This window comes from Zophobas morio, unplaced genomic scaffold (assembly GCF_036711695.1).
Source record: "Zophobas morio isolate AGI-343-1 ecotype UQ-CSIRO unplaced genomic scaffold, CSIRO_AGI_Zmor_V1 ptg000520l, whole genome shotgun sequence".
Lineage (NCBI taxonomy): Eukaryota > Metazoa > Arthropoda > Insecta > Coleoptera > Tenebrionidae > Zophobas > Zophobas morio.
In genome coordinates this window covers 60,176-132,089 of record NW_026972623.1, presented here as the reverse complement: position 1 = coordinate 132,089, position 71,914 = coordinate 60,176, and the positions used below count along the sequence as shown (strand labels likewise).

Here is a 71,914-nt window from a genome sequence, read left to right as displayed (position 1 = left end):
TTGTCTAACGGTTTGCACAATTATTTCGCAAAATTTTATGCTCACTTTTCCATGATAGATAGGTTGATATTGAGATAGTTATAAAATTCCTTTTTTTCTGGCAGATTCTGTATTAAGTTCAAAACAGTTTGAATTTATTGACACTTAAATTCCATAATTGATTGTAAATTTAGTGGTTACTTTTAAAAATATGAGGATTTAAATATAGTTAAGGTAATTAAATTGCTGCACAGACTGTTTATAATTCAGTTTTTAAGGCATTAAAAATTTTATAGACTATTAATCCTTATTTTCTGCAGATTTGGTACTTCCCACAGCACCAAGTTAGTAAAGTCTATATATATATTACTAGACCTAATAATTCTTCACCTGGCCCATACTCAGATTCGAACGGCCAGAGACCATCCGAATGGGTTTGAGAAGATAGCACCGATTTAACTGTACAATTAGCTAATAACTTGTGAAGCTCCATGTATCTTTAGTTGCATCAGTGGTTCTAGGTTCAAACTTGAGTGTTAGGTTAGATCATTCATTATGCTCGCCTTTGTGGCTTTTAGTGTACCTTATTGACTCGAACTAAAGGTAGGGTACTACATAACTTAGCTGTTTCACCAAACTTTTAACAGTATGAGTAGCGAATCCAGCAGCTCTTTCTAGGCAAAGCACGAAGGACCGCCTTCGAAAGGCAATGCCAGTACTCAACGCGAAGCTTTTATAACAAAGTTAAACAGTTGTGATCCGTTTGTGTGATTTTTGTTTGGTTTAAGCAACATAGTCAGCATGAGTTTCAATCAAGGCTCATTGGTGAACCAAGTTACTAACCATCCCGGTTTGCTGCATGCCACAAGGAAGATTTCATCTGCCGAAGGGCTAAGTCACCGCCGTATTTTTACCATTTTGAAAAGCATGTTTTTCAAATACCATCCGAACGAACCCCAGAGCTTTTTTTCCTAAGTACAACGAAACCCTACTGATAGAACTGAACTCCGGAAGGTACCATTAATCACGGTCTTAAGGTTTTGTAATCATTACAGTGATCCCTTTAAGCTGCATTAGCTCTAGATCAAAGTAAGCCTGTTCGATAGTAGAGGGTAACATTACCCTAGACAGGTATCTTTACTTTTTCGTTGTAATCCATCTTGGGATGGCGACCTGTTGCCTTACCCAGATCGAAAACATTGGAAAGCTTTCAGGAATGAGTGACGGTAGACCCGAATTTTATATATAGGGCCGATCTTTTTCGGCCGCTTTTACGATAACGAACCTCGAAACAGACAGAAACCTTTCCGTCCGTTAAAATGTGTACACAACTTGATGAAGAATCCCAAGGTTTGATCCAACGGTCAGAGCCAAGACAAATCACTCGATTTCCCTTGCCTTTCTTCGGTAAAGTTTAAGCCATGATCTTTAACACATTTTTAATTACAGAATTATTAAAGTTGGAAGGTATTTTTGTTCTACTAACAATGAAACTACGACGTAGTGGCTATAGGCTAAAGCGTAATACTATTTATTTAGGTTAGAACTCGTTACTGTGTAGTTCAGCGGCGTTTCAGAGGACCTTAAAAATAGCCGTAGTATATGATATTATAACACATGCTCGAAAGTTAACAGCGAAAGCATCATTGTTTAAACTTTTATAATAAATTCTTCTTTCTTAACTGGATGGTTTAACTAAAAAAAAATGCATGAAGAAGTTCGCTATTTTTTGTAATCCCCCTAACTTCATTTTGAAGGATTTATATCCCTAACAATGAAACTTTAAATTTCTTTAAATATAACTCTAAAGGACAAAAATTAATGACCTTCCTCAGTGGGTAAATGGTTAGTACTTCAGGGGTTTAGAAGGTTTTTTCATTACAATTTTTTTTAATTCTCTACTTTTCTTAAAAAATTTTTTTGAAAACACCAAGGAAAAATATTTTCTACGTGGTATCTAGATCTCTACCACATAGGAACCCTGGTTATATCGTTAACTATTATTCCATATGGTTATTACCAATACTATTATAATTAATGGTTGCATGTCGATTCATTGTTACTACATTTTATCTACCATCAATTTTTTGCAAATTTTAATAGCTGTTAGCTCTAATATTAAATGCCTGGATGTCGCTAGGTTAAAAAATTAAAGAGTAAAATAGGGTATTTTATTTAAATAATAACGCTGTTTCCATTTTTTTAAAATGCTTTGACCCCAAATGATATGAACTTATTCCATTCTGCCTTTTTGGTTCTACTTTCCTTATTAGTTCTGTACAAAAAGCTGTAAAGCTAGCACTTAGCGTATACGCTGGTCGTCGCTAATTAATAAATATTTCATAAAAGTTCACAGAAGGATTCTTAGAGTGAACACATTTTATTTTCTTGTGAAATAGTACTTGACCTTCTTTATCCGCTACAATTTTTTCTGGATCTGCACGTTAAGGGTATATGTGGTTTATAACTATAATAATCTAATCAAAAATGAAATACGATGTTATACAGTAACTTGTATATTAACATTAATTATTGCAGGTGCAGTAATGGTAATAAGTAAGAAGCATCAGTCACTTCATCATATGTAACCAGCCCAAATTCTAGTTATCGTAAGGTTTATTGTTGAAAGTGTAATTAAAAAGTTGCTGTGAAACGGTTTTAGCCGTGCACCATTGTAATGGGAAAGGTCAACTTTTTTGCCTGGAGGATGCTGCCTCTTTCAAATTTATAATGATTTTATGAGATATAGTTTCTTTAGAAAGCCCTTTAATCCATTGTTAAAATTAAATTTTGCAACAGGTGCTTAAAAACTCATTAATGACAATACAATTGTTGCAGGGAGACCTTTTATTTCGGGTCGTCCGATAGGTTGACGATACACTGATTTTAATACATTCTCTAAGTCGCCCGTTACAAATTCTGGCAGATGCTGCCCTGCTCAACCCACTTCCTAAGTACATGAATCTTTTTTTCGCTCAAAAGCCTAATTTTACTTCGTGGCTAGGTCGGACAGGTGACCAGGTTTATATTTACTACTACACGATATATGCAACCTTTCTACAGGCCACACACCGCCTGCCTGGGTTTACGGCCTCGTTGATTATAGAGTATTACCGAATGTAATATGTGCTGTTTTTTGTGTTAATGATGTTTGGCACCGCTACCATGTTATAAAACCCGCTAATAACAGTTTTCAAATGCAGTTTTACCGACCTTAATGTAAAGGTAGTTATGCCGCCTTCTAACAGGCCATTTAATTATTATAAGATATCTTGCTCCGCCAAAAACTGGTCTCCAATTATAAAGGGGAAAGAAAGCAATTATTATGTTAGGGGGCCCCATTAATTATGACACAAAGGCGCAAAGTTGCCAATAATTAAGAAAAGGAGGGGGAGGTTATATAACCGGCCAAACCCGTGTACATCGAAGGGCAGGCCTTTTTGCTGGAGGCTACCCTGGCGACACTTTCATGTAAGAATGAGCTCCGACCAGGGCTTGGCAAGTGCGCATAACTCTAGTTTTCACGCGGAAGGTTTAAAGTGAAAAAAACGATAATATAATATAGTATTGTGTTTTTGCCACCTTGCTTTAATATAATTTTTCTAAAAGCAAGTACTATAAACTTTTATTAAAACTATATTTTTGCAATTATAAAAGCACATTAAATAATAGTTGCTAGGTATATTTATTGATGTTTATTCGTATTTATCTGGTTACAACTACTCTACTGAGGTTAATTTATTCTTTTTCCTATCTAAATTCAGGTTTTTATCAACAAAAGTTTACTGAGCTCTTTTCTCAATATAGACTTCAAGAAAAAAAAATTAAAGAGTTAGAAAATCTTGTAAAAGAAATAGAGAAGGATCATGAGCGAGAACTTCAATCCTTAGTTAATCAATTTAAAAATAAACCTAATTATTTTGGCACATCCAATAGTACTAATTATCAAGCTGAGACAACTATTCAGCCTACTTGCTCTATAAACTTACAGGAAGGAGATTTTAATTGTCAGAGTACTCGAAATAATTCTGTGGCCTGCATAAAAGGGCTTGAAGAAGAATGTTCTTTGTCACAGGAATCTCAAAGCCTTCAAAACGAAATTAAGGCCTTACGGGAAACAATAAAAAAAAAGGATACACAATTTAACACCTTAAAAACCCATTTTATTGAGTCTGAAAATGAGTATGACAGTGTGTTACTGGTATTCCTATATCTGTTTTCTTTTATTAAGTATAATTACCTGTTTTTAAAAGAACTACCAAAAGACAATCCACGAATTAAAAATTAAATTAACTTCACTTGAACAAGAGTTGCAAAGAAACGAAAAAGACTTCAAGTTAAAAGTACTTGAGGTGCCCCTATACAAACTTCTTCTTTTATTTTACCCGAAAAAAGTATGTGTAGAGAGAGCAAATGGTACACTCTCTAGAAAAAGAAGCAGTCAGGCGAGAAAGTGAGTATCAATTCCTTAAAAGAGAATTGGAGACCCTCCAGCGTGAGTATCAATCTCAAAGCGAAGCTCTTGGAAACTTGCAGCTGGTTTTGCAGGCTCTTCAGAAAGGTTATGCTCTTATAAATAAGCGAAAAAGGGAAATGAATATGTGTTAGAACAAGAGGAAGTTGTGGCCATCGCAGTTATGACTTCAGAGAAGGAAAATTCCTTTTTAAAAAATGAGATTATACAGCTAAAAAAAGAAAATTTTGAATTAGAGGTGTTGTCACAAGTTTATCTTACGTTGTAAAGTGACCATGTTTATATTTGCTGCACAGGAAAAGCTTAGCAGTGTAAAATTGAAAGAAAACCGTGTTGATCGAGCACTTATAGAAGAATCTGTCCATCTTGAAACTATACGACTGTTAAAAGAAAAATGTGAGTTTCCAGTTCTAAAACAAAATTTTATTTTATTTATATTTGTTTAATGAAGGATTTGATTATAACTAGTAAAGTTTCTTACTTTCGAGCTTATGAAGGCCCACGGCTACGGTGAAATGGTTTCAATGCCTGAAAATAGTTCTATAGAAAAGTATTGCTCTTATGGCTTTTATATACTTAGTTAATGTTTATTAAACTTTTCAGAGTTTTATTGAAAAATATGCTTCTGACTTATTTGACTTCTTCAAAGAAACGTGAAACTTTAGAGTTGCTGTCCAAGTTGTTAGAATTTGACGAAGAAGACCGAAGAAAAGTCTTTACTTTTTTAATATTTTGTACTTAGAGGAATATTCTTTAGAACTCGTTTAACTCTGAGAAGTGTAGACTCGCTTTTTGGTTAGATTTTATATATTTGGTACTGCGTTTGATTAGGTTGGTTTATGCGTTGGTGGAGGTGAGTCTGCGGAGTCCCGTTCCTATGGGCCCCCACTTTGTTCTAAAGCCTTCAATTCTCGTAACCTGCAAGCCACTACCAGGAGAGAGGCAAGGAAGTACTGCACTTTTTACTAGTTGAATTGAAATTAAGCCACACCTGCGTAGGGATTATTCGACGCTTTCATAGACTTTCTTTTGGAAACTGGAAACAGAGGCAGATAGAATATTCGTCTTATAGGGCTTTAAAAAAAAACAGTGCGCTGGAGTGTAGTTCCTGCGCCTTCGTATAAACTAAAATAAGCGGCTGAGAGGTTCTTAATTCTTTCTAGTCAGTTGTTTTTTTAAGATTCTCAACTTCTACCTTAATTTCTATGTGGAATAGTGTTACCTTGAAACTTTTTGCGCTTTTTTCTTTTAGTTCTAGAGTTTGAGAATTGCTCTCAACTATCAGTTCCTTAGATTTACACTGATTATCTAACTCATTAACTATTGCAAAATTTAGGAACCGCCTCTTTATGTAGTGTATACTAGTAAATTATACTGTGCCTAACACGAAGGTATAGGACTCCTGACTATACTAATATTAGAATAAAAGAAGCCGAACGAGAATTTAGATAGTAAGAAGTATCATTAAGTCAGTACCAAAGCATACTATCTAGTGCTTGAGTAATTGCTGCCAAGCCAGCTAATAGTATTCATATCTAGCCTTTGCCTTGGATCAATCCTGGCAATTCGCTGGCGTTCCTTATCTTTTTGTTTCTGAGACCACGGCTTACAAGAGTTTTCGTAAATAAAAAAAGTCTCACTAAATAGTATTAAATGAAAGAAACTCGTATTAAGTTATGAGGAGGGCCGCTAATTATATTTAACAAGTTTTTAAAAAGTGTACTAAGAGCCACCTATTATTTTATTGACAAGTCGATAGTGAATAAGAAAATCTGTGCTATCGTAATTACTTTTTTTTTTTGTTTTTTTTCTTTGGAGCAGGCACCATGCGCAAATATGCTAACATGTATAAAAAATAATATTAATTATAAAAAAGTAAATAAAATTCTGAGAAGCTAAACTGAGCAAATACATAATATTAGTAAAACATATTTAGTTAAGTAGAACTTCTATATAAAAAGGTAAAAAAATAGTCAATTTGAAATATATAGCAAGTAATAAGCAAATAAAGAGCTTCAGTTGCATACAATACCGCCAAAACAAAAATTTAAATTCGTTAACTACAAAGCTATTTTTATATTTTTTAGGAAATAAAAAGGTACTTAGTTCGATTAAAGTAAGCGAGTTCAACCAGAAGTACGACACTGCCGCTTTATAAAAGTGCGTTAAAGGTTAGGTTAACAAAAACATAGTGGTTAGCTGTAAAAAAAATTTAAAAATTGCAAAAATAAACTTTCTTTATATTATGTCCCATCATGTCCTCCTAGCAACAACATCTAAATACTTTTTTAAAAAACATAAACAACTTAATTGTTCAACTTTAAGAGTAAAAGTCTTAAAAAAACTACTTTATAAACTCGTAAATTCGAAGTGGATCAAACAATTTAGCTCACCTCCTTAACAAGTTTATGAAGACGATTTTTAAAACTTCTACAAACAAAACCAATACTTTTAGTAAAGAACATTCAGTTATAATTAAACAATTTAACTAGACATTAAATTAACTTGTTAAACAAAGTTATTGCTACTGTTTTAAATCTGAACTCTAGCCTTACTACAGGGCGCCTGCTTCGGGCAAATTATAAACGTGTGCACAACAAAAAAGAGTTAAAATAATATCTTTAAAGTCAAACTTTTTAAAACTACCGCTTAATAATTCTACTTTACCACGACAATAAAGTTACAAAAAATATTGAAAATTCCCATTCTTGTAGAATAGCAGTTTTTAGATCTCTGCGCTGCTCAATGGGGACCCGTCATAGATGTGAGGAGGCTAAAACAATGGTGCTACCACTTAAGCGACCAAATTTTACTAATTGTGTCACTCCAATTCCGTTTCGCACCAAGAGTTAATAAACGAAATTTCGCAAGCACAAGCACGTACTAAATTTATTAATTACTACACAGTAAAAATTGTAACAAAGATATTTTTTGGGTAAATATGTTTACGAAGCAGTAACAGTTATAATAAAGCAATTATGAACTTTACACCTTTTCCCAAAATAATATCGAAATCGAAAAGTAAAACTTAAATTGTAGCAAACTTAAAAACACATGCCTTTGCCCTTCTGAACTTTTTTCGATTGTGGGGGGGCCTTCAATTCGGTTGAACCATTTAAACTTTTTTCTTTCCTACTACTATTATTATCCGATGGCTTTTTGGCGCGCAGTCTACTAATATCCCTGCCCACGAGACAATAGAGATCCCGACGTCTGATCACGTGCTTATGAAGTAGCGTCCCATTTTCATTTTTAAGCTGCACGCGGACTCTTCCGAAGTTGTCCCAGTCACGCGGGTGCCTGTAATTAAAAATTTTTAAAAAAAAATTTATTATATGAAAATTCAAACTTCTGTAAAAAAAATTATTGCATTTTAAAAATATATACTTAAGAAAATAAATTTACGCGAAATGGTAAAGTGAATATGTTTTATAAAATAAATTCACGTGAAAAGGTAAAAGAACTTCGGTAAGTTGCCTGCAATAACACTTTTTTCTATTACGTTAAGGTATAACGGAAAAAATGATAACTAAATTAAAAAAAATATTTTCATTTCTTCAAAATATAAATGTTGCTAAAAAAAAAAACTTTTAACTTTTTATTTATTATTCAGTAAAAACTAAGTTAGTAAATTAAAAAAAAATTGTTAAAAAGCAAAGGTTTTAAAAGAAAATATATAAAAAAGTAATTTTCTTATGAAAAAAAGAAATCCATTTGAAAATTTCCTAACAATAATAAATATGAATTTAATACAAAAGTTACTTTAAAAAAAACATAAAAACTATAATTTTTAAAAAAATAAAATTTTAAAATAATTAAATACGTTGACAAGTTATACATAAAAAGTAAACTTTTATTAAAAAATATATCAAAGGAATAACCAAACTATATTAAATTTAATAAATAATACAAGCACAAGCGTAGGAAACAGGATGGCTTGCGAGATAAACATAGTTACTATGTAACCTTTTGTTAGGCTCCAGGGCACAAGCAAACTGATGTTTTTGAAGTACATCATATATTTCCTGAACAGTCGGATTTTCACAACAATTGATCTTCGAAACTTTCCTCCCTAAAAATTAGACAAAGTTAAATTCTCTGAAATTACCAGGTGCAAACTGCATAAAGTATAAGATGTAATAAATATTTAAAAATTTTGTTATAAGAAATTGAGTTTAGAAGGAAAAGTTGAAATATTTTCTTAGTTTTAAAGAAATCAACTTAAAATTTGATAAGATCGCCAAATTAAATAATCATAACCTTATTAAAGCTGATAAACTAAAAGAATTCTACAAAAAGAAAAAGAAGCCAGCAGTAGAAATATAATATAATATTGCCAAGTAATAATTAAGTCTTTAAAAAACGGTTTCCGCTTAAATAAAATTAAAAAATAAGCAAAAGATATCAGTACAACTAATTATGTCAAAATATCTAAGCAACTAAGAAACATAAAATAATAACATACTCTAGCTTCCAGATCTTAAAATAACAATTCTTTAGATTTGGAAATTAACTATAAATCTTAGCTATGCGAAAAAAGAAAGTCTGCTTAAGATCTTTAATAAAGTTCTTTAGATAATTATTAATGAGTATAACAAAATAACAAAAATACTGTTTTTAAATTTTTCGATAAGTAGCTAACCATCACGGAATGTTTTTTTATTGTTAATATAAGTAGGATAAAAAACGACCCAATTTTCTTGCGCGCTGTAATCTAAAAAAATTAGTTTATTAAATAATAAAAGGCAAGACTCTAAGTAATAGTAGGAGAATAATCAAATACAGGCAATATACCCTTTGCGGAAATTACCATTTCAGTGTGTTAGTTATAACAAAATTAAAAACGTATTAATTCAGTAGTTTGAACCAAAGACCAATCCACGTAACCAAGAAAACCTCGGACCAAACTTTCACCAAAGTTTAAGCTAAATGGTGAGCGTTGTTACTTTAACTACCATCATTCCATTAAGTGCTAAAGTGATACTTAAAAAATGTTAGAGTACATATTATTAACTTTAATAGTAAAATCATGCAATCTTAGCTATTACTTTCAAAAGTTTTAAATAATTATATAACCTCAATAAATACGTTTTGCTTGGATTCCCTTAATCCCTTAAATATGCTTTGTGAGCTACGAGTATAACATAGTAGCTAAATTAATTCCTCACTTTTCTATGAAAAGTCAACAAGCAGGGCTTCTAAAGTGGATTACACTAGATACCTTTAATAATATATCACCTGTTTAACTTTTTTTATATTTTATTAAAAAGTTCTCTATCTTTATTTATTCACAAATGAGTTTGCTGCAATGAAACCAAAAGAATTTTTGTTTATTAACTAACTTTAACTACAAAACCTTGGTAAAGACAGATGTCCAAATTTCATCATAACTAAATATTCTAGGAAGATCAAATTACTGTTAAAGTAAAACTTCCATAACTTTTTAACTTAATAATGACGTGAGGTTCAACTCGGATCTGAAAAGTTATTTATGAATAGTTTAACTAACTAAATTATGACCTATATATTTTTTTCAGTTCACATATGGACTGTTCAATTTGAGAAATGCCAAAAAACAAATAAGCTGCTATTAAACTTCAGCTCTTACTAAGTTTAGTGTTTCCAACCTTCTCATGCCTACGAATAACATGAAAATTTTAAAAAGATGAAGTTTAATACCGTCGCTAACACTCATTTACAAATTCAAGCATCCGCGCAGAATATATGAATTCTGTGTCTTTTTTTAAGTTTATTCTTTTGGCAACACTTTGATTTATAAACTAAAAACACCTTAAAAGGATATAATGTGCACCTTTGAATGTTACTAGCTTTAAAGGGCATAGCGAGGTAATCAAAAGATCAAGAGCAATTTGACGTTACGCTAATATAATGCTAATGCTCATGCACTCTATTATTAACAACCATTCACAAAGGAGCTTGTTTATGCCAGGTGAGAAACTTGCTATAAACTCATTTTGCATGGCAATGTAAGTCCTCGTCCCTGCCAAATTAGGTAATTATTATATTTATGAGAAAAATCCCACTTTGTTTTGTTCTTGAGTGTTCATTTTTTTGGTTATCATTTTGTTCTTATAATTAAGTTTGCTAGTAATCGTTCTAGTCATGTTTTCTGTTTATTTGTTATTTTAAGTTGAGTTTTCCTTTTTTATAATTATTATTAAGTACTGAGTTTTATTACACTTAATTCAGTTAGTTTTGCGTTTTTTATCTTCTTAGAACGTTACAATCTTTACTTGGCTTATAACAGTGATGCTTCAAGGTTTTTGCATAATAGATAATAGTGCGGATAATGATCAAGTTTCTTTTAATATGATAACAACCGTGACTTCTTTTCAATCTCACCTCAGGTCTTTACAGACAGCTAAATAGCAGGAAAAAAGTAGGCGGTTGTAGTAGATCGAGGACGCATCCGAGGTCAAAAGCTTTAATAATTATTGCTGATGGTTTTGGTTTTTTTTAGCATTCAAAGGCATGCTTTCATATGTGTTTAGGGTAAAGTTAAATTTTCCGCTTATCGAATATAGAGCTTTAAGCTTAGTATTAATGGGTAGTGTCAACTTTTTATTTTACTTAAAAACATACTTAATCTGTAGTCAAAGGCTCTAAATGGTTGTGGATATTCTAAACTAAAAATTATTGTAGTGATTGACAGATTATTTAATTTTTAGTTAAACTGGTTAAGAAGTATTTATTATCACAAGAATTAAGTAGTGTAGTACTTCTGCTTATGACTTCGCCTCTGAGGAAATAAGCTTTTCTTTTTTAAATATGAAATTTTTAATGCGAGTAATTAACTATTGGTTTTCTAAGAACACTGCCATACAAATTTAAAGTAGGGCTTGGAACTTCTTACATCTATTTTTAATTTATATGCTTAAAATAAACGTTTTTTTGGAATAGTAAGAATTTAGTTTAGTTAATATGTTTACCCTTCTTTAGACTGTTACTTTGTAACACATTATTAAAAAATAGCCCAGTTTGTGGTTTCAGATGAGCTAATTGTGAAAAAAACGTGATAAGTCGGAAGGCAATTAATTATATTACAATACTAACTTTTAATAAATCCTCCAATATTTAATGTTTGCCTCGAGCGATAATTTTGGATTAAAATTTTCCGCCACACTATTGATGTTTGCTCTGCTTCGTCATGTCCTTACGTTAATTAGTGTATGATCTCCGATATATTTTTAAATCAATGAACTTAGAAAATATTTTAATAAATACAGCTGTCCTGTCTTTTTTTTTTCGTGTAAATAATTATTCTGGCATGTGCAATTATTTATTATAAAGCTGTAGGAGGCTTAAAAAGAATTTGCTAACGAAAATAACCTTAATGTTTTCTCTAAATTAGTTTCTGAATTTGTTTATCAGGCCACCTGCATTCCAAAAAAGAAATTTAAAAGATAATTCAATTTTTATAATGACGTCGATGTCTTAAAAATAAATAATTTTTCTGTCGTCAAAATATAATTTGTGGTCATCAAAGTAGATTGTGTCTAAGTTGATGCCTTGCTCATGAGGTGCAATCGGTTTCATCCTTATTTATAAAAGAGGACAGTCTTTAGAAAAGTAGTCATTTTACACATGTTACGCATCAAATCAGTACTTACAGTCCATTTACGTATGGTCATAAAGTTGGCATCTAGATCGTTAAATAAATATCTTAACGTACCTAATTATAACCTATAACATCCTGTAAACAAATGAAATGTTATTAGTAAACAGCCTCCCGTAACTACTTTAACAAGCTTTGTTTATTCTGTGGACTTAAACTTTTATCTATTTATCATGACTTAAGAAGGTGCTCGGTATCCTTGCGTTGCAAGCCTTTTTATCTCGACATTAATAATTATTTATGAAAAGCAGGTCACGTTACTCTATAGGCGTACAAAAAGGTTGAAGTTTGCAATTATTTATGCATATATATAAAAAAAAAATAGACAAAAAAGTGTTTAATTGGGCTTGGCACATACTAAATGGACGTCAAATTTTGGTCTTGTGACAGTTTTCATACTACATATCATATAAGAACAAATCACAATATTTAATATTTCAAATATTTTATTACAGCTCACAATTTAGTGTAAACCCCACGTTTCGGAGAGGTCCCCACACCAACCACCTCAAATCGAGTTGTCTTTAAAAACTTCCTCACAAACGAACAATGTAACATTGATCCATGTTTCAGTTCATAAAGATGGATCCATTATGAATATATGTACAGTTAAATGTTGGTCTGTTTTTGTATGATACTGTATTAGGCGCACTGACATCACGCCAATAGGTGAACGCCTACCTTAAAGGGGAATAAAATTATTTATCAGGGTATCAAATCCAATGATACGCGTCGAGGCTGTAGCGGTGGTGCGCCTACGAAGGGCTTGAACAAAAGTTTTTTTACTCTGCTTGGTGATGCGGTAAAATTGTCTCTAGCTATTTGTAGGAAACGATGGCTACTCCTCTAATAAAAAATGCTTTAAGTTGCCGATACCCCAAGGCCTCGTTATAGCGTGCCTTTTTCCGTAAATTAAGCGGCAGAGGTCAGTTACAGAAAGGTGTTTTGTTGTACTTACAGTTCTGTCATAGTCGAACGACGCGTCAAATGAACAAGTCTCTGTCTTACACTAATCACGAATATAACGCAAAAACATATATTTACGAAGAAGCGGGTAGAGCGCTTGCGTTGCTACCCTAAACTTCGACACAACGTGTGGGTCGTGTTTGTAACGACAGTTTGCTATCCATGGTGGTCCGCAAGTATTTTTTTTAAGGGCTCCAAGACGGTCTCCTTGTTTTTAACAAGGAGACAGAAAAAGTGCATTGTGTCTCTTTAAAATAAAGTGCGCTGCGAATGTATGTAGATTGTTAGTAGCAAGGGTCTCATGTCATAGTGCGACTTCCTTTTCAAAGCATCTTTATTGTTTTACTACTTCTGCGGTTATAAGGTTGCCTTTTAGGTTTTCGACAGAGGCTTATAGTTATTCTATTAACTCAGTGTTGTATTTTCTGCTTAAAAAAACGTTTTACTTCGGAGCACTTTTGAATGACTTAATGTATGCAGTCCACAAACCACAGCTATAAACGGCAAAAATATAATATACTACCACCCAAATTAAATGTCAGCATTTACTGAAAAAATTAGTTTAAATATTGCAAGTTGCAACTCTTATTCATTTTTCACTGTGCAATAAGAAAAAGATAATATTTTCAAGTGGAATAAAAGGCGGGATGCGTAACCTTGATTCCCATAAGTTGGCATTATATTACTTTTAAATGAGTTTAACTTAGCTACAAAATATCTCTTACCGCACAAATTATTATTATTGCAGCCTTTAATTAAAGGATTATGATTGAAAAAGATTATGAGTTTGTGGCCGTTAAAATCTAGTGTACATTGAATAATAAATTAAGAAAGATATAACTAAGTCATGAGATATTAAAAAAAAATATAGTTACATAAAAACTACTCATAATTTTTTAATAATTACTTTGCCGAGTCAATGTGTTTTTATGAATAGTCCATTTTAAGAAAAAATGTTATAGTTAAATAGTTAAGGTATAACTTTTTATAACGAGTTCCAGAGCCTTGAAAAAGGAAAATTGGATAAACTATTTGTAACTGCCTCATATTAAATTATTTTTGCCGAGTCATTTTGAAAAGTGTAATAGTAGAAGAGGTCAAGTTTATCTTTCGATAACACCAGAATCGGGTGATACTTTTTTATTGTATCTAGTTTTTATTCAAATTAGGAAGTTAAGGCACTTGGCTTGGCTCCGAACGTAGTAGGTAAAAAACTTAACTTATTTTGATGGGTTAGCGCGTAAATTATATTATGATGACTAGCTGCCAACTGAACTTCTCTTCTGGTTTGTATAAAACTGGCGGAACCGTTGCTTTAGTGGTACGATTACTTTTTTTTTCTTAATCGAGGATTGCTGCTCGCTGTCGTTTATTAGTACAGCCGAGCTAACCAAATAACCGCAAAGGAGTTAAAGACTTACTTTACTCGTGTCAAATTTAATATTTCTTTGGTTTTTTGCTCTCGTTTAGGTGAGTTAAATATGAGCTTTTAAAATGGTACAACCCCATAATTAAGAGCAGCTCAAATACTAAATCTTGACCAAAAAAAAATTTCTAAACGAAGGCTTATCAAAAATAACGCACAATGAACTGGGCATATATCAGTTGATATAGATATTAAGTCATTGAAAAAAATTGTACGTTTTTAATGTGCAATGAAAACTCTTTTATCACTGTTGTTAGTTCAACCTCTCCTACAGCGTAGATCTCAAGATTAAATAAGAGTAACAGTAATAGAAGGAAAACAGGTTTATAAAACTGTCCTTGGAGTGTGCATGACAGACATACATTTATTGACCTCAATAAACTCTATAAATCTACCACTCCTATATATGGTAACTTTAGACCGCATGAACGTTCATAGTCTAAAGATTCCCAGTAGGTCGTCTCCTAATACTCATTGGTGGTGATAATCACGAGTTTAACTAAGAGATTCGAGCTTCTAAAGTAAAGTTTAAATTTCAAGTAATATGTCTATTGGTGGATATACTTATCCATCCTCTAATATTGGACTTTGTGATCGTATCTATAACTGTAAAAAAAATTGAAAAATCCATGAAGTTGTTGTACAACTAATTTCTGAATCTACCATAATTACTGTATAACAAAGTGTTAAGGCGGAAAAATATCACTCAGTAAACTGGTAGTTTTGACGAGATAGTCTACTTGTCAGAACAAAAAAAAACTCAGTTATAGTGCAGCGATAACCTGGAAAGACGACCGACTATTTGTGCAAAGTTACATTTAATATAATTTTATTTAATCTAACATTTAAAAAAAGTAGTATTCATTGTTTTTGCCTTGCGCTTTTGCTTAGTTTACTCACCCACTTAACACTTTTATCAAATTTAAGTCTATGGAGCTGCCATAGTAACAAAGTTGAAGTATTTGCTTTAGTCTACGAGCTAAGCGGGAAATATATCGTTCTTAAGGGTGATTTACGGAGGTGAGCTTCATTTGGTCTCCAAGGCTAAATTTAAAAGTCTACAAATTTTATTTAATAGCTACGGAAGCCTTTCCATGTTAAGAAGAATTTTATTTAATTAGCCAAAAAGTATTACCAGAAATTACTTGCCAACTGTTCAAATTGTATGTTCTGGAGGAGACTGATCCTTCCACTAAAACTAGATTTAATATATTAAAAGAAAAAGCTCGTGGTCAAAAAAGTCCCTAAAGGACTAGCTAACTATATGTGCTTTAAGTAAAAATAAATCAACAGAATATAAAAAGTCATTATAAACAAAATCTGAATAATTTTTTTTAGGGGATGGGTAAAACCAAAGATTTTCGCATTTTACAAGATAGCGAAATAAAATATTGTAAATATGGGATGACACTGTGCTAGATTTTATTACCACAACTTACTTCACACTCTATGACTTTAAAGCTTGAAAGCTCATTGATTTTTTTATTCTAAGTTTTTTTTTTAATTAAACTTAAAAGTTATACGTAAAAGCTATCCTTAGTTAGTATCGAAAACCATTAATTTTATTAATTGTTTAAAATTTAGGAAATTTTAACTTAAGTTAACAAAGTTTTAAATAAATAATCTTTCAGTTTTCCTAAGTTTTTTTAAGCGACTTATATATTTTTGTCTTTTTTTTTTATCTTATCATTGTCAAAAATCTTTTATTAATACAAGTGAACAAGAATAACATATATTTTTATCTAAATAGCGAGGGCGGAAGTAAACAAGCCGACTATACAATATATCTTTATAAGGTAGAAGGCGTAAAATTTTAATAAAGGCATGTAATACTATAGAGCTGTGTAAGGGGACCTATTTATCTCAGCTTAAATTGGCAATTAAATTTTTTATTTATGAGAATCCATGTTTTCGGATCTCTTTCATGATCTTTTAAAACGGTATCAAAGAATGCATATAAAACTAATTTGGTCTGACATATTTAGGATAGATTATCATAATCTTTAAATGGAAGTAGTTACTTTTCAAACTTAATTGGTTCAAAACTCTTTTTTATTGGCTTATCAATCAGATGAAGACATTTACCACATTCCATCACGTTTCTAATAAAATTTTAGCCCGTGGGCAATTTTAAATTAGAATTTTTACTACAACCGAGCGTCTTTACTTAGTTCTTAATTATAAGATATTTGTATACCATTCTTTAGCTTATTTTCAACAAAAAAAATTGTTTCAGGCATAAAAACGATAATTTTTTTTTTTAATTTTTTTTTCAAGTTGCAGTTCTTAGTTGGTCGTAAGGTAGTCTTTATGAGACCTAAGCTCCGCAAAGAGAGCTACCCTATAGTCCATCTAGATTAATTTGTAGTAGTACTAAAAAATTGTAACATCAGTGCGATATCTAATATTTTAACACTAAATCTACGAGTTAAATATAACGAGTTAAATCTATAAATAAACCGTTTTAATAATTGAAATATTTAAATTACTCTGCTTAGCAAACGATATCAATTTAGGCGTTGTTAGTACAACTCTACTTAAACTCAGCTAGATAAATTAAATTTATTACTAGTGACTTTTTTATATCAATATATAGAGCAACAACTAACACAGAATTTTAGTTGAGGTAAGCTTTGAGACTTGTCTAAATAATCTAAAGGGGTAATTAACTTTAACAGTTATAAATGATTAGTCAAAATTTAATTTTAGCTTTCACAATATGTACCTTCTAGTTTCGCTTCTAAAAAGTCCGGTCCTTTGACTTTCAACAAAAAATTAATATTTTATATTAAGTTAACCTTGTAAACTCCATGTTTAAGCAAGAGTGGGAAAAACAGCTAAGTGGTGATTTTTAATTCTTTACACAAACATATTAAATTATGTTTATAATATAAGAAACGGGACTTAAACAAGCCTTACCTCTAAAATATATAGTTTGAATATAATTTTTTTATAGTAATATAGCTATTGTAAATTTCTAAGTAAGCAGTTATGAGCTTAGGATAATATCGTTTAGAGGCACTTCTTCAGCTACCCTGTAAGTTGACCACAAGTATTATAAGTTTAAGAAATTAAAATTCTTCATATTATGACTATAATAGTAATTAGTGTTTATATGCACGCTAACCCTTCTTATAAAAAATTAGAGTTATAAAGGCTGCAAGTTTAACTCCTTATTTTTTCGTAAAATAACTATAATCCTTTAGTTAACAAACCAAGTTTTTATTTTTAAATCTATTTACACCCCCTAAACTAACACAACTTATGAAGTAAAATAATTTTAGCTTAATCGAGTAAGAAAATTAGATTAATTTTTATATAAATATAGATAAATCTCCATCTTTGGAGAAATTGCAAAACTTATAAGATTAAATTAAACTCTGCGCCTATTAATTTTAAGCTTTTTGTTTATCCAGCTGAGTTTTATAAAGATATGTATTCCTGTACTCTTTCATGCTTTTTTCAGCAGCGGTAATATACTTCCGCTTTTCTGATTCATTCATACAAAGCCATTCTCTTATGGCTATGAGTTTTAATTGCTCCACCTAAGACACAGAATATATCTTTATATTCAAAATTTAAAAAGAGAAAATATCTAATAACTACCGGTATATGGGGGAGAGTAGCTTGAATAATATTGCGAAACGCCATGTAGGCATCTGGTGGCTTAATTAATATGCCTAATTCTTCCATATGCCCATTTATTTTATTTCTACATGATCGGTTATATCTTTCAAACTTGCCATTACTTTTAATATATGAAGTTTTTAGTTTTCCTTTTATGTCCATTAGTATGGGTCCTTGTTTTCTCGAACTTTTAGTTAGGTATTTAAAATAAGGGTTGATCTCAGCACCAACAAAATTAAGAAGACTTCGAACTTTGTTTTTTCTAACCTCTTTTAAAAAGGTTAACAAAAAAGCAACGCAATTCTACAAAGAAATTAAACCTGAAGAACAGCATGCAGGACAGTAAAATAGTTCACACTGTCCCATTTTGGAATCAAGTTTTTTATACATACTTCTAGACAAGCCAGCGCACCTAGAGTGAACCCAGCTAATACAACTTTCACAGCGAATCATATAAGGTGTTTCGTCCTGGTATATTTCTTCACATACAGGACATTTCATTACCTTTTCTATAGTAATAATTATTTTAAGGCCACACTAAGCATATGAAAGTGGTGTACATAAAAAATATGCAAACTAAAATATTAAATTATTTTAGATTATCAGTATTACTAACAAATGTTGGTGACTCTTAACAACACAAGGTAGTGTAAGCTAATCAAATATAATAACTTTAAAACTTAATCATGGCATTGTAAAATTAAGATAAAAAGTAAAACTTATGAAAGCTTATATTAAAGGTCTAACAGTTATTTTGAATAAATCCTTCATGACTTTATAATACACTACATACAATAGCAATATAAAATTTTAACAAAAAACCTTCATTTTTTGAAGAAGAGGCCTCTAAGTTACAATTTGATATTTTTTTAATCTTTTCCTTTTGAAAAATGCCTTGAGTGTTTAACTCATATTCCTATTTTTTAAGTTTATAGTTGTAGAATAAATTTATATTTCACATGTTTATTTTGTATATTTGAACCTCATTGTTATTAATTAAATTGTAAGCAACTTCTGTATTCTCTGTCTGGCCTACTTCTAAAATTTGCTTTTTACGAGATTTAGGGGCTTTGTTTAAAAAGCTTTTCCTCTTCTTTTTATTATTGTTGTCTTTTTTCATATCTGTAGGTACTAAATTAGGTTTTGAAGCATTAATCGTTGACATAAGCAAATCTTCTTTCTAAAGCCAGAAATTTATTTAAAACTAAATTGAACTGAAGTAAAGAGAAACAGTTTAAGACCATAATGGCATGAATTAATATATAAATCAAATTAATTTATTGGGACAACATGCTTAAAGAATATATAAACAAGGCTACAGAATGATCAAAAGCTAGAGAAAATACTTTTAAAATTCAGAAAATAATAAATACTATGTCGTTCTACAAGTACTGGTGGTAAAAATTGAATACACAAAACCATTTTTTTTAAAGTACGGATTATAATTTTATGACGCATTTCATACTCGTTATAATAATGCTAGAGCAAGAGCTTATTAACTAAATTGCATAGTACACTTAACAAAAAATTCAATATAAAAGGAAAAACATTAATTTTTGTTAATTGTCAAAATTAAATCTTTTTACCTAGTGCTCTCTCAGAGCTTTAAGGTAGTAACTTCCAGTTTTATTGGGTTATAAACACGCTTTTGACCACCAACTACTATTTTTATTAAAAAATTGCAAATATTATACGTTAAATATAAATAAAAAATTTGGCCAATAAGAAGTAGAAAGGAGAACAAAAAAGATGCCTTACGAATAGTAACCACACTCCTTTAATTGTTCCGGCTAACTTTAAGAAAAGAATAGTTTTATACTATATAAAAATGCAGCTACTAACGGATGATACTTAAAGTATATTTAAAAATAAAAAGTTATATATATTTTTTTGATACTAAAATTATAGTTTACTCTATTAAGGAAGTGTTTATGTTTGAATTTAGAACTAATTTATAATAATGTTCGCTAATGTTCTTAAAAACTGGTACTATCTACTAGAACTTGTTCGTGCACGCTTATAAAAATGTATATTCCAAGTTTCAGGTAAGCTTATATTATAAATAGTTTTATAGCCTAGAGTTTCAACTACGATTAAATTATAGGTAGGAAGCAGAGTTATATTTTTAAGTTGGCTCTAGCTGTTGCATAAGTTTAAAGGTCATGTAAAGTAGTGGAAACTGCATCAATTTTGCAGTCCTTCCTGGCTGTAAGGTTAAATTTATTAAAATTATGTATTAAAACTTTTCTACTGGTTTAGGCTCAAGCTAGCTCCCTCATATGCATAAAAGTATATATATAAAAAAGTTTCTAAAAGAAGAGCTTCAGAGGAAGAAAAGTTAAACTAAATCTATTAGCTATTGTTAGTAGCCAGCAAATGTATACTTGGGAAGTTTACGTGGATGATGTTGTTATTCTTTAGGACAGCATAGAGATGATAATTTTCCATAAACTAATTTGCTTAAGTATAAAATCATGTTGATCAGTATAATATTTTTAATTTAATAAACTTGGAAAGATCGAAGGAACTAATAATTTTCCGTTGAAACTTCTTAAAGGAGAAGTGCCATGCTGGAGTTGTTTACTCCTAGAGAAAGATCGGGCTGAGGTTAATAATAAAAGTAACTTTCTCTCATTGGAACAATTAGCAAGATAAAATGATAAATTAAATGACCGTGAAGTTCGATAGGCCAAGTCATGAATAACTTTTAAAGTGATTCTAATATTGGGAATTTTGAAGTTAGGAAGAATCCAAATTAGCTCACGACTTAATTTAGTCTTTTATCCTACCGGAAGGCCCTCTCCACATTACAACTGCACTAAAGCAGGAGGTCTCAAATTTATTAAATTGGTACTGTTGATTTTTTCACCAATTTTACTCATCTCTAGGTCTTTAGAGGGGAAAAAGGCAATAAACATGAAACTATCGAAAACAAGCTCGACGCGATGAAAACCCTATCTTCTCTGGATATATAAAACAATTAATTAAATAATTTTTGCTCACAACTTAAAAATTAAATAAGGCCCTACATGTAAAATAAGTTTTAGTATCTATATCATAACAAGTTGTTTGTCTAACTATTCCGTGCCTAAACAAAATATTGAACAACAACAACTTATAGCTTACCTAGAGACAAAGTGTCTCTTAATGCTAAAAACCTAGTTTTCATATACAAATTTTCAAAAAGCTATGTTTTTCCTTTAATCGTGCTTGCTTAATAGCAAAAAAAAAGTTTGATGTAGGAGGCACAAAAAATTATAGTATAGCGCGAGATGTTTATATTTATAAAAAAATAATAAATTTATGTAACCGATACTTTAAAAGTATTATTAATAGTAAGGATGGCGGGTAACGTAAAATTACTTTTAAGACGAATAATTAACTAAAAATTATGTTCTATTACATTTTAATTGTAAATATGTATATACTGAAATTATTATCAGACTTTATAAATAGCGTCAACGAAACTAAGTTAATTAATGCCGTTAATGCTTCCATAATGTATAAAATTAAACGTAAGAGTACCAGTTAAATTATCATAAGCTCAGTATTTGAAAAAAAGGATAGATTGGAAGTGATAAATGTGTATTTTTTGAAAATTAATGAAGAAGCCAAACTAGAGTTGGTAATAATCGACTGACCAATTAGAAGGCGCAGTTTAAAATTAATTTTTTTTAACAAAAAAAAAAACATTAAAGATTTGGTGTTAGAAGGAAAATTATTGTGAGCAGGCGTTTTTTGATTAAGAAGATTAATTTAAACTTAATATGAGTTTGGAAGTCTGCGCGTACAGATTGAAAACTTTTAACTACCACATAAAGGTGCGGTAGTTAAAAGGTTTAGGAATGGGCTAGCTCCAACTGCTAGGCCTTTTTTGCAACTTTTTAAGTTTATGTAAAGGTCCCGGTAGCACTAACTATTGGTGGAACAAGCAGATTGCCTAAATCGTCATTCTCTGTTGTACTCGAATTGTAATAATTATTATATAGTATAACACGCTCCCTTTACCGTTACTAGTGTTAGATTTATAGCAATAATGGCGTTCTTTTAAACATTTTAATGTAAAGCTCAATTAAAAGTGCAACCAAAAAAACTATTTGCTATTAAAACTTTATTAAAATTGAAGTAAAAAAAGTAAACGCATGAATGCAAATATTAACCCCACTTGACCAGTTTTTAGTAGCATAATTAGTTGGAATTGTAGCTCGTCTCGGTAAAACTCTCACTGATTCTGGGAGTTTAAAAGAACATAAGACTTGTGTAATTTTATTAACTCTTAAAATGTTTATAACTTTCGTAAAATACAAGCGATAATTTATAATCAAAGTCTAATTCTTACGTCCGTAATACCAATATGTCAGTAAATATAACGTATTACAACTACCAACAAATTTTATACAAATTTATTATCTTTAAACTATAAATTTTTGCAGTAATTAAAACAAAGAAATTAATTATAGATCTAAGAACAAAGTTATAGGGATAACTGAATTCAGTCCTCTTTTTTAATTCTGATAAACAAATTATCTTAAAGCTCTGTCTGCAGGGTAAAGGGCTTTGAGTTAAAAAAATATATTATTTTTAATTCTTTGGTTTCTTATTTACTCTATTCTGCGTTTTGGTATAGGAAATACCGTTATAAAATTTAAATATATTAAAGGACTATTAACTTTGAAGGCGGTGCTCGCTATACCGTCTTGCACAATTCAGAGGTCAAAAGTAGAGATTAAAGCAAGGTACGTCTTACCAGCAAAATGTTAACAAGTTCCCTGTATTCCTATTTTACAGCACTCATATTAAAACTATTATACTCGTGTCGCCGCAAAATATAGTCCAGCAGTAAAATAAATATTACCCTATCTTAAAAGTAAATAAGGGTAAATTGTGTCATTATATCCCGCAAAAGAAACGTTGACACTAATTCATTGGGTGAGAAAACTAGTTGCAAATTTATAAATATAAAAAATAAAAAAAAATTGAAGAGTTTAACTTTGCTAAAGCTTTGAGGTGACCCATTTTACAATAAATTAATATCTTAAATTTTATATTATAATAGCTTGGTATACTCAAAAAAATTTAATTGACCAAGTCATACTTTTATTGTCCACCGGTTGCCCTTAATCCAGGTTTCCCACCGTTTCCAATTTCTAATCAGACTATCCCTAATTAACAGCACACGTCAAACTATCACATATAACATTTATAAGGTTAGATTCCTAAGCTTTATTATAAATCAAAATTCATATGAACACTACTCCGGTTTAATAGCCATTACTTCTTCTACTAGTTTCTAATGCTTTGTTAAAAAAGTACTCAGAATAGATTTTAAGGTTCGAGGAAAATCCAGCAGCAAAGAGTGCCGAAATGGTTATAAGATTTAGAATGCTAATATTTAAGCTACTCAAGAATTTTATTCTTTTGTTAATAGATCCACTAAAACTGCGGTTGTTATAAGTGGAGTGAAAGAGCTGCCCCGATATAAAATTAAAACAGCTTAAAAAATGGCCTTCAAAGTGATCAATGGCCTTAAGCTACATAAAAAGGTTCGACTGGGCAAGTTTTATTATAGAAAGAGCTGGAATTTGAGCGTTTTAACATCGCTTTATTAAGTAATTGCTTGATAAAAGTTGATAGGTACTGCTCTTTTTATATAATATCGTGAATTACGTAAAAGCAAGTGTGGTTTTTATTAAAAAAAATAGATATTTTGCAAAAATTGATAAAAATTAAAGTGTACTAAAGGGGCTGCAACTGACGGGTTAATAGAGATGTGGCCGGTTTCACTAAATGTAAAACTTTTCATTAAAATTAAGTTCTTGCGTGGAACTTAAATTAGGCTCCTGCTTGAAACTTTTGCTTTTGATAAAAGTGTTCAAGTGCATCAACAAAGAACCAAAAGTTAAATCAGGATAATAATTTTCAATACACTGAATGAAGGCAAAAGTCATCACACCGTTAAACACGCCTCCTGCTCGTTATAATAACTTGTAAATTATACATATAGAATTAACAAAATTATAATAACAAAATATAACGACTAAAATATCGTAGTTTTGTATGTTATTTGGTTTTCGGTTCACTTCAAAACCGAAAACTTATCTTTTTTTTAACAAAAAAACTATCTTTCCAATAAGTATATACATTTTTAACACTAATGTTTACCTTCTAAAAAGTTAATAACAATTCAGAATATTAAATATGACAAATAATACATATTTATTTTAATTAAGAATCGAAACAATGTAGTAAATAATTTTGTTCTAAAATAGGGTGCTTATTACCCTTGTTGATATAATTACACGCTACTACCAAGAAAATAAACACTAATAAAAAATTTAAATTATGATATATTCATTATATTTATAAATTAAGATAATATTGATAATATATAAATATTTAATAATAATTTTGATAAGTATACAGTTTTTTAAAGCAGATGAATTTATTACAACAAAGAAAAGTTTTACTTATTTAAGTCGCACAGCAAACCATTTTATAAAAAGTTTGAATACCCAATTAAATGGTTAATTAAATTATCCAGAAAACTATGGTATACAAAAATATAAGGATAACTCAAAAAAAAATTAAGTACCTTAAAAAACTTTATACTTAAACTTAAATTAATTATTAAAAAAGGAAACTATAACTTAGTTGTAGTAATTTATAAATATTGTAATACATGTGACACAAACTCAGTTAATATATTTATACATACAAAAAACCTTTATCTCTATATAAAGGTTTGAAAACTACGATAAAGTTTAAACATGCTGGCGGGTTTTAAAATAAATAAGATAATTTACGACTACAAAAAATACTAAAAAGTTATAAACTTTATTGCAACTTCAAAACTTAAATAAGTTTTTTTAAAAATTTTTTATTTCATAGTAAAACATAAAAGGAAAAATATATAAAATATTCACAATATTTATCAACCGGAAAGCTTATTGGTGTCCATACAAGTTTCACTGTCAGCACAGGAACTAAATAAAACTGCTAAGCCTATAAAATTTTTATTTATTTATAAGTTTGCTAATATTTTATTTTGATTGCGTATCGAAACTTTAAACTATTTTTTAACAAGTTTTATTAGAGATGTTAAAAAGTGTGAGGGTCTCCCTAAGGTCAAAAAAACAATTTTTGTTTGTAATAATAAACACAAGCAATCAATGTCTATTAGCTAAAAGCAATACAAAAGCAAGATAGGAATAGAGCAGTAAAAGTAAAAAAAAGGTTTATAAAAAGCAATGAAAAATTATAAAAAAGGTCAAATCGATAAAGAAAATAAAACTTTCATTTTAGTAACTAACACGAATATTAAAAGGTTTTTAGTAAATGAGTGACGTTAGTATTATAATAGTAATAATAAAAATATTATATTTATATGAAGGAATTGGAAGTAAAGTCACTATAGTGAGTTATCATAATCAAAAAAAAATCAGACTGACGGGCACCAAATAGAGAGTGTATTATATACTCCCAAACTTCGTTAAAAACGCGAACCCTACAATAGGGGGTCAATCATTGACCAGATAATAACAATGCTTAAAAATTTGAATTGCGCCCTTTTATTGCTTAATGTTTAATACTATTCTTCTGACTAATACTGTTTCAAAAAAAAATTATTTTAACACTAAAAACTTCACTAGTCACTATTGAAATAAAAAAAAAATTAAAAGCAAACCTTTAACGTGAGAAGCATTCTTAAACTTCTTTCTTTTGGAATTAAAAAAAAGATTGGCAAGTCCAGTGGAAAAAATAGAAGGTCCTTCAGCTTTTCTTCTTATATGGCCGTCTTTGTAGGTATAGCAAATGGGAAGGTCAAGTCCTACAGTTACGTAAATTATTAGTAGTACAACTAATATTTGTGTGGTACGCAAAGGCTGTATATGCCTACAGAGCGTAGGCATAATGATAAATAGCTTTGTGAGTAGAACTTTATTAAAAACCAAACACAAACTGACTTCTTTGTAGTGCCAGTCTAAAATCCTTCAAGAAAAAAGGAGATTCGTCACATGCTGCTGTACTAAACAAAATGTGTAGACAGAGATGACTTTCCCCCTTCCAAATAGCCTTTGGCTTAAACTTTCTTATATATCTACTCATGTTTTTCTTCAAACCTCTTTAACTTAGTCACAAATATTATAAGCTCACGAATACCAGTCCCGCTGTGACAGCAATCCATAATGCTAAAAAGTCGTGCGCCAAAAGGAAGCGGTCGAACAAGAATGTTGAAAAGTTCATCATCAATAATCATCCCTTTAATTAATTTATATTATTTTTCAAGACGCGCACTCCACTTTATATTAAACTATAAGAAAAAAATATTTAAATTTTGAATAGAAAAGTACTAAAAAGATAAAAAATTCAAGAAAAAACAACAACATCCATATATAATAGTGTACTACTGTTTAAGCATTTATATTTAAAATACTATTAACTTTTTTACTAAACTCAAACTTAAATTATAAGAAACCAGCAGATTTAAAGTCGACGGGGCAGATGGTCTCATCCCAGCCGTCGGATTCGTCTCCACTGCGGTCAAGCACTTGCGAGCCGTGTCCAGAAAAATGGAAAAAAAAAGTATCGCCTAAATAATTGAAAAAATATTATAATAAAAATAAAAATAACAAAACTGGGTCTCATAAAAATGAAGATACTGAAGTAGATCAACCTGATTTATAAGAGTTACTATAGTTCATAAAATAAATAGTAACCACAAATTATAGAAAGACTACTCATACAACTTTTTAAAAAAAGTTACAGACTTTTCATATAAATTAATTATCCAAAATCGTGAATAAAAATACTATATACTTGGATCATAAATAATCTATATTTGAGCTTTAAAAAAAACTTCTATTGTAAAACAATAATAAATTTTTATATAAAATTATTTATAACAAAAGAAAGACAAAAAATTTAAAAAAAATAAAACAATTCCAAGAATAAATACTTTCTACTAAAGTTATTTGTAAAAAGTAAAGAGCTTATAAGTATAAACCAAACTAATATTACAAAAAATAATAGTAACGCCTGACGAATAAAAACCTTTAAAATATATTAAAGTGCTCGCCTTATTCAAATAAATTCTTAAAAATAACTATTAAATGAATCTCAATAGAACTGGTATTAATTTTATAGTTCAGCGAAGTATTTTGCAATAACTTGAAGCACTTTCAGTACTTAAAGTAAAAATAAGCATACTTTAGCCAGATAATTAGCGATGCTTCAAGCATTCACTGGATAAATAAATCAAAAGTTGCCCATCTTCCCAAAGCTCTTAATGGCAATTAGCTCGAAACGTATGTTAATTGTAATTAGTATATTTGCTATTGTTAATAAGAGTGTATAGCAAATACTGCTGCCCTCACATTATCATTAAAAGAATGTATAGAATTAAAAAGTAAATTATAGCGCACTGACTGAACTGAGAAGAAATCTCCAATAAATTTATTATTAATAGAAACATCAACTCCAAACCATGAACGGCATCTCTGACTAACCACTTGAGCGCTTGGAGGATGTTCTTTTTGGTGGGCTGCAAAAAATTTAACTTAATTATAATTTAGAAATTTCGATCAATTAAAATTTGCAAAGTTATTATTACTATTAATTAGTGTAGAAAAATATTTTGGTCTCTGGCTGAAAAATTACCATTTTAGGATAATCATCAGAAGCATCAGTGAGTTTGAGGATATTGGGAGGTTGAAAGTTAAGCTTAGAGAGGAGCATGTATTCTATACACTTTTTAAAAAAATTAATAATAATGTTAAGTTTACAATAAACAATAGAAAAAACAAACAAATATATATAAATTTCACACAAGTGCTATTATTATACGTTAATAACTCTATAATTAAATTGATTTAAATGGGTATTCAGTATAAAACCTTTACAGTAAATTATACAAACTTTTATACATAATTGCAACGTGGTCACAACAACCACACCCTAAATAAATATAATTAAGAACATGTTATACATTAGCGTCTGTTGTGCAGCCACTTAAACGGTAACGGGAGTCATTAAAATAATTAATTCCAATCACAACTGCTTTTCTTTTGTAAGTTGGAGGGAATGAGCAAACAGCTATAATATAAAGTTATTAACAAACTATCTTATTTTTAGCATAACATAGTATTAAGTTATATTTAATAAACCGCTTTTAAAAGGAAATAATAAAAAATAAAAGGAGTCTATCAAGAGGTATTAAGTAGGAAAACTGAAAAAACATAAACATAAGCTATTAAAATATAGTTTAAATGATGCAGGATATATAAATTGAGCGAACCTAAAATAAAATAAAAGAGTAACTACTTTATAGCACTCTTCGCATATTTTCGGTAATAATTTTTAAATTAAACTTTAAGAATATATAATTTTTTTTATAACAATTTGCAGTGCAAGTAGACTGGAGTAAAGTAGTTTGGTCATTAGGGCCTGCGACGTAAGGTGGAGGCAAAGGAGTTGCTGGGTGCGAAAAAGGAATAGAAAAAGATGGCAGGCTGGAGAAATGCATGTTATGTTGGTAAGAAGAACTTAAGTCTTGTGGGGGTACACCTTTAAATATAACATAGAATATTTAGAGGAAGATGTCAATGAAATCGAAGAGAAATAATATTTACTGTAAACATGAGAGGTTCTCTCTTGGGGGAATGAGGGGATTCGATTGTCAAAAAATTCAGAATTCTGTTGAAAAGAAGAGTCGTAATTATCTATAAAAGGATTAGCAAATTAAGAGACAAATTCATAAAAAAATTCAGTTATATACCGTCTCCCTGATTGGGGTAAGAAGGAAGAAGAGGTAAGGGTGGTGTCATAGAGGTTAAGGTCAATATTACAAGAAAGTTTTATGAGTGTTAAAGACATCTAAGCCCTTTACATTGGCGAAGAGCTTTAGGGGTTTTAATAAGTAAAACCACGTGATCCAGTGAAAAGTCGGGGACAATAATGATTTTACTAATGTCTGTGGTTAGGGGTAGCGTTCAAGGGAAGGGCACATGTGATTATATAAGTTTGGCGCGGGCACCTGGCACGGTTCTTTTCATTTTCTTTGTTTGTGTGCGATTGGGCTTGGTGCATCTGGGGGTCTATAGTAATCAAATAAAAATTTATAATACTGCCTAGTATTTTGACTTTATTGTACTATATTTTTTTATTGTCTATGATATTCTTTTATATCTATATTATGTTACCCTGCTGCCTATAGTATACACCTTGAAGACTTACAGCCTATGAATCCTTAAAAAAAAAAGAAATAAAAACACGTGCGTGATAGTTCCTTCCCTCTTTATTGGGTTTTCTGTTTATTACGTTATAAGCTCTCTTATGAGCATACGAAACATACATCCTTTAGATCTTAATTGATAAATTGCCTTCAGATAAACTTTTATTAGCATTTCTTAATTTGAGCCATATATCTATTTAACTTTAATTACTCCTTATATTACTCTCTTTCACTCTTTCGTTTATTACTTTTTTTTTTATTAAAACTTTTTATTAGTATTTTTTAATTTTCATTTTATTTTAATTAAAACTACTATAATTTCTTTCACTCCTTCTCTTTTAATGCAGAACCTTTGATAAAGGCACTCAACAAGCTTGGCATGGGCAATATCTTATAGACGTTAAACTAGCTTTAGTCACTCAGGGTGTCCTTGACCTCTTTTTTATTGAAGAAAAGTATGTGAGCTGGAAATAAGTTTTTCAGAAAGTCTGACTAAGCGCTGGGTGTTCATATAATTATGACAGCCTTCATCGCGATGTAGAAATTAAACTGAAGAAATTAAAGTTACAGGATTAGAGCGTGCTATCCATATTGTTAAGGATATTTTCAGAAGAAAGTCACTGGTCACCTCTATGAGCAAAGTGCACGAGCTCTTTAACTTTAGGAAAAACCGTGGTGAAAAAGTTCAACAATTCGCAAATCGGCTTAACTACCTTTCAAATGCAAATGAAGAGCGGTACAGTAAAAAAATAATTTTTCACTTGAAGGAAATTACTGATTTCCATAAAGTTATTGCACTCATTCATCGAACGGGAGATGAATTTAAATATGATGTTATATCTCTTAAACAATATTTTAGCAATAACCCCAAACGCCTTGACCTGGTATACGCTCCTAACGCCCTTCTTCTAGCGGAAACCAGACAGAAGTTGAAAATAAGTCATGTTCTTCTTTTAATACCTTCCAAGAAAATCCCACTATGAGCAAATATTAACCCAAGTCGCATCAGTTTCATTGCAAAGGCTGCCGAGGCCGTCACTCGAGATCACAGTCTTTTTGTCAGAGAAACATGCAAATTTTGCGGAAAAATTAGACATATATTGAAACAGTATGCCTGCCTAAATTTGGACAAAAGTCTGGACCAAATATGGTTTTGGACAAGGGCGCCTACCTTCACTTTGTTAAAGACAAAAGGCTTATAAGCAAAGTAACTTACGACAAGAACGTTATTAACACAATAATTGATCTTCAAAAGCTTATCTGAGTAGATATTTAAATTGCCCTGATCATGGTCAAGCCATATTTAGTAAAACTTTAAACATAACCTAATCAGTAGGCGAGCTTAATAAAAAAGGTTATAATGTTTACTTTAAAGATACTAAAGTCTTTACTGAAAAACAAAATAACTAACACTGTAGCTCAGGGAAGTAAAAGAGTGTGACTCTACATTCTTCACACTGAAAATGCAAATAAAAGTTTTTCATGTCGGCAACGACTAATAAATCTGTTGTGACGAGTGTCCCAAAAGAACAACACTGTGTGTTCGGACACATTAGTCAATACTATCTATAAAAGATTTGTCCAAACATACCTTATTTTAAAAACTAAGATTGTGATATATGCTTAACATGTAAAAAGAAGAAAAAGAAAGTAAGCAAATTTAGTGAAACCCACGGTTTTCGAAAACCCGGACAATAGATATATATAGACACTTTAACCTGGGATATTACTTCGTACGGGGGGTATAATTATATAATTACACAGACGCGAAATCGAATCGTGTTACAATATCATTTGCTAAAAACAGAGGAACTTAAACTTATAGTCAAATAAATTCAGTGCCACAATAAATTTATAAAGAATATTTAGGTTAATGAAAATATTACAGCTATTATTGAGGAAATAAGAACGATAAAGGTAGCGAATTTATTAACTACAGATTCAATCAAAACATAAAAAAGGAGGGTATCAAACTATCAACTGTACCTAAAGATCCTCCTTAACACATGCTAAGTGAAAGAAGCATTCAAAGCTTATCCAAACGTGACCCGGTATAGTATCAAAACAATCTAAACTTCCTAAAACTTATAGGAGGGAGAGTATCCGTGATGCGGTACTAATTCTTGATGACCTATAAAAAAAGAAAGGACAACTTACAAGTTACGCCCATCAAAATTTTTGGTCTTAATTCCAGTCTTAAATCAAATAGACCTCTAGACTCCAGAATCATATATTATAATCCGAGCTATAAAAGGAAAAGGTAAGATCGTGCTTTAGAAGGCGTTCCTTTATATAAATCAATAGATTCCGCTGAGGACGAGTATAACATACTTAGCATAACACAGGGAATTTGTAAGGTTCAGGGACGTTAAGTGTATTGAGGACGCATTCCCTTTTGACAAAAGAAACATAATGCAAACTACGCTTAATTCTTTATCTCTTCCTTTAAGCACAAAGAACACTACCTACCACACACCGCTTTTACTATAAACCCTGAAGTAATATACAGACTTAACACTGAGACCGACAAACGTTATTAATGCATATAACGAGGATAAAAAATCTAAATTAAATAGAAATACAATAGCTCCATTAGAAGAGCCTGGCATTGAATTTTTGAGTAAAATCACAGTGTCCGGATCAATAGGTAAAAAACCTGAAAAAGCGGTTACCCATTATATTGCAAAGTATAAACTTTACATGAAACGGTCGGATAAAGTTATAATCCATGAAGACTATATGTATACAAATATATTAGCAGATGTAAAATGCTCTGAAGATGAGAAAGAAAGCGACTGCTAAAAGGAACAGCTACTAAAGCATAGAGATATGCGCTACAGTGAGAATAACGAACAGATAAGTGCAAACAGAAGACTCTCTGAAAGTGTTGCGGACGACGTGCTGAAGAAAACCAGGTTATCAAATGCTTTATTAACTCATAATACTTTAACACATATTCTGAAGCGCTGCATTCAGCAGACAAAGACTTGTATAAATTAGCAGCTAAATACGAACTCATAACATTATTAGAGCCTAATGGCTTAGAGATTATTACTAGGGATTGTATTCTTAATGAAAAAAAAATATCAACTACGCGGAGGTCACATATTTAATTCAGATAATCAATACAAAGCCAGATTAGTGGCCAGAGGCTTTCAGCAAATTCCTGATTTTTAATTTCAAGCATCTTTTTTCTCCAGTGTTACTAATCTTCTTTTTTAAACTGCTATTAACTCTAGCCAAAATACGTAAATTGGCCATCCATACAGCACACATAATAACGGCATTTTTATATATAAAATTATAAAGACCTGTATTTGTACACATACCACAAGGAATGTATTTAATTAAAAATAAACTACCCTGTCTTCAAAAAAGACCACTTACTTAACATCACTTGACTAACAAAAAATATGCATTCAAAATTAATATTGCTCTCTGCGGCCTTAAAGCATCAGCAAGACTTTTCTATCGAGATTTGTTTACAAGGTCATCAAGTATGGACACAGCCAAAGTAAAGTGGATGAATGCATATTTTATAGGAATAACTTCGAAACAGTTGTAGGCATTTACATTGATGGATGTATTACAATGGTGGCTACACCACCTTTATCAATAGTATGAGGAAAGAATATGTGTAAAGGCCCAAGATTTTGGGAATTGACACCGATGATAAGGACAACCCCATCATGTTAAATCAAAGTCATCACAGTAACCACCTTTTACAGAGACATCAGATGGATAAGAGAAACGCTTTAAAACAACCTTTGTCAATTAGCACAAAGCTAAAGCCACCCTCGGATGGGGGTGCTAATGCAACCTTTTACAACCTAGTTGGGTCACTACGAAATATTGCTGACAGTACTATACCCGAGCTATCATATGCCACTCCTATTCTTAGTCGCTTCCTACACATTGCAACGGTGATGAACACATGAAGTGGGCGTGTCAAACATTAAAGTATCTTAATAGTATTAAAGAACTTTCTCTAGTATTAAATTACAAAAATTACCATGAAAATAGGGTATTACTAGAATGCTACTGTGACGCTTCATGGGCAGGCACATATGACTATAAGATGACCATGGAATATATCATACGTGTTAATCGCTGCCCTTTTCAATGGTTCTTTAACTTAAAACAAAAATTAACGACTTCCTGTGAAGCTGAATATATCGCCAAAAGCAAGGCATTGTCTAGCATTTTTGCGATTAGAAATATATTAACAGAACTACTTCCTTCTCGCGGAATTGATATGAAGATCTATACAGCCAACTTAAAGGTTAAGAATATAATTAGAGGCGGTACATCTAATAAATGAATTAGAAATTGATATAGCATATCTTTACGTGAGGGGTGACATGCAAAGGAAAGAGTATCATAAACAACTCGTGTAGTCGAATAACAACATCGCAGATGTATCTACCAAACCATTATTCCCACAAATTCATAACGTACTTATGAATTATTTATTTGAGAGACGTGATAACATGGTTGTAATAGGTATATCCACGTGATCAAGTGAAAAGCCTGGAACAATAATAATTTTTTACTGAAGGAAAAATATAAATTTAATCAGCAGAAAACGAGTGTGTGATACTGCTCTCCTTTTTTCCCCCTCTATTCTTTTCTGTCTGTTAGATTCACCACAAGGGGATTCTAAATTAGGATTAAAGCCATCTATGTAACAAAGGACACTGCTCCTTTTGCTTCATGTGCTTTGAATTTTTAAAATACTTAGTCCACTAAATATATACTCATTTTTAAATCACGTGTTTTTCCCGTCCTTGTACTACTCTTTGTTATTGTGCCTTGTTCATGTTTTTTTAATATAAAAGAAGTTTTAAAAATAAATATTTTTTAAATAATTTTCCAGGTTTTATCTCACCGGTTCCTTATTGAAGTTCTCCGGTTCTATATACACTCTTGGCACTTCATATATATACTTGCCAATTATTAAAATTTTTTTTTTTGCTTATTTAATGGTTTTAAGTTCTTTAAAAATTGTAGGGGCCTCCATTAATATACTGATTAATTAGTAATCCACTTCTTGTCATTTTTATGTCCCCCTTTTGTCACTAGCGCATATTGAAAGGCTTGCAATGACTGCCTCACTTCCAGATATTTTGTAGATCATAATTGTTATTATTACCTTAAATATTTTAAACTAGTTCTTCAGTTATATCATCTAATTATGTTAAAGTTCAATAATGAAAAAAATTACCTTCAATAGAATTTATCTAGAGAACTGTTAACTTATTGCTTTATAACTCGATATGTTTAATAGTAGATAGAAGTTAACTTGAACAATGATATAATAAATACATACAACATGTAAGTTTACAAAAGAACCCGGATAGTAAAAAGTTTTTACTGCCCTCGTTAATAAGGCTACTTTTTATATTTTGTCTGACTCATATAAATTCTAAATGCTAACACCCCCGTAAGCTTAAAAATGGATTAGAAAAATTTGTAAACGTATTAAAGGCAATACATTTGTAAATTGTTAAACACTATTAGAAAACTCGTTTTAAGAAATATGTGCAAGATATAAGTTGTCTTAAAACAAACTAAAACGCTTATTCCTATGACAAATGTGATATTTACTTATTACGTGTGGAGGGTTACAGGGTTTGTAAAATAGTTTTAAGTTATTTCAATTAATGGATATAAATAGTTCACCTCAAGTACACCATTTTACCACTCTTAGTGGAAACGAGATTTTTGCAGTATCTTTGGATATTTTGTTTAATCAATGGACTACTTTAGTTCTGGCCGTTGAGCAAAATCTAGGTGGCCCTAACTCTTCTGAGAAGGAAAGTTAACAGTTTTTTTTTATGTTTGCTATATCTTAATAGGTTTATAAACTAATAAAATCTTAATCTTTACGTTTTTAACAAATAAAACAACTTAAAGTTTTTACTATTATTGTTTGTACTCGGGCTATTATAAAATTAATTTTTATAAATTCATCTTTTTTATTACTAGGCTGTTGCTTTATACTTAGATCTAATCGATTTCCTTATGCACCCAAACTATATCGATAAGTGTACCATACTCGATATAGAAGACTTTTTAGAAGATGCTTTCACCACAGATTTCAACGTAATTTGCGAAGATGATTCCATTCCGGAGGTGGAAACTTTACAAACTATCTTCACTACGCGTAGTTTCCATTCATATATAACTTATAAAGGTTGCCTCTATGATAATGAACTTCCATAAAGAAAGAGTTTTTCGTCAGTCTTTCCCAAATATGCTGAACTTTGCTCTTGATAATGAATTGTTTTTTAACAAGCACTTGAAACTATATAAAGGTGATAATAGTAACGTACCGCTCTCTGACCGCGTACCGGAACTCTTCAACTATCTGGAAAGTAATAATATTATGGACTCCCCTCGCCACTCTAAAAGCGAAAGCGACTGGAGGGTAGTGAAGTGACTATTCTTAAGAAGTTCTATTCAATAATTACTTTTTAAAGCTAATTAGTCCTTTTACAAAAACTGATAATCACCTTTACCTTCTTATTTTTACTTAAACAAATATAATAATCATATTCTAGTATGTTTATTTTTAAAAGCGTTATACTATTGTTATTTACTTTTGGCAGGTGATTAAAAATTTTTATTATCGAAATTAAAGTATAACGTTTTATATATTTTGACTGAAATTTTGATTTTTGATAGTTATATGAATCGTTTGAGTACTCGTTACCTAATAAATTGTATACTTCTATATAGTTAAGGGGGACTTTTTCCTTAACATAAACTTATCTGTTAAAAAGACAGAATTGTTTTTTTATAGTTTTAGTATATAAAAATAGTTACTAGTTAAAATGTAAAAAACCTTGTGTTTTTTAAACAGCAAAAACTTTATTTGCATATAAACTGAACTGCCACTCAACGGGAAAATGTAAGTTTTTGAAAGTTTTCCATGGCTCTGAAAAAGCTTTTTCCTGCAAACTTATTACGTATTTAAAGATAAAAAAGGTTGTTTGAGCGTTCACATTATTTTAACTAATATAAGATGAAGACTAAGAACAGTGCCAGTGGGCCATCGTACGAGATAAAACTAAGCGAAAAAGGAATTGCTAAAAAAGTAGTTAGTAAGCTGGGGCCACCTGCCAACCAAGAAATTTTGAGGTTTCATCCAATAAACCTCTTTATTTTTGTAATTATTTTATTTAGAAATATATGGGTTTTACAAATGTAAAATTTTCACACCTGTATTAACGAGTGCGTAACCAGAGAGGAGTCTTTAATCTCTGCATTATAATATTTTATTGTTTATACTAGTTAGCCTACTATATATTATAAGTTATAGCTAATAATATACCAGTTCAGAGACTTATAATCTCGCTTGCTATCCTGAATTGGCAATTTTTTAAGTTTCAGCTTAGCGTCAACTTAAATTTTTGTTAACCATAATTACTTTAACCTTATGAAAGGTGAAAAGTTTATATACTCTCTCCAATTTAAGGAAGCTTGATTAACAGAATTAAAACACTCAACAACGTTAAATATATGTTGACTATTTAAGCATTAGTAGCGCCGAACTTAGAAGGCTCCGTACCACTATGAAATTACAGAAGCGCTTACTGAGCTATAGTCGTGGATGCGTTAGATTAAAAAAAAATATATCTATTATGTATTTATAGTGCAGGCTTACTATAGTCACCATTAAGAAATAGATACAGCTTCATAAATTACATATCTATGTTGCCATAATTAGGCGCAATTTATTTTTATACAGAATATTTTTACCATTTGTAATTTTATATATATGATTAATATTATCAATAGAGCATTCAAGACCCTTTTGGCGCAACCATATTGAACAATTTCCGAAAAAGGATAAATTAGAGATCAATTACTCTACCCACTTATTCACTTCTCTGCCGAAAAATCCCCTCTTCAAGCACAACAAGCCTCAACTCTCTATCAGACCAAAGACGTCCTATGCAACTGTAGCATGGTCATATATTCCCTCCGTCATTATTCGGGCAATTCAGTTGATACAAAAAAAACTCTAAACTGAGAACTATTTTAGGTGCGCCATGGTTTGTTCCAAGCTTTATCCTTCATCGCTACTTGAATTTTGAAACCCTACCAAAATTCTAACGTGCAGCCAAAGAGAATTTAAAAAAGTTTCGGCTCATAATCCGCTATTTACCTGAGAAGTTACTTACAATACAAGTTTATACAAGAAATACAGGGAACCCCCACATCCACTTGATTGCGTCTGTGCTCAAGTGCCCTCCTAATTAACCTGATTACCCTATCGTCCGATGTTACACCGCATCAAAATTAGATTAAGCAGTTTTTGAGGCCTTATAGTAAGAGAGGTTTAATGTAGCATGTCAGAGTTATAAATAAATAAAAGTAGTTCAAGCTGCGTCCATTTTTTTTAAGTTTTTTTTGCCTGTGTTCTTACGCGTGTGCTTGAAAGGACTTAAAGGTTTAAATATCAAAGTTTAAAAGTTTAAATACCCTAACAGTCACTATAAGTTTTATAATGTAAACTTTGAAATATCCCCCAACTAAATCAGCTTCTGCCAAGAGGGCCTCTCTATAATGCTATGGATAATTAAGAAAATTGCTTTTAAAGGGTATCCTTTTTTATTACTAGGTCAGAACCTTGCAGTTCTCGCTTAGCGATATTACTGAAAATTTAAACTTGGGCTAGCTTTTTCATATTGTACATATAGAAACAGAGTCTTTTAATGATAAGCTCTTGTCGTGTAAAAATATCTAATTTTAAACTGTAAGTGTAAAGATAGTCGCGTACTTTATAAGATTTGAATAGGGCAAATTTTTCGAAAGCATAGCCTCTGCAAAAGGTCGTCAACGGACCCACAGAAGCCGTTCGGTAAATTTTGTTAACTTTACAGAAGATCTAATGAGTTGATAAGTTGTAGTGGATATTAATTATTATTATAATTTCTGACCTTTAGTAATAATAATAATTGTTTTTAATAGTTACATTAATTATAAACTAAATATTATTATTAAACTATCCTATATTTATTTATTATTATTATTTATAACCTTAATTATAATGATAATAAATATTATTATCACTTCATTATTTCTATTATCTCCTTTAATTACTATAATTATAGAAAATTATGTATATATTAATTATTATAATTCTTTTCATAATAATATATATTATTATAAGTTAAATTATATTTTTTATTATTAATTTATATTTATTTTTATTACATTAATCAAAATAAATATTATTATTTTTATTGATCGTAGTATATATATTTAATTTTTATTATTATTATTACTCCTCTTCAAAACGAAAATTTTGTTTCCGTTCAAAATTGTTTGTTTTTTCTATTAGTTCTTCAACTTTTTCTTAATACAAATATTTTATTATAGTTCATTAGCAATCCCGCTGTTTTCTTGAAGCGTCTACACCAAGCTAAGAACAGGTTTAAAATTAGTGTTTGCTTGGTGTTTTCCTACTATTACAGTGGGACGCTTGACATACACTGACGAATGATGTTATTTGCTAGTATGTACTATATAATAAGCGCGCGAGTTATCATATCGAAAGATATGATTTATAAGAAAAAATTTCATCTAATGCATACGCAGAGGTGTGCAGGTACAAAATATTTAAAGTTACCAAAATTATTCCTAATACTAACGGTTCTAATATTTTGCCAAATAAAATTGTCATTTCTGCTGTTCCACGATGTCTTCAATTAAAATCTTCACCAAACCTAATAGGTAGCATCTACAAAAACTACTAAAAGTTTTTAACACTAAAATTTTATATGAAGGCTTAAATTAGTTATAATATATAATGATTTAGCGTACTTAATTTTAGCGTATACATCAGTTGTTTCTATACTCTTTAGCTCTGATGGAAAAATATCCTGAACAACGCGGTCTGGCCACGCTCTCTAAACCGCTCTAAGGACAGAAGACACTAGTAGTCCAAGCTACTATAGTACGCGTAAGCAGAAGATAAGAATGCTGCTATAGACGTTAGTTATAGTCTAAGTTTTATATAAAAGGTGCACAGTGAAACTAGTTTAAGTAGGCGCTAGTAGACAAGATTTTCTTATGATTTGATAATATTGTAGACCAAGGTGTTTTTATAGTTCTATAGGTAACAAAGGGCTAAAAAATTCTTTCTAATTAAAAATTGAGGCCACGCTAATACATTATGCGTAGCTTCATAAATGAGAGTTAGTACCACTATTGCCCATTACTAAAAGCTAAACACTCGTTTCTATGTACTAAAAGGCATAGAAACCTAACTATTGCTGTGACCACCACGGGTTACCCGTCGGTCACGTTTTGAAGAGCATTGCCAGCGGTGGTAGTAATGTTAGTCATTAAAACAATTTTTTACTTTTAATGAAATTATTATAATGTAGTAGTAGAAACATCTGCGACTCATACTTTTTTCTTATATTTTAAGTATTGGCAAGCTTTTATGATATGAATTGAGTTGTAGAAAAATATTTTTTAATATATTTCATAAAACGTTAATGGACTTTCTTTTTAATTTAAACAAACGGAGATTAATTGCTATTGAAGAAAATTGTAGTCTTTATTTCTAAAATTAATCTATTTGCCAAATTCCTTGATATCATTTTTGTTTATTTGAGTCATTACTACCGAAATAAGATATATTTGATTTAAACTAATTACCAGCCGTTAGAAGTTTCTTTAAGGAATATCTCATTTTATATGGGTAAAAGTGCTATGACAAATTTTTAAGTGAATATAATTTATATAAACATTTCCACACGTATTCTCATGATTACTAGATAAAAATTTACATTACAAGCAAAAAAATTCGGCCTTAACCTGGAACCTTATCCTTAATAAAATTAGCTAAAAATATTTTAGTTGATATGACCACCCTCTTTTACCTTCTTTCATGAAATAAAAGGTTCAAAGAGCACGTGGCAATACTTTGTTAAAAAGAATGAAATTTGAGCCCTCAAGGACCTTCCCGACTTATGTGTACTAAAAAATTTTCAACGACTAAAGGTCCCAAATTGCCTATTAGTGGTCTATTATTTTAATAAGAAAGGCAAGAACGAAAACGAAGGTTAGGTATATTTAAGCAATCAGCTTATACACATTATCACTCATAATTCTTTATATGTTTAGCAGTTTTCATTTAGTAATGAATAACTTTTTAGTTATGTAATGGATTACTTTAAAATTTATGCACAGTAAACTTCCATGTTCGGCTACATTTTGATGATACTTGATCTTATTAATCTTATATTGGTTTTATATTTAAAAAGATAGGAGCTTTAAAGTTGAGAGATTAAAGTAACTATTTTGCACGTAGAAAAAATTTAATTTAATAAACCAAATTTTTTCAATTAGAATGACTCCCTTTCTCCTAAACACTGGCAATCAGATTGTAGAATTTATCGGTGTTAAATTACCTCTATTCTTATTGTACAAGAGTCTAAAACTCGTTCAAGTTAGCAGGGGCTGATTCGTATGATCCCAATCCCTTCTCTAAGGTTCCTCATGCATGATTAAAGGGATTGAGATCAGGAGATTGCGGAGGCCAGCCCAGCACTTAAAACTACGACTGTAACTGGAGCCATAATCGCACCGATAGTGCAGTGTGGCATGGGCATAATCCTGCTGAAAAACCATTTTATCTAGCTCGAGGTCATACTGGTCACTTAATCCAAATAACCAACATCCTACGATGTTATTTCAGGACCAAATCATATTGGATCCTCCTCCATTCTACTTCATTTGCACCACCTGGCGATAAAGTATTCGATTAGCGCCGGATCGCTTCCAACACCAACCAACACAATCTGCATCATATTGATTGATCTAGGTCTCGTCTGGAAAAATTACTTATTCCCAGTTATAATACGGACCAATTTTCGTACTTCTTCGCAAACTCAAATCTTAGTTGCATGTAACGGTCTGTCAGAGCGGGTTTACTTTACCTTTTTTTTTTCGCATGGCCACCAGCAGAATGCAATTCTCTTGATATGGAACATCTTGGAAACTGGCTTTTCTAATGTTGTTTGTATGTTTATTGAAGCTTTTTGTGCAGATTTGCTCTCACCCGATGTCATTTATAGTAAAGTACATACCGGTTTTTCAAGATCTTTGGGCTCCTAGGTTCATTGCAAGGACGCTTTTAATTATATTTTAGCTTTGATCCAATATATTGTGGCGTTACTGACACCACATTTATGAGTCGTCTTAATATAAGGCTTTCCTTGATATAAAAGACATTTTACTTCATTTTTTAGTCGATTTAAAGTTTTCGCGTTTTTTTAAATAAAGGTCTCTAGATAGGCTACCTTTCGTAGCCACTCAAAAGCAGTAAAAAAACACCCCTACGATGGAGCGATCAAGAAATTTTCGTGTGAAAAATGCAACGATTTGCACGAAGAGGCACGTGCAAAATTCCTTAAAGCGATAATTTATAAAGCTATATAGACTTAAGTAATAAAGCGATTTTCCTATTATGCAACTACATTAATTAAGTCTTAACCTATATAAGTATTCAATTAACCTATTCTTAATTAATGCCCTATAGAGTTTTTACGAAAAAATTTAAAACATTAAATAAACAATTTTAAACGATAGTTTATGTACACCTTTACAAAACAATAAATTATAAAATTTTTATGTTATATTTAATTAAACCTAATTGAATAGGTTTGTATCCGTTGTTCACGCGCGTGGATCTTTCTAGATAATGGTAGATGCGAGGTTTGTTTAAAAGATTTTCGGAACACTTAAAAATTACTCTGCTTTGCAGGAAGCGTTTAAATATCCTAGGCGAAAAGCGTCGAAGTAAACGTTACAATGTGAAAAACATACTGACCCTCGCAGGTTAAGGATGGCACAAAATGATCACAAATTCTATATCTAATATTATAAACCTTTCCAACTTTTCAAAAGCCCTCAGAAAATTATTTATTCTCGTCTGTTGTATAGAGTTCCATTGGGATTGTCCTTTTCCCGTTCGCTTGGACTTTTTTAACTTTTTACTACAAATTTGTTGGTATGGACAAAGAGTACCACCTCTCGGTCCAATCCGCTAACACAATAGAATTAGCTAACTTTTTAAAATAAAGATTTTGAGCGACTTTTGAACTTAAACCTAAATTGTCATTATAGTTGATATATCTTGCGCTCTTATAAAGTCAAGCTGCCCAGGTTACTCACTCTCAAAGAGTTGCAGTAAAAATAGCCAACTTTCAGAGTGAGAAATAATAACCAGGTTGCAAACGGAACGATGTTAGAGTCGATTTGTTCGACAATTCATTAGAGAATGAATTCATAAACAATACTGGGCGAGTCAAATTTTTATAGAATTTTAGGTGTATACTGCAAAGTCTGGTAAGAAGTACTCCATCTAAACCTTCGCGACAGTCGGGTCAAAAAATTAAAAAATACATTTCGTCAACGTAAGCAATTATTATTACCAGATGGCATAGCCAATTTCTAAAAGAATCTTTCTTTAAGTTAATGGCACCTAAAAATCTAGAAGTGATCACACTGCACACAATTTAGGGTAGCGCAACGTTGTAATATTCGATATATACTTAAACAGAAATATTAGCACTCATTTGTGTTTTTATTCTGATAGGAGCGAAAAAAAAATTGATATTGATTATTATGATTTGTGGCCTGGACAATTTGGTCGGCCGGCTTATAGTGGAACTAGTTTGCAACTATGAGTTGAAGCAGATACCGCAAACTCAGAAAAATAGTTCGATTCGACACAAAAGAACCAAGGGAAGCTTAAAAAGTTGTGACAAATTTGCAGCTATAGGAAAGATACGTCTGGGCTCAACTGTTGTCGTTGACGTATGTTAGCACTCTTCGGGTGTAGGTGTCGCCGGGTAAAAATATGGCATCTTAAGCATTATTGCGGATTGTAGCGCAATGTATTTTTAGCAATGAAAGTTTACGTTAATTAAGGTATAGGAAGTACCTCGGGATATATAGGGCCTACTGCTATAGTGAATAGGATAACAAAACCTTTATAAGACAGCCAGAAATGTAACAACGTTATTACACTTCTTTTGAAATGGTTGAAGACTTATAAACTAACGATAAATCAATAATGGTCGAGCCTATACAAATTAATCTTAGGAGCATTTTCAAAGAATTAATAAATGTAGAAACCGAGAGCAATATTCATATTTGTTTGCATTAACGATTTAACATCAGGTAAACATCCATGATTTTGGTTTCTATGTGGTGGAACGAAACTAAAAGGGCCCTTGTTTTACTAAGCACACAACGGCCATACAATGCAGTAGCGGATGGTGAGAAAAAAAAGTCCCGTATAAACTTGTTTTACAATGGAACTAAAGGAGGCGATAACAGCAAAGAATCCCATTTAAAACGTTCTACTCGAAGGTAACCATCACCCACTTTTACGCTTCAGTAGATATTGCAAAGGTTAATGCTTATACCCTAGTAATTAAAAATTTTAAAGATTGGGACAAGGAAAGAATCAAATCGAAGGCGTTTGAATTATGAGCATTGTGATTGGATCTTATTGAATGCATGCACAAAATATACTTTGTCTTCATAAGAATGTAACTGTGGCGATGGAAGGTATTTTTAAAAGAAAGCTAACGGACACGCCTATTTCATCGTCCTAAGTGCGACAACTACTAGAAGGACAATACAGGGGAAGAGGAATTTTTTTTTTTAACTAATGTAACGCATTTTTATGTATTTAACTAAATTAAATTTGATTTAACAACAGAAAATACAACCAAAGAAAAAAATCTTTCGTAGAACAACCACGCCTTATTGCTCAGTTTCCTCATTGGGTTATACCTTTCTAAAGGTCGAAAATTATGTCCATGTTTGTAAATTAATTTTACCAGATATTTTTACATTTTTTACTTTGCTTAATTTGTATAAAAATATTAAAAACGGGTTCAAGATATCTTTTGTGTTTTGTTAGTTAAAGCCCCTACTCGCGTAGCCACTTTAGTTTACTGTAGCGCCTATAACAATAAAATTGATATAAAAGAGATAGCAAGTTTATTGAACTATCTGTTAGTTCTTTTCTTATTGGCAACGCTGTAGAATAAGTGGCTTATATAAGTATAATAAATATTATTTAACACTAAAAAACTATATTATTTATTAAACTGTCCCGTATGTTACTACACACAAGATAAACCCAGTCCCTACGCCGTGGGCAACCTAAAATAGCAAGAGAGAGAAAAGAGAAAAACCATAAAAAACTTAGTCTTCCAAGTGAGTTTTATGTATATTTACCCTAACCGTTAACCCTCTCTCCCTGTAGTTACAGCAGCTGCACCCAGAAGACAGGCATGCAGTTCGTTCGTATAATATAAAAATTAACTAAATATGGTAATGTGCGTGCACTTTTTTCAGTAAACAGCTAAGAAGAGAACCGAACTCTTATCTTTGACTAGACAAATCAAAGTTAAACCTATTAACTACTTAATCTAAAGGAGAGCTAAAAAAAGAACTAAATTTGATCCTAGTTTACGCTGTTTGGCCCTACAGGTGACATAGTCATTCCAGAAACAAAATGCCTGCCTTTCCTGGGTCTCAAGCGAATTGGAGATAATCTTTACTTTTGCCTTTTTTGTCGTTCTACTTTGGTAGAACATTTAATTAGCTAGCATTTCTAGATTGTTAATTTTGTTCTACCGAAGTAGAACTTTTCAAGGCGGAAGAACCTACTTATAAACTATTAAATATAGTAGAAAAAAACTAGTAACCTTAAACTAGGAAGTAATATTAGTTATCCAGCTTTAAATTTTTATATTAGTAAATTAATAAATAAATTAACAAATTAATCTATAATGCCCTGATAATAGTTAAAAATACCAAATCAAATGAAATAAAATAATCGATAATATCTTAATACTATTGACTTTATTACGGAAGATAGTTATAATAAAAAAGAGATCTGTTTATTCTTTAGCTACCCTTAAATCCTTTATATGATCTTTGTAACGTGAAACTATTAAGACTACTAGCTGATTGTGGTTTAACCTGAGTAAAATATAATATATTGTCTTAGACTTTTAAGAACTCGGTCTGAGAAGGTGCCTGAATCTCTTTTCATTTTCAGGAAGGTACCATAACATTATTGACGAGCGTTGATACAAGTATGCACAAGCTGACAGAAGAGAAAAGTACTAGATCTAGTGCTAATTCTTCATAAAATCAAAATAATTTGATTTATCTTATAAAATAAAAAATATATTAACAAATTAAAATATTAAATTAACATAAAGTAACAAATAAAAATATTAAATTGACCTAAAATTTACAAATAAATAAAACCTAACTTCTTTCAAGGTTACTTCTCTACTAGGTATACTATTATTTATGCTTGGCTTTTGGTCATTGTAAGACAGTCTAATCATACACCTCTTTGACTTATTGGACCTTGGCCTGGTACTCAGGTTATTACTAGTGCTTTATCCTAGTTATATTGAGTAACGACCTTACTTACTTTTTATTAGCTTTTTAGTGCTTTTCCTCGGCCGACTTGTTGCCATCTTTGATCTTTCTTTAGGCTGAAGTGCTTTTAGAGCCTTTTACGGGTCATTTTTAAGAAATTACATAATTTAGTGTTTCTTAGTACCATAATTAAGCACCCTAAACCACTCGTTTGAAGAGATGCGTTTTTCGCGTCTCTCGTTGCCCTCGCACTTCCTTTGCGAGTATTTTGGTACCTTTATCTTACCTTTAAATCATCTTTTTAGCGCAGGGCGTGCGACGCAACCTCAACTTGGCTGCAATTGTAGCAAGTCAGAGATTTGTGGTTATTTAGTCAAACACTTTGGATTGCATAGGTCGGCTACTTTTGTGGGTAGGCTAGGCGCTTTTTGTGCCTTGGCCGTTAGTCATATCTCGAGACTTTCTTCAAGTTGTGTACACACTTTATACTTGTAAAGACTCAGGTTCTGTCCCCGGGTGTATCATCGTAAATGCGGTTGAAAAAAAATTAGCCCTATATTTTAAAATTCGCGTCTTCTGTCGCTCTTATTTTTTGCGGATACCGGTTGGCTACGGTCTTTGGTACTCAATTGGGAGCCATCCAAAAGCGGACTAATACCTGGAAGCAGACTACTATTGTACGGGTCATGCATCCTCTATTTCTCAGCTGGGTCAACTTGATGTTACTGTACATTATAAACAATATTTTAACACTCTTGGACACAAACAGCTAAACAACTGTGAAACCCAATGAAACGTGATTATGGGCCTTCCTGTGCAATATAAGGGTCGGGAGTAATGCATTACCTTGGAGAATCGCTGGAGGGGCCCAAAACCGGACTTGATAAACCTCGGTTGAAGACAACTACTCTTAAACTTGGTAAAAAGTCCGCGGTGACTTAGCCCGTTAGCAGGCTAATCTTACCTGTAACTTTGGAACAGACATTATTGTTATCATTAGTTTTAATTCGGTAGCCAGACTTGTCTGATTCTATTGTTGGCTATGTTGCTTCGAAACCTATAGGCTCATTAACCTTGCGGGTAGTAAAATCTTCGTGTTGGGTGCATGCTTTGCCTTCTAGAGCTGTGAAAATCAACTTGCAAACCATTTCCACGTTAATGGAAGCAGCTAAGTTCTGCAGATACTACTCTAAAGTAGCAATTAGTTGCGGAAGAAAGCGTTTGGAGGAAGGTCTGTAGAATGAGTAAAGTTACCTAAAACCTCTGTTCTGTTCGGAACCATTGGTGCAACTTTAACAAATCCCTACTGGCTAAATGTGCTGTTGAAATTTGTTAGTTGGAGACATTCGATGGTCGCACGGATCTAAAGAGTGTGTCTAGCCTTGGGGTTATTAGGTACAGGTACTATATATACTATGCGACCATTCCATTATGGTTCATTGGTTTTTAAAATCAGTCCCGAAGATTTTGTCAGTAGTGTTGTATTTTTTAATACTCATTCCTTATATAGATTTATCATAAATGCGTTCTGCGCCCCAATTATAATACATTTCATTAACATAAACATCTATGATAGTATCAAAGGCTGTTGGAGTATAAAATACACCCCTTAATTTTTGCTTTGATGGTAGCTATAATATTTCAGCCTAAGATAAAAGATCTTGAGTCTTGCATATTCAATCAGTCCAAAAGGAACGATATTAACTTTCTAATGCACTTCATGTTTTTGTTATAGTGATCTAATCAAGTTTTCTCTGTGTAATTTGTCTTTGATTCAAAGAAAACGTTTCTCTGCATGTTAAACAAGCTTTATTTTTCTAAATATGGAACTTTGAAGATAGAAAACAACTCTGAATAAAAGTCTAGAATATTATTCAAGCTTCAAAAAAACACAATTAAAAAATTTGACATAGAACTTAATTTGTAAAAAAAACAATTAGCTAAAAACAATCGTTAATGAGAAAACCAAAAGTTGTTTACTTTCTTTATAGTAGTAATATCTGTTAAAGTAAAATTTTATAATGAAAGTGCAGCAACAACTTTTAACTTTGTAAACCATATTTTATCCTTATACCCATAAATTCCCGACAACCCAAATGAAAATGGAAACATTATTATAAAAGCACTAAATCTGTACACACAGAACTAATAAATTAATACTTAAATGACTTGTGGATATTATAGTTAGAAATGCATAAAGGTAGTAAAATAAACGTACAAGCTAGACTAAAAAGTTTATTTTATATAAGTAAAATCATCAGTTTTGAATAATTTTAAAAAGTACAAAATTTACTTTAAATCTAAAATTTTCTAATAAAGCAAGCTAATGAAATTGCGCAAAAAAAAATTTACTCAAAGGAAATAAGAAAATCATCTAAGTTTTTAATTTCCTCAGAGGTCTTCTTCTTCTGTGTCAAAGGAGAGAAGCATTTTATTGTTTAATAAAGACTTTTTTATAGTAGATTTTTCACTTTTAACATATTTTTTTAATTTTTCAGATTTTCCAAGAGGCGCTGAGCATAATTCCAAACAAGCTTAAGTAAAAACAAGCCATTAAAAAAAGATAATAAAAAATGAAAAGTTGTAAAAAATTGTACTGAACTTTTTCCCTCAACTTTATAATTTGAAAGTCTGTTCTTCTTTAGAAGAGCGTATTCTTCCGGAGTAAAATCACCTCCTTCCACTACAAGAGGTTCCTTGATAAATTTTAATTTAAATTTATTAATAAGGATTAATTATTAAAAATAATTTTTTTTAAAAAAAAATTAGAAAACTTAAAAATAAAATAAATTTTAAAATTCCATTAGAGCTTACCCAAAATAAAATTAAATACACACATTTAAAAAGCTACTTGTAGATAAACTGACTATAACTAAAAATAATTAAAGTAATAAAAATTATAAACTTAACCTTTTTAAATCTAATTGAAAACAGTTGTAAAAATTAAATTTATCCATATGTTTATATAAACTGACTAATAATTAGATCTCAATTCTATACTTTAATAAAATCTATGACAAAAAAAATATTTGAACTAAATTAATAAATTTAAAATTATTTATGTTAAAAAAAAATTGGACTTTACAAAAAAAAACCAAAAATAATTTTAGTCTCCGATCTTGCACGAAGAGGAGTTCATATACTCAATAACTGAATTTAATAATACAACTCAAAATTTATAAGTAATTGATTTTAAAAGTATTACATGTTATCATCCTTCCAACAAATGAAGGTGTGCGCTGTAATTATTTTAAAATAAACTTATGTGGAACAATTAATTAAAGCAGGAAAAACAAAATTATTAGTTATTTACCAAAATCTATTTTAAATTTTCAAGGCAATCTATTATTTGCAGTAACACACGAAACAATTAAAATAATAAAGACAGTTTATTTTTTTTAATTATAGTTTTTTTCTATATGAAGTTTTTTATATGTCTCTAATTTTTAACCTAAATTTTAAAAGTATAACAAAAGTTACACTAATAAAAATCTAAAATTCCAAACTAACAATAAAAAAAATTATTAAATTAAATCAAATATTTTTACTCAATAAACAGATGGCCAAAGCTTAAAATGTTTTAAAAAAGCGAATAAAATAAGGCAAATCTATTCAAAATGGCACTGCCTACTAATTAAAAATTAAATAACAATCAGATTTGACTTTTTTCGCTAATAAAAAACCAACAGTAAAAAGAAAAATAAAATAAATTTTCTATCATAATAACTTGCAAAAGTTTGTTAAAACTTTATGACTCGTAACATTCATAAAATTGGTAAAAAGTTCACTCATAAAAATATATCTTAAGCACTTGCAATATACATATACAATATTACGTGCAACTGTTACTTTTCAGAAAAAAACAGATTAAACAAGTAATAAAGTCAGCGAAATTACTTATTATATAATTAATTAAGTAACTAAAATGATCTACTATTATATACATAAGCTTTAGATTCGCACAATTAATTTATAAAACCAAAAAGAAGTAAAACTGAAATTATTATAAAATCTAGGAATGGAAAGTTACTCAAATTTAAAGAATTAGCCGAAAATATATAATTTTATAGCAGAAAAAGAGATAACATACCTTTTACATTGTAAAAAAATATATCAAATTAATAAATTCTTTACCTCATCCGGTAGATCAGGACGATCTTGAACGTTTCCTTCCTTTACTCTCTGAGAAGTTTCGGTTTTTTCTAAATAAATTAAGAAAAATTAATATATGTAATGACAAAAATATAAATTACTAACTAATAAAACAAATTCACAAAAACTAAAAAATAAGAAGTTCTAAATTTACAAAAAAAAAATTAATTATAGGTAAAAAATTAGCGTAAAGTATTTGTGTGAACGTAACAAAAGTACAGCAGCGATTGATAAATAAAAAAAGTAGTGCCTTCATAAATAAATAAATAAAAAAGATAAAAAATAAATACAAAACCTTTTAAACGCTTTACAAACTTTGGTTCTTCATATATTAAATTAATTGAAGATACGTGTTTATAACCTTTACTCCTCGCTAACGTGCGCTTCATTACACAAAGGAAAAGTCTCCCCCTCGTTAGAAATATTGTCATTTAATAATATATCGTGTCAAATTATTATCACTTTCAACGCTTTAAAGAAACGGTATATGTGAAAAATTTCAACAAACTAACTGAAATTTGTAATTTATTTCATTAAGGTATTATTTTTATAATGTTAGTGTTGTTCTTTCGTTGCTGCTTCTTTTCTGATATGAACACTTTAAGCTGTATGATTAGAGCACAATCGTTTTTGTTGATGACGCAAAGATTCGAAAGTCGTGAATTCGAACCCTCGCTAAGCAGAGGGGAACTATAGATGTAACTGTCAATCGTATAACGCACGTATAGCAAGCCAGTGCTATGAATACACAAATGGATAGGTTTACTTATTTTTTTATCTTTTGAACCCTTCCGGTTTTATATAGTGCAAATTAGTTTTTGCACAAACGAACAGTTTAATACTTCCTATAAACCCGAACGGCATAACTTCTTGTGGTTTTATAAACCAGGTTAACCAGTCAGTACTATACCGTATAATCAGTTGCAAGGCTAAACACCTTCGCTCAAAAAAAAGATTTCTTTTTCTAATGCCTAGCTCATACTCTCTGTTTTTATATCTTAATAACAAATATATATATACAAAAAATATTTTTTATACTTATCCTCAACTTTGAAGTTATACGTAGCCTACTTAGCCTAGTACTTGCTAGCTTTGAGGACTTTTAGCATTTGTAAAACACGACCTACAAACCATCTGGTTTTTATTCTTTTTTTAGTTTAGTTAAAATATGTATTATATCCTACAGGTAATGCGAACGTTTTTCTATTTTGCCCTCGTAGGTATAAGCACCTTGTTAGTTTTATATATTTTCGTCAAATAAAAGCTGAAACTGCGTTCATCGAACTGAATAAAACGAAAATACTTGACAGGAAATTAATTCGAGAGAAGAAACGAAGGGAGAGTAAGGTTTCACCTGATCGACAAGACGGGACATAATAACACCCACAAGGAAAGAGGTATAAAATAGCACAAGGGTCGTTTTATTTTATTATAGGCAAGTAAGCCGTTTATATACCCTAAAAAAAGGTTAAAAAGCATTTTCGTTAATATTCGTTTAGATTAAAATTAGGGTTCTTTGAATAAACATGTTTAAATCGGTTTCGTTTAAAAGGGTATGTCAGTCAATAATTACCATCTTTGTATACAACAAATATATGGTTTACTCAGTCCCCGTATAATGACTGAAATCGCATATACTTTGAGATATTAGTTTGTGATGTTTTCAGTTGGTTTATCTTTTAATTATAAATTCTGTGTGGTTTACTTGGGTTAGTGTATGTGTAGATTGTTTGCGTATATTTTCATCATAGAACAGCCTAACACTCGTAGAATTGCTAAACTTCCACAGTGCGTTGGTTTGCCACCTCATAGTAATTCTGTTAAGGTAGTTTTTTGAGGACGTTACGGTAATCTTTCTACAGATTGTTAGATGTCAGGTTTTCCACAAGGCCAAAAAATGAACGCCCTCCTTAAAAGGGCAAGAGATAATTATAATCGAGACTTAAAAATCCCCTTACCTTATTAAAATTATTTCACTTTCATATAACTTAAATTTTATATTGTATATTTAACCCCTAATATAGTTGACAGAGAAGCAGAAGCTAAAATGCGTGAATAAGAGTATCTCTTCCCTCCTACTCCAGTTTATCGAGTACGCACAAAGAAAAAACGCTATTACTATTAACTCCTCCACCTGGCGAGTGCTAAGGTCTGTTATCGTCGTTATCACTGCAATATTTTTAATTCAAAGAACAGGATTGTAACATTATCAGCACCGCGTTAAGTGTGAAAGATTTCGACAAATAATTTTTTAACAACATCTTCAGCAATAACGCAATGTTTTATTGACCGGTAATAATTGGTCTTTGTGGAAAGCCTTAAAGGCACATAATTTTCGACTTAGAAGAAAATTGGTAGCCAGGTTGCAGGCTTTTAGTACTACCAAAGTTAGTAAAGCGGTTTAGCACGTATAGGACCTTTCATCAACATCACGAAGAACAATCATTGTTGCATTTTCCTTATTAGTCAGTCATTTAACGTATATAAGTGTTAGTGCTTAAATTATTTCTACAAAAATTGAAAACACACAATATACCCTAAGAAAATTTACCTAAATTAATAACCTTCTTTATAAAACTTTAGCCTCTAAACATTTTTCATTTCAAAAAATAAGAAATAGCTTATCAATTAATATTAGCCTGAAGACTCTTAAACGTTCCCCAAGTTTGGTGAGATAGGAGGTCTAAGCAAGAGCCTTATAAAAACAAAGGTGTAAAAGAGGTTAATCACTAACGCGTGCACTATTACAAATCACGCTGAGAACATGAATGGGCTATTTATACGATAGTGATTAAAGAAGTTTGAGTTTTTTGTTAGTGACCTTCGGTACCTTCTCACTCTTACTTATATAAAAAATGGCGAAAAAGGGAAGTAAAAATAGAAAATCCTCTATAATAGACAAAAATCTTAATTCTAAAGAATCTGTGGGCTCTGACCATAAGAATTTAAAAAAATCTAAGCAAAAAGAAGGTAAACAACCGCTTACAAGCAAAAGTAAAACTGTTGATGAATGGGTTGTAGACACTATGAAGAACAAATTTTCGGTTTTTTTAACTCTTTTAGTCGGATTATTTGCTTGCTACCTTGCATTCGTAATACGTCTGATCCCCATACAACTATTCGGACTACTGATTCACGAGTTTGACCCATGGTTTAATTTCCGCGCTACTAAGTAATAAACCTTCCATAATAATAATTATTATTATATGTACTCCCTTCACCCTTCATTGATATTTTAATTATATATTTTAAAAAGGTATCTAGTTTTAAATGGATTTAAAAAATTTTTTACATGGTTCGATTACGAGTCTTGGTATCCGTTGGGAAGACCTGTGGGAACTACTATATATCCAGGAATGCAAATATCTTCCTATTTTATATACTATTTTCTAAAAAAAATAGGTAATATGCTTGCCTTCTTTTTATAATTGGATTGTTATAAAACACCTTAAGTTAATTTAGTAAATAGCATTGGTTTGTTTTAATACCTACTGAGCCTTAACCCACTCTAAATTATTCTTTTTCACTAATATTTAAAGTTTTATGTTTTAACTTATCTATTTTTTTAAACTTTGAGGTTGCCCGATGTCTCTTGTGTCTGTCTGCTGTTACACTCCATGCTGGTATGGCGTCGCAGCGACGCTCTTTACTGGCTTATTGACGCATGAATGTTCCCGTTCTAAAATTGCTGGTGCTTTTGCTGCTCTTATAATGGCCATTATACCAGCTCATATAATGCGGTCGGTCGGCTGCGGCTACGATAACGAGTCGGTGGCTATTGCCGTGATGGTGGCCACCTTTTACTTTTGGGCGCGCTCTCTGAGGACGGAGTCCTCTTGGCCTTTTGCCGTTATCGCCGGCCTATTGTATGTGTTTATGGCGGCTAGCTGGGGTGGTTACGTTTTTGTTTTGAACATTATTGGAGTTCATGCGGCTTCTTTAGTACTCCTCAACAAATACTCCACCGGCTTGTTTCTCTCTTACTTCTTCTTTTTTGTTTTGGGGACCCTGGGCGCCATTCAGATTCCAATGGTTGGGTTAAACCCTCTTAGGTCCCTTGAGCAAATGGGTCCAATGTTTGTGTTCTTTGTGTTCATAATTTTGCAATTTTGTGAAACCCAACGAAAAAAAAGAAACCTTTCTCTTACTCAACTCTGGATTTTGCGGGCGAAAGTTGGCCTTATAGTGTTGGCGGCTGTTGTGTCCGTCGTTTACTTTGTCTTATTTCCGATGGGCTACTTTGCAGGCCTCAGCGTGCGTGTTAAGAGCTTGTTTATCAAGCATACAAAGACAGGTAACCCACTGGTGGATTCTGTTGCAGAACACCAGCCTGCCAGTTCGGAGTCCTACTTTCAATTCCTTCATTACTCCTATTACCTTACACCCTTGGGGCTCTTATTTTTGTTGCTCAATGGTAGAAGAAACTCCTATATGTTCCTTGTGTGCTACGTCGTCGCCGCTTATTATTTTTCTGCTCGAATGGTTCGTTTGATTATCTTCCTCGGCCCTATTGTCTCTGCGCTTTGCGGTGTCTTCTTGGGCTATTTTATAGAGTGGTCTTACGAGCAGCTTTGGTTACAGTTTTTTCTTGACGGCAGAAAAAACAAAAAAATATCCAAGAGTGTTACCCCTTTAACAGCATTTGATAACTGCAAATACGCTCCTCTTATCAAGAGAATTGCCGCCTTGTTTGGACTAAGTGGTATTCTTGTTGCAGGTATCGACTTTTATAAGTATAGTTGGGAAATGGCGGACGCGCTGTCCGGCCCTTCCATCGTATTCAGAGCGCGCCTTTCAGACGGACGGGTTGTGATTGTCAAAGACTATTTGGAGTCTTACCAGTTTTTAAAAAAAAACACTCCCATCGGCTCGAGGGTTCTAGCTTGGTGGGATTACGGTTATCAGATAAATGGCATTGCCAATCGCACGTCCATTGCTGATGGAAACACGTGGAATCATGAACATATAGCTACTCTTGCTAGATGCCTGATTTCTCGAGAAAGCGAGGCTCACGATATGATTCGTCATTTGGCCGACTACGTTCTTGTATGGACGGGCGGAGGAGGAGATGACCTTGCGAAAATGGCTCATATGGTCCGCATTGGCACATCAGTTTATCCAAATATCTGTCCAGGAGAGAAGTACTGCAGGTCCCTGGGCTTTTATGCTGATTACGGTCTTTTTTTTAGACCATCATATTTTGGTTTATATACTTAACATCTCGCTTTAAGACACACCCTCGCCATCCATGGCCGCTTCACTTCTATATAAACTGCATAGAAATGGTATTGGTGATGTTCGAGTGGATCCCAATAAATTTCGAGAAGTCTTCTATTCCACTTATGGGAAAGTGAGGATCTATAAAGTGATGAATGTGGATCAAGACTCTAAGGACTGGGTGGCTAATCCAGCCAACCGGGTTTGCGATCAGGAAGGCAGCTGGATCTGTCGTGGGGTAAATTTTGTTTTTCACTATAAAATTAGCGCTTTTTTAACACTATAATGCAATTAGCAATATCCTCCCAAGCTGCGAAAGTATACTGATCAAATGAAACCGTATAAAAGTATTTAAGCTTGATTACAGAAGCGCGCTTGTTATATTACCGTATTAAATGAATTGTTTGAAATTGTTAAATAAAATATATTGTTCAGCTATTATAAAAAATATTTTTGAATACGCTCTCCTCGTTTAGCTATTTCTCTTAGAGGTATAAGTTCCTCGGTTTCAAACTTGGGTTATTGCTACGCACGGCTCAAATCAAATTCTTAGTATACGTACGTACATAGTATCAAGTAACATACACACTTAATTAAGTAACAGACTGCACAAAAAATTATTTAAAGATAAACCAATTAAGAACCTTAAATTAAATTCTAAACATTTTGGTATAACATATTCTATCCAAAAACTTAATGTTCAAATATGGTAATTACCGCCTTTTACATGTTGCCTTCACGGAACTAAAGCAAACATGTTCATTAAATCTAAACTAAAATACACAAACGAGAATGATATCGTTCCTTTTGAAGTTATATATACAGTTTGTTTGTCTTATTTAAAGTAACTTTAGTTTATTTGTTCTTGCTTTTTCTCTGTTGTCGTTGTCACGTGTGTCACGACCTTTAACGTATGGGCCTGATTGAATTTGTGGGAGCTGAGGATCAATGCTAGGGTTAGGTAAAGGTTCATAATCAGGCATTAGTCTCTATGCCTCGACGCACTATTCGAAAGGACTGCTTTTTTTGATAATGGTAAAACTAGCTCAACATAGTTTTATTTATACCACCAAAAATTCTCTCTTTTTGCGTGGGTTTCATTTAGTTATCCCTCAACATCAGGTGCCTAATTATACCTTGTGTACTGCGAAGAACTTTCCTCTAGAATATGCACATAATTTTCATATAATTTTTGATGATATGTGCTATTAAATACCAGACATGCTGGAGGTCACCGCCGAGGAGGCAAGCGACAGCACTGAAAGGAGGTAGTAGCACGTATCTCTATTAATTTTAGCCAATTCTTTTACCGCGGTACGCTAATACTATAGGGATCGACGCTGAAATTTAAAACTTGTATTGCAACTATGTTGACGATAAGCGCCACTGTTAGATCGCATAGTTTTAAAGTGCAACTTCACAATTTTCCAGTAGTTATACTGAGCTACGGGTGTGTTATTTGCTTGTCTTTTAGTAAATCCGATTGGGCGTCTAAAGCTATAAAGGGTAAGTATTTCTTGTAATCATCATTGGACTTTCTATTAAACTAACTAAACAAGCTACCCTTGTTTACAAATTTAAGGTTTATTGGGCTCAGCATGCTTAAAATGCGGAAACCAATCCAACCACTTCAAAACTTGAGCTTTAAATTTGCTTAAGCTTTTAGAAAAAACTCCGCTGACTTTCAAAATGACTTGCTAGTTAAAATAGTTTTACAGTTATAACTTAACGTCGTTATCTACAACATACCAAAGACATCTTTCTAATTTAGATTACCGGGACCCTGTGGTTTTGATGGTTATTTTGTTCAGTATTGAATGCTATTCTCTCGACTCTGCGTTTGTTCTCAATACGTTAGGTGAAAAAGCGGAAGGTAAATCATATAGAATTCGATTTCGCTCAGCAAGTATTCTCTTTTTGCTTGAAACTATGAGTACAATTTCAATGTGACTTGAATGACTTTTTCAGACTCAGATAAAATTAAAATACCGCTGTAGGTGTTACTTCCTTAGCTAGGAAGAAAAGGGAAGTTTACTAGCATATTGCCAAGTTAAGCATTTGGTAAAAACAAGCCTTTACTATTGGAGATACCTATTGAGGCATAAAAATACCTTTGTAGCAGGGAGTGTAAAGGAATCTAATTAAGGTATTCTTTTTCAATTAATCTTACTTTTAAACAGCGCTATAAGATCTGCATAGAAGGCGCATGAACTAACATGAAGTTACTACATATTAATGTACTTACCTCTAAATGAGTTGCCAACTTTGTTTGCAATTTTGGCCATCATTTGGGTAGCATTAAGTTTGTAAACTTACGTCGCTACTTTTTATTAAAAAATATTGCGTAAAACTGCGTTTATGCTAAAGCTGCTATCAAATAAAAAAATCTTTGCGATACGTGAATCACAATAAGAGAAAAAGTAAAAATGATTGGTTAATAATATAAATAAATAAACTTGGTTCGAAGGTTCCATTGAATAGTTTCCTTACCTCTCTCTCCATTCCCTACTCACTTCAGTATATCGCATATGTAACAGTAAATCAGCTCATGACTACTGTGTTAGTGCTGTGCTACATTTGTATACTTATGACTATAATTATTTGCAATTTCCAGTGAAATAAGCTCTAATGAGAATTTATGGATCAATGTACTCCCCAATTAAAAGTTAGACTTAAAGGTTGCGTTACATAACTTGTAAGAGGAGCCAACTATAATATTTGCAAACATAATAAAAGCGCGCTTGGAGCAGCGTATGAAAACTTTAAACGACATACTCGCTTAAAATATGTCGGGCGTACTGAGAAGTAATTCAATAAAAATATTCTAGTTCTACCTTTTTCCTTTTATAAGTTACAATTTAAGAGCTATAGTTAAATCGTAAGAACTACGCAAAGCGGAGGTTTAGAACTGACACGGTAAAAAATAACATAAATTTATCCTTTTTTGATCATTCACAAATATCTAGCAGTAACATTGTTACCACAATGTTTAAATAAACTGCCTACTTCCACTAAAAAAGGAAATTACGAAGATAAAATTGTACTGAGAATTTAATATCGCCTTTGGAGCGTTAATTCCTATTTGCGAAAAAAAGTTGGTCTAAGCCAGTATGTATTCATTTGTATTGCTTTACCAAAAAATTTAGTATAAATGTGGTATGTTAGATATGTCCCGATTTTAATACAAAATATACCATAAATTCAAAATTGATAATAACTTTTCAGTAGGAAAACGAAGAAATCTAAAAAAGGCTAGTATTCAGAAAAAAAATGATTAAAGTGTTTTATTAAGTTTCACTTCTTTTTGCTGTATTGGAACTGTGCGCGGAAGCGTACTCAATGATAGGACTTAAAATTACATTAAAATAAAAAACGAGTATAAGAAGGCATGCATACTATTATAATTTATTTCATTCATTTTAGAAATTAATTTGTATGTGTGCATACTTTAATATCGTAGATTCTATCGAGTTATACTATTGTTAGGTAAAAGCTTGCCCACCAAAGAGGATTTGATGCTAACGCGGTATAAGAAGAATATATTTGTTCCTATCTCTTTTGTAAGCGCTATAGTTAAAACTTAGTGAACTAGGTGTGTAAGATCAGGAAACAACAATAAAAAAGAAAAGGTTTATTTTACAACTAAAGGATTCACGATACCATGTCTTAAAACTTTTACTAAGCCGTAACAATTTTAAAAATTAAAAAAGGAATGATGTTACCCTTTTATAGAAAACTGTTTTAAAAAGAAACGATGACAACACAGTTCCTGTTTGTAAACAAATAATCTATTATATGACTGCGTGCACCTACTTTTCTCTTGCTTTGGACTAGAAGCGAATATAAAGATCTTAGTACTGTATGCGAAGGTTTCTCGATATGAGGTTCTATATGTAAAAGATGGCAGTTTTTGTTTTTCAATAATAAATTCGTATACTTACTTTTTTTATGTATACAATGCCCAACAACAGAGATAGTGATATCCGTGTATAATAAAGTGGTTTGTTAGTAATTTTATAGTTTTTAACAATCTAGTTAAAGATTAAATTTAGGTAGAGCTCTGGATAATATTTTTTTAATACATATATCATAAATTACAGACCACAAAAGAATTACATATTTAAACAATCAGAAAAGTAAAACTTCTCTTCCTTGCTACTCATTTGTATAAAATGGTCAACATATAACTTAGAAAGTAAAGATGAAAAGGTAGAAAAAAGGGTTGGAGAGGTAAAGCTTAACTAGGGGAACTATCTTTCTAAACATGTGATCATACTTTTTGTTATAATCTAGCGGAAAGGAAGATTAAAAGGCTTGTTTATCCATTAAATGGGGGTTAAAGACAAATTAAAGAAAAATAAAACAGTTATATTAAAGATTTGAGAAGAAAGACTATTAAAATTTCTTTATAGCAAAGTAAAAAATAATTAAAATTATTCTATATAAGCTTAGAATACATTAATTTGAACTAATAAATAGGTTTGTGTCAAAAAATTGTTAAAATTTCTAAATATGGATATCTTATTTCTATAAAAGTTAATGTCCGAGTTCCACTTTAAGAGGGAATACGTGTATCGAGCGGTGAAAAACCCTCAACGAACAGTAATTGTAAACGCTAGCCCTTGTGACTCATAGTTTATAAACCAAACCATTTGGTCTACGCTAAGAAAAATATAAAAACTTATTTAATTGCTCTGTTCCTGCCTTTTTGCAAACAAATGTTAGATAAAAGGCTTTTGTTTCCAGGTGTTTTAGCTTTTACTTAAAAGTTTTATTACAAACTAAATTCTTTAAACATCTAAGGTTATTATACGCTATTGACATAATGCATTACGTCCAAACCACCCTGGGAAGTCAATTCGTAAGAAGTGTGGTTGGTACTACGGTGGGTGGCCCATTAAAGATTCAGCGTACTGTGCTCATCCTTTTAAGATTCTGGTTAAGAAATTACAGCTACTCATGAAAAATGCATGCGACTACTTCCAATAAGAACTTTTTATAACGGTTACTCACAAATATAATAAAAAGAAAGTCCGCATGTCCTACTAACAAACATTAGTAATAGTACTGGATACTCGGTGATAGGGAAAGAAGTCTGGATTTAAAATATATAAACCGGAGAAAACTTATGGGCCTCATAAACTTAAAGGTAATAAGTTACAGTGAGGTTAGCTTATGTAATAAGTGAGTTGTACCAAACTTTAGGAAAAGTTTTTTATAAGAAAAGTAATTTTATGTAGCCATAGCTTTATTAATAGTAATGCATGAGAATAATGAACCCCTTTATTTAAATACAAGTAAAAGGAGATTTTTTTCATGGGTTGTCTAAAATTCTAAAGAAAACGAGAAGTTCCGCTAGAAAATTTGTTACCAAGGCTTCCTTTCGCTATAAAGCTGTCTACTTGCTCTTCGCTTATTGTACGCCTTCCCATTTCTTCTCTGTTAAACTTAAATTTTTTTTCAAAATTTTCATTTTTAATGTTCTTCAACTTTTCTAAAATAATAAATATTATTTGCTAAAGACAATAGGTAACAATTTATTAATTATCTCGTTATTGAGAGACATAATACTAAAAGATACTTCGAAATAGTCGTATTATACACAAGTTTATAGCTTTTTAAAAGTAGTAAAATTATTTTAGTTCTGTTTAACACTTCTCTACGCTAAAAAAAAGAGTGTTCGATCGCTTCTCTGCTGATTTGATGTAAAATAAAGCTCAACATATCTTAAAAGCACGCGCTTTTTATTATGATAGGTACTGCTTCACATGACGTTGTGAAAGTGCGCACGTTTCGCAGTTTCTTCAAAAAAACCCTCCACGGGGTCTAAAAATTCTACTCTTAATTCCGTTTAGTATATATTTCTATAGTATCTTTTACACTTGATCAGCTAAACTACTTTTTTTCCACTTTTGCAGACTTAAAAATAGATATATACTATATATAAACATATAAAAACTAGAATATATTATAATATTTAATAACATGAAAACGAAGCATTAGTATAAAAAAAGATAGTTGTACTATATGTAATCGGATATAAATCATATTTTATCATTAAAAAAAACTTGCCTCTGTGCATTTCTAGTAAACTTTGAGAGCGCTGTTTCTCCTAAAAAAAATTATAATAATTTTTCAATTTCAATATTAAAAAAAAGAAAATCAGGCAGCACCAGGCAAGCACTATTCTTAAGAAAATATAAAAGAGTAAATTTTTAAATAACAATTTATATTTAACTATTCTTTTTTAAAAAATGTTTTTTTATCACTTTTAATTTAATATTCTCTTCTTTATAATCCTTATAATAAATTCTTATATATATATTTTTTTGCTATGTACGCATTTTTTTTTAATAGTTTACTATTAACAAACTTTCCATTATATTTGTAGATAGAAGTAAAATATAAAAGACTTAAGTACGGTTTATTAGCACTATTAGTATTTAGTAAAAAATATGAATATTTCTTTTTATTTTATAATAATATTTGATATTTATATAGAGACTGCTCCCTATATACATTTCACTATATACTTAATAGCTAATATTTTTTAATAATTTATTTTGTTTATTGTTAAGTATAACATTAACACTTATTTATATAATTTTAATAATTTTAATAATTTTTCTATTAGTAAATATAAAAATAATTAATAATACGTTATACTCTTCTACAAACGCAGACATGAGCGCGTCTCGTTTGGAGTAAACATTTTTGGAAGGATGCTCGGCTCGGCTCGGCTTCAAAGTCCGATCTGTGGGTGTCTCTGCCCACGTGGGGTCTCTCTGGCTCTTTGAGGCTTTCGAAAAGCGTCGGCTTGTAAGAAGAGTTCCTACAAAATTAAATTTGAATTAATTTATTTTTTTTTATTATTATATTTTATTGTAATTATTATAAATTTGTTTATAATATCAATAAAATAAGAGAAGAGTCTAAACATAATGAATTTTTAAAAAAATTAATAGATTAACTTTTTATATAAAAATATAAAACTATAAAAAATAGTTAAAGGAAATACTAATATTAGCAAACAAATTATTAAACTTTGAATATTTTGCTAAATGTTATGTATAAAAATAAATAACGACGACCCTTCTTCATACCAAAAAAAGATAAAGATTTTACATCTTAAAAAAATTAAAAAAAATATAAAACCAATTATTAAAGTAGAATTCATAAAAAGCTAAATAGAAAAATAATTAATATCTAAATACTCAGAAATCATTTAGAAAACATTATAAAAATTTAAACATGTTTTTATAATAAAGTTAAAAACCATTTTTTTATAAAATTAAAAACTAACTATTGATAGTTAATTTAAATATATAATAATAAAAAACTCTTTTATAAAATTGTATATAAATTTCGTGTAACTAAAAATATAATATATATAGTAAAAAAAAAATATAAAATTTTATAAAAAAGATTTCAAACTTCAAATTATAATTTAATAATAGAAACAAACAAAACCAGAGGGGAGCTGAAATTCTGGAGGAAGCTCAGTCATCCAAGTTTCTCTTTCCTTTTTTTTAGGCTGAGTATAATAATAATTAGTTAACCTTAGCATAAATCATGCACTAATTTATTCTATAATAATAACTAAGTAAAATTTTAAAATTAGTAAGAAATAAACTTTGTTTAGTAAATAATAGTAATTGCTATAATAATATTTAAAACATATCGAAAGTAAACAAGAATATTAAGGCCGGAAGAGAAGACAAAAATTTTTTATTTATAAACAAAATTGAAAGAAAAAAAATATTAACTGAAACGCAATTGAATAGGCATGAAAAAATATTCGAAATAAATTAAAATTAAATAAAAAATAACTATAAATAGTAAAAAAAATTGATATTAAAGTTTTTAGTTACTAAAAGAGTAAATAATAATGAAAAAAATACAATTTTCTAATAATAAATATTTAAAAATGTAATAAAAAATAAATTATATTAAAAAAACCAAAATAAGTATAAATAAATAATTTTAAGGAAAAATCAAAAAATACGTTAAACTTTTAAAAAAATTTATAATAAAAGTTAAAAAATAAGTTCATCTGTATGAATGCAAAAATAATTAATTATAAATTAAATTTTAATAAGTTAATAATTGTTAATAAAATAAAAAAGTTATATTTTATTTAGAACTATAATAATGGAATATAAAATAAATTTATTATAAAACTAGTACACTAATAATAAATTTAGGAAAGTAATTTTAAGTAATTAAAATAAAAATAAATTGATATATTATAAAACATTAACTTTTATCAAAAGTAATTATAAATATAATTCAAATAAATCAAAAATTTAGGGGCTAAAATGATTATTTTTTTATTATATTAAAATATATATAAATATTTTTATTTCTTATATAAAAGTCAATTTCATTTAATTCTTCTACTTTTTTATAATTAATTATTTTTAAAGTAAACTAATTATATATTTTCATTTTCATATTTTCTATAAGTTTAATAAACTCGAGGAAATAAAATAATAATATTTTATAATATTTTTCTTAAGGTAATTTTTTCTATTTGATTTAAATATGATTAAATTTCTCCTTTAAAGTAGCCAAACTTCATTTTTTTAATTTCTTCATATATTTTAAGTATAAATACATTTTACAACCTGTAAGTTATCATTTTTATTATAGTTTTTATATTTTTGATTATTCACATTACATATCATATTTATGTTAATATTTTATAGTGGATTCTATATAAGTTTATAATAAAGTTAAAAAAAATTTGAAGGTGTAGAAAATCTGAGATTTTAAGAAAAATAAATTCAAGTTAAAATATATTATGACTTAAATAATAATTTTAAGATATAAATAAATTTAAAAAAATTAAATTAACAAAATAAATTTATTATATACTATTATATATTTAATAATAAGAAACATTTAAAAGAACTGAATTAATAAAATTTTAAAAGGACACACAGAAAGTAAAGGAACATCAAACGTTCTTCGTGAACCCTTTTCAGAACTTTCTTTGGTAAAAATTTTCTGTAAAGTTAGTAAATCTCAAAAAAGTTATAATATAAAAGTCTATAAATCCACGTATAAAGTCACTTTTACTTTAAAAATATTTGGATTAATTTTTGATTACTAAAAGCTTGATCGAAAAAGAAGCATTTATAAAATAAAATAAAACTATAAATATTTACTCACTTGCAATATGTTATAATAAAATTCTAAAAGAATTACCTTTCAATTATAACTAAAATTATTTTTAAATAATAATAGTTATATTACTTTTACTTTTTATTATAGCAAAGCATAAGAAATTTTTTATGTCAAAAGTTCTAATAAGCAAAAGCACAGCATAAATAAAAGTAAATGAATACTTGGACAGTTACAATTACCAAAAAACTATAATTATTTAAATAATAACTATTTAAATAGAACAAAAAAATTACTTATTTTAATTTTCATTAAAGTCCAGATAGATTTGTTAAAAAAACATATGAAGTAATTAAAAAATACTAACTTTTTTTTAAATATAATTTTAACAATATTCTTTTATCACAGATATCCTTATTATAAAAAAATATAATTTTAAAATCTAAAGATCTGTGATTCAAATAATTTTAAAATATACAGTATTATAAGGCATCATTGATAAAGTAGTCTCGAGCTTATAATTATTAAACAAATTATTGTTATTTTTTTAAAACTTTACTTCATTATAACTTGTAAGGTCGAATTGTTTGGGCCCAATAAAATCTTCTTCTTCAGTATTTTCCTCAATCAAGTGGCGCAGATGATCGGGGAGAGTGACTCCAGGTAGCCTTCTTTCTATAGCTAAAAAAAAAAGTTTTTGTGTTAATATTTATATAAAAAAGGGTTTTACTCGTAGAAAAAAATCTTTACAAAAGCAAAAAAACAAGTTTTAAAATACTTAAAAAGAATAAATGTAGTTAAAAGTAAACTTGTAAAAGCATTTAAAAGAAAAAAGTTAGCTAAGTTTATAAATTTTAATAATTGAACATTCGACATTTGTTAGGTCTACCACTTGAGCTTTTTTTAAATTCTCCAAATTATTATATTCTTTTCCTTTCAACCGTTCTAACGAGTTAACTTTTTTGTTTAAACTATTTTTTTTAGTTTTCTTTAACTTTTTCGATTTCAATCTCTTTTTTGACCTTTTTTTATGAGATTTCGGCTTCATAACGTTAGCCAATACCCGAATAAATTTTAAAGTTATATTATACAGAGAAGGAACCGCAACACACAACGGGATGTTATTTGCGCTGGGTACACATGTCGTGCCTTTCAAGGAAATTTGCGGTTTTTTCTGTGTCGACTATTTTCTTTCTTATTCTTTTCTCCGCTCCTCTATTTTTAAATAATAAATTATTAAACTTTTTTCAAGTATTATTTTAAATAATAGTAATTCTTGGCTTAATATTAAAGTTATGGCATTAGTAGCCTTATCTTTTGCCGGTTATGTTGAACTTTTATTTTACTTCCGCTTAAAACAGTATACAAATTTATAACATACTATTTCATATGCTTGTTATCATATGTAAATTTTCATAAAAGTTTGTTAATTACCTTGAGTTATAAAGAACTTTCAGAATAAAGTATTTAGATAAATTAGTTTAAGTTTTCCTTCAGGAGTAATGTACATTTTTAGTACTTTGTTAGTTTTAAAGTTACGTACTACCTAAAAAAAATAAGCTCATATTTTTAATTTGTTAGGCAATAGCCCTCTTGCGTAGTATAATTTTAATAATCGAATATAATAGAACACGTAGATAGAATATAAAAAGGTCATTGCCCTGCTTTAAGGAATTGTGTTAGGGATGTAACCAATCTTAAAGACTTAAAAAGCTAGTAATAAACTTTTTAGATTAAAAGACCGAAAATGGTAATTACTTAAAACATTTAATTTAAAAAGCAAATGGTTATCGCGCGAGCGGGCCATATATATATAAACACAATAAAAGTAGGAAAGTCGGAAGACCTGACTGGTAGTGGTGCTAGCCGATATCTCCAGGTGGCCTTGACGTCTTATGTCTAAGGCTGCCTCTCCCGGCGGTAGTTTTTTAGCGGTTTTTCACACACCAGGTCAAATAGTGAAAGTTCAGACCGGATATTTTCTCTTTTTCAGTCCTCCGGGCCCTTATAGCTCTATAAAGAGCATACATTGATAAGCACTGGTGCTTTAACTCCAGCAGGAAAGGGGAGTTAAAATTAAGCAACTTAAGACTTCTTACAAAGGCCATCCGTAGTATGCCAGTGAAAGAAATAAAAGAAAAATATAGAAAATGTAAGACAGTATTTTTCTCCTAGTACGCGTTTCTTTGTTTTAGAGCTGTCCTTTTTCACTGCAGGGTTTAGTAATCAATTAAAACCTGAAGGAAACGGAAAATTATAAACCTAAAAGATTGCTAATAATATTAGGGGCATTATTTATAAAAATAGGAACGAACATACTACCTAACAGAACTAATTACTTAAAAATACAAACATCCACTACCCTGTAGAGGGTCTACATAAGGTGATCTATACATTTTAAGCCCCCAAGTTCCACGCAATCTATCTACATTACCCATAAAACTTAGACTACAGAGCTATAAGATTGTTAAAGTAAGTCGAGCGCAGACCTTAGAAAACTTTTTAAGTTATATTAAAAAAAATATCTTACAAAGCAAGCATCTATCCAGAGTTCAGATGTTAGTTCTCGTCTTACTGTCGACACTATTGTTTTATAATTGACTCTAAGCTAGTGACACAGTATGTATAATATAAATTACTCTAAAATCACTTAATTTTTATTTTATTAACACCGTTGATGTCTCCCTGACTTTATCCAAAGTAATGACACAATACGCACATAAAAAAAATTACTTAAAAATAGATCACAAATTAATTTAGTTTAACGTTGAACCCTACTTAACAATATTTAAAGTATTACACGATGGGTATAATAAAAATTGTTTGAACATAGATCACTTAAAGTATCTCTTAAATAGACACTAACAAATAGTAAGTGTCATCGACACGGAGGTGTTGAGACAAGCAAACAAAACCGTTTTTTTATAGCCAGTCATTTAATAATGCTAACAGCGGGAGTGACAAAAAAATTATATAGTTCATTTAGATTAGTAGATTTATTACTTAAGCAATTACGAGTAACCTGTGCATATAACTAAGAGTTCATATAAATTTCAGCTTTACTTATAAAACGGATTGAAAACTTAAATATATTATATCTAAAGTATTTTAAAGTCTTGTAGGCTCTCGTAGCTAGCTGCGGTTATCTTAGTATTTTCAGAATGTGTAGTTTAACTCTAAAAAAATCTGCGTACCTCGAATTTATTGTCTTTTACCCAAATCGTTCTCAGGAAAATGTACGCACTCTTTGTAGTTTTGCTAAATAATCTCCTTTACAATTTGCAAATACCACGATTTAATTTTCTGTTGAGGACACTCGTGTGCGCAACCCTCATCGTTACAATTGGCACGAGGTAATCCATGAATTTTTTTGGGTATGGTCTTGTAACTGATAGAGAAAGCATCTGCTGTAGAAATAACCATTTATTCTAATATTTTACTAGTATTAACTTATATACTTTCAGCTTTTCGTAGCTAGAGTAAAAACAAGGTATTTTTTTACACATTGTGGTCTCTTTCTCAATTTTGTTACATTAATTGGGTTAAATTCTTGATAGCATCATTCGCGCCGATGTGGAAAAGACCTGAAGGGTGTGTAATAGAACATATGACCTTAATACTGGCTAAAAACATGTTCACTATTACCAATTTAGTACCCTTGATACTCTATTTTAAAGTTCTTATAAAATGTTTCCCCCTTTTTACCAGTATTAAATTTCAATATCTAATTAAATACTACGGAGTAGAACAAAATTTACTAACGCTGTTTACTACTATTATTAACTAAAGTATGTCATTCTTTTTTAGGTGGATACTTTATTCGTGATACTTTACCAACATAAGCACAAAATTAGGGACCGGCCTAGATTTAGGCACACAAAGCAATTTCAATATAGTAGTTGGCTAGGCCCATGCATTCAACCAAAAGGTAATTTCTTTTTATAAGCTAAGTCCTACTTATAAACTTGTTACCTGAACAAGAAACTTCCCATCAAAGATTGAAATGGAAGGAGACACTTATTTTGGGTAGCTCATAGTTGTAATATTAGCATTTTTTTATCATCTGTTAGCTACTTGCATTTCAGTCAAATAAGCTTTAATATTAGATTACTAATAAACGTGCAACCAACTGAAAGTTAGATATAAAAGTTCCGTCTACATAGTAGATAAAAGACAATTCGATCAATTAAAAACATGTTAATAATATGCGAGTGGGCAAGAAAAGCGTACAAACCGTAAAACATCGTACTCTCTTGAAAGATTACCATCTCGAAAGTGTAGTGAGAAATAATTAAATACAAGAGCTTGGTTCAACCCTTCCTTTTTTTCAATTAGGTATGAGCGCTTCAGTTTAAGCTTAAACACGCGAAGCAGAGGTTCTGATAGACTTTTGATGAGAAGCCCGTAGTATGATTCCATGGGACACAGATGTCACTTTGCTTATGTTATCGGTTTTTTAGAAGTTTCTTATTATTTAACCATAGAATTTTTTATCTTTAAAAGCAATGGGGGAAACTCTTCGTAAAGTCAGAAACTTTTCTTCTGTGGTAGTGTTTAAGTTAGTTACATCAGAAACAGATATGCGAAAACTCCTCTTGTCATCACATGTGCTATCTTCTCTCAGGCTTGTTAATTGAAGAGTCAATTTATTGCAAAAAATGGATCTTTGCCATAGACTTTTATGAATATTCCTAGGACGAATGAGCTCTATAATTTCCGCTAACTATTTGCATACGTGAAAGTTTTAAATATTTTGAAAAAAAACAAAACCGAGACTACCATCTATAACCTAAAACATCGGATACAGTTCAGTTTCCGTAATACTCTTAAAAATAGTGGTCGAATTGCCTAATGTTTCCACCATCATCTGTCTGGGCACAATTCCTAATACTGCATATCAGAATTTAAAATTTGTAATATGTGGTGTCAATTATGATTTAAAGTTTTCAGAAAAGATAAAATTATGAGACCCCACTGGGCCAATTTTTGAAGGTAACACACAGCCAACTACAAGGGCTGTCTACTCTGCCCGCAAAATGCATCACTTCGTAAAGCAAAGAAAAGGGAAAAGATCACGCCCAAACAAATATCTCATATTCCAAAGTCTCTGGTTCTGCAATAAATAAAGGGGGACCTGGCCTATTGACAAATTTAAAATGCTTAAACTCAGTCAATAAAGTGATAAGTAACTTTGTTTCCTCATTTAAAACAGAATTAAATGCTCGAATTGCACAATCCATTTATGAACGGCTAAAAAATTTGAACTATGACCCATGACTTTACCTAGTCACAGAACTTAAAGATCTTAGTCTGGAATGCTGATAAATCCTCCCGCCAGGATGCGCTATGGCAGTACATAATTTTAGTCCAGAAACTCTTTTAAACCAGAGTAAAAGATATACGCTGCCAAATTATTCATTATATAAAAATATAGACCCAATTCTGAAATAAAGGAGTGACTTTATTCCTAAAAAACACATCCTGCTCTTCCCTCTTGAAGATTAAAAACTTTACGGTCTTGAGCCTGTAAGAGTTAAATTGAAACTTAATAGCAACGGTATGGTTAACATTTACAGCTAATAAACCTCCCCATTAAGGATAACAAGGGAGGGATAACGAAACAATATTCTTTGGCTCCACCTTAGTAATTGTAGAAGGATTCAATTGGAAGCATTCACGTGGGAATAGTACTTACACGAATGCAAATGGGGTCGTTTTAGAAAGCTTGTAGAGGAGAAAAGGGCCCTTGTGATAGGACCCAATGACCCCCGATTCATTTTGTCAGAAATTACTCAATCGAGGCACTGGATATTGGCATGATTAAGAAAATTTGTGCTTCAAAAATTATAAATATATTGTTGGACTCTCCTCTGACCACAATCTTCTTCTAAGCGCGCTTGAGGATACTCTTTAAAATTTACTAAAATGGTGAAGATAATAACGAACTGGTCTAGCTTTAAAGGGTATGTAGAGGACGACCTTTCTTTTTCGATGACTCTTTCGTCAATCTATAGCTTTAATTATGCAGTGACGCACTTGAGTTCGTAATTCTTAAGCCACACAATTTTAGTTACAGAATGCGAAACCTTACTTGTTAAGCCTCATATACTACCAGAAATACTGAAACGCCAATTGCCAAAAGATGTATGAAAGGAGGACACGCACTTACTAAATCCCCAAAAACAAACGTGTTATAAATCAAGGGAATTTTAAGGTAAAAGAGATCTCCCTATTTTTAACAAACTTGAAAGACAATCTTAAAAAAGTCTTCGACAATTCCTTACTTAACTTAACAAAAAGGGTTGAAAAAAAGGGTAAACCCTCCCTAAACTCATCTATAAGCCACTAAGGCCACACCATGAGATTAGGCTAATTTGTTTGTAGAATTCCTGAGCCTTCACTCTGTCTTTCTCTTCTCAAAATGTTAATGCCATAATTTTACGGGCGGTGAAAAATGAACGCTCGATGAGGAGCTAGCAATTTCCACACTGGAAGAAATTACTTGAGTGATAAGGGTCCAAATAATATAACTAATCTAAATCTTAAACATTTCCCATTAACTGAACTCACATTGTTAAAATTAATGAATATGATGTCCCAGGAGGCTGGAAACATTCCCTTGTTATAATGACCACCAAGACGACCACCCTTACTCATTCGCTATAGATTATCTCCCTATAAGCCTGCTATCTTGCTTAGAAAAAATGGAGAAGTGCTTATTTAAAATGGGCGCAGGATTTTGTAGAAAAGGAATTCGTCATTCCTTATGTACAGTTCGACTTTTGAGTGTGCCATTCCACCATTCAACGGACCTTAAGGTTTTCTTAGAACGTTACTAAAGCGTTAAATTAAAAAAACCTACAAACTTTTTACTCAGATAGTGAGGGACTCTTCGAAAACGTGTATGGCACAAAGGAATTATTTTAAAAATAGCAACATATAATATTCCTTCAAAGCTGATAAATTTATTGTCCTTTTTAAAAAATAGAAAATTAGGGTCAAGTTGGAAACCATTCTCCGATTCGTACTCCCTTTCCGCAGGTGTCCCTCAGGGTTTTCTTTCGTCCACTCTGCTGTTTTCCATTTTCACTTCTTATAACCATCGGTCAACACTGTTTCTCTTGCGCAGTATGCTGATAACTCTGCAATCTATGCAAGTTCTAAAACTGTCCCGCTGGGTAAAAAAATATGTAATCATACTTAGTCCTCCTTAAAAACTGGTTCACATCTGGTAGTCTTAAACTTAATCCGAAAAAATGCAAGTCTTATTGATCTTACGTATAAAGAAACCCAGGTGAGCAACTTAGGGATTTTTGGTAATGAGCTCCTTTGGTGCTCGCAGCAGTATCTTGGAGTAGATATTGACCACAAGTTTAAGTGGGGCGCTCATTTAGTCTACTTAACTAACAAATTTAGAAATAATTTAGTAATGTTTTATACCCTCTAATATGCAAAAAGAGCAACTTTAATCTGAGTAATTAGCTTCTTTTATATAAATGCATAAGACCTATGCTCCCATATGCTTCTTACTCTCGGATTTACCTTTCCATGAGACACTCAAATAGACTAGAAATCCTACAAATTATTTTTTTTCGACGAGCCTCGTGATTTTTTTAACAATTAGGGTCAGCGCCCTGA

The 71,914-nt window shown here is 30.7% G+C and overlaps 4 protein-coding genes and 2 long non-coding RNA genes across 10 annotated transcripts; 2 read left to right on the top strand and 4 right to left on the bottom strand.

Annotated features, from left to right (window-relative positions):
- The first annotated feature begins 3,433 nt into the window (after positions 1–3,433).
- Positions 3,434–5,595, top strand: LOC135121189 (tropomyosin-like). Of its 4 annotated transcripts, none has more exons than XM_064045496.1 (10): positions 3,434–3,511; positions 3,744–4,180; positions 4,233–4,331; positions 4,384–4,540; positions 4,588–4,691; positions 4,750–4,849; positions 4,922–5,003; positions 5,057–5,165; positions 5,285–5,395; positions 5,453–5,595. In XM_064045496.1, exons 1-10 carry the CDS (start codon positions 3,457–3,459, stop codon positions 5,507–5,509), a joined length of 1,311 nt encoding a protein of 436 aa, XP_063901566.1. In that variant the 5' UTR covers positions 3,434–3,456; the 3' UTR covers positions 5,510–5,595. The 4 variants fall into 4 exon arrangements, 3 of the variants coding, with proteins under 3 accessions (XP_063901566.1, XP_063901567.1, XP_063901569.1); XM_064045497.1 differs by having other exon boundaries at positions 5,285–5,403; XR_010278883.1 differs by lacking the exon at positions 5,453–5,595 and having other exon boundaries at positions 5,057–5,248; positions 5,307–5,390.
- A 1,898-nt stretch (positions 5,596–7,493) lies between these two features.
- On the bottom strand, positions 7,494–9,325 carry LOC135121182 (probable signal recognition particle 19 kDa protein). Its single transcript, XM_064045492.1, has 4 exons — positions 9,248–9,325; positions 9,096–9,167; positions 8,420–8,525; positions 7,494–7,753 (listed from the first exon to the last, which is right to left on the bottom strand). Exons 1-4 carry the CDS (start codon positions 9,264–9,266, stop codon positions 7,498–7,500), a joined length of 453 nt encoding a protein of 150 aa, XP_063901562.1. The 5' UTR covers positions 9,267–9,325; the 3' UTR covers positions 7,494–7,497.
- A 14,530-nt stretch (positions 9,326–23,855) lies between these two features.
- On the bottom strand, positions 23,856–28,954 carry LOC135121190 (uncharacterized). Its single transcript, XM_064045500.1, has 11 exons — positions 28,883–28,954; positions 28,737–28,826; positions 28,504–28,671; positions 28,094–28,200; positions 27,766–27,855; positions 27,592–27,649; positions 26,585–26,698; positions 26,269–26,367; positions 25,793–25,936; positions 25,045–25,110; positions 23,856–24,076 (listed from the first exon to the last, which is right to left on the bottom strand). Exons 1-11 carry the CDS (start codon positions 28,929–28,931, stop codon positions 23,892–23,894), a joined length of 1,170 nt encoding a protein of 389 aa, XP_063901570.1. The 5' UTR covers positions 28,932–28,954; the 3' UTR covers positions 23,856–23,891.
- A 19,208-nt stretch (positions 28,955–48,162) lies between these two features.
- Positions 48,163–50,307, bottom strand: LOC135121184 (uncharacterized). Its single transcript, XR_010278881.1, has 4 exons — positions 50,229–50,307; positions 49,916–49,983; positions 48,384–48,477; positions 48,163–48,315 (listed from the first exon to the last, which is right to left on the bottom strand). It is a non-coding gene; the product is annotated as an uncharacterized LOC135121184 (long non-coding RNA).
- A 2,482-nt stretch (positions 50,308–52,789) lies between these two features.
- On the top strand, positions 52,790–55,553 carry LOC135121186 (dolichyl-diphosphooligosaccharide--protein glycosyltransferase subunit stt-3-like). 2 transcript variants are annotated; one of them, XM_064045494.1, is made up of 6 exons: positions 52,790–53,105; positions 53,190–53,335; positions 53,511–55,109; positions 55,165–55,218; positions 55,285–55,388; positions 55,446–55,553. In XM_064045494.1, exons 1-6 carry the CDS (start codon positions 52,960–52,962, stop codon positions 55,503–55,505), a joined length of 2,109 nt encoding a protein of 702 aa, XP_063901564.1. In that variant the 5' UTR covers positions 52,790–52,959; the 3' UTR covers positions 55,506–55,553. The 2 variants fall into 2 exon arrangements, with proteins under 2 accessions (XP_063901564.1, XP_063901563.1); XM_064045493.1 differs by having other exon boundaries at positions 55,165–55,388.
- A 5,662-nt stretch (positions 55,554–61,215) lies between these two features.
- LOC135121185 (uncharacterized) lies at positions 61,216–62,684 on the bottom strand. Its single transcript, XR_010278882.1, has 3 exons — positions 62,621–62,684; positions 61,810–61,982; positions 61,216–61,262 (listed from the first exon to the last, which is right to left on the bottom strand). It is a non-coding gene; the product is annotated as an uncharacterized LOC135121185 (long non-coding RNA).
- Between the last annotated feature and the right edge of the window lie 9,230 nt (positions 62,685–71,914).

What these genes read in the sequence shown, in the direction of transcription:
- LOC135121189 (XM_064045496.1), top strand. Translation starts at nt 3,457, where the DNA reads ATGAGCTCCGACCAGGGCTTGGCAAGTGCGCATAACTCTAGTTTTCAC. An exon ending in CTCTAGTTTTCACGCGGAAG is followed by an intron (nt 3,512 to 3,743) that starts GTTTAAAGTGAA and finishes ATCTAAATTCAG; the next exon opens with GTTTTTATCAACAAAAGTTT. An exon ending in TCAAGTTAAAAGTACTTGAG is followed by an intron (nt 4,332 to 4,383) that starts GTGCCCCTATAC and finishes AAGTATGTGTAG; the next exon opens with AGAGAGCAAATGGTACACTC.
- LOC135121190 (XM_064045500.1), bottom strand. Translation starts at nt 28,931, where the DNA reads ATGACACCACCCTTACCTCTTCTTCCTTCTTACCCCAATCAGGGAGAC. An exon ending in GAGAACCTCTCATGTTTACA is followed by an intron (nt 28,672 to 28,736) that starts GTAAATATTATT and finishes TTATATTTAAAG; the next exon opens with GTGTACCCCCACAAGACTTA. An exon ending in CTGATGATTATCCTAAAATG is followed by an intron (nt 27,650 to 27,765) that starts GTAATTTTTCAG and finishes AATTTTTTGCAG; the next exon opens with CCCACCAAAAAGAACATCCT.
- LOC135121186 (XM_064045493.1), top strand. Translation starts at nt 52,960, where the DNA reads ATGAAGAACAAATTTTCGGTTTTTTTAACTCTTTTAGTCGGATTATTT. An exon ending in GGGCTTTTATGCTGATTACG is followed by an intron (nt 55,110 to 55,164) that starts GTCTTTTTTTTA and finishes TCTCGCTTTAAG; the next exon opens with ACACACCCTCGCCATCCATG. An exon ending in GCAGCTGGATCTGTCGTGGG is followed by an intron (nt 55,389 to 55,445) that starts GTAAATTTTGTT and finishes TAATGCAATTAG; the next exon opens with CAATATCCTCCCAAGCTGCG.
- LOC135121182 (XM_064045492.1), bottom strand. An exon ending in TAAAAAAACATTCCGTGATG is followed by an intron (nt 8,526 to 9,095) that starts GTTAGCTACTTA and finishes TCTAATTTTTAG; the next exon opens with GGAGGAAAGTTTCGAAGATC. An exon ending in GCCCTGGAGCCTAACAAAAG is followed by an intron (nt 7,754 to 8,419) that starts GTTACATAGTAA and finishes TTTTAATTACAG; the next exon opens with GCACCCGCGTGACTGGGACA.